General features: G+C 40.0%; 1 non-coding gene across 1 annotated transcript; it reads right to left on the bottom strand.

The window, feature by feature from the left end:
- Nucleotides 1-40,879: 40,879 nt before the first annotated feature.
- Nucleotides 40,880-40,986, bottom strand: LOC127116140 (small nucleolar RNA R71). Its single transcript, XR_007801120.1, has one exon. It is a non-coding gene; the product is annotated as a small nucleolar RNA R71 (small nucleolar RNA).
- Between the last annotated feature and the right edge of the window lie 31,103 nt (nucleotides 40,987-72,089).

Genomic DNA, 72,089 nt, shown 5'->3' with positions numbered 1-72,089 from the left:
AATCAGGATTTCCCAAAATTTAGTCGACCTGTTCGGATCCGAAGGGGCAAGGTTCAAGAAAAGAAGAGACTGAATTGACGCAAGGAGTTAGTGAGTTGACTCACTCAAGTTTCCTATAATTGAGTTGACCTGTGGGTCGACCTGTTCGGACTCGAAGGTTTTGCACCGAGTCATGAGTCGACTCACATAGTAGAAACACCCAAAAATGCATTTTTGCAATGTATTACTACTTTTTTGAACCTTTTTTGTATGTAATGGATATTTTAGGGATGAAAATGAAAGGCAATGGCCAATTGAATGAAAATGAATCGACTTAATACATGAACATGACCATAAACTCAAACTCAAGATCTATAACTGACAAATAAAACAAGGAACGTGAACCTACAAACCTAAGCAATAGTGGCATGACAAGGATCAGATGAACGAATGAAGGGCGATGAAAGTCATGAGACCACGGACTTGGATTATGACTAATAGACTCAAGCATCAATGACGGAGATACAATCACGGAGATCAAATGACTGGACAAAGCTCAGGAGGTTGAGTGAAACACACATCAAGTGAAACATCACCTGAGATTAGGGTTAGGATCCAATCACAAAACTCCACCAACAATTCCTCCGACCATGAGCCCACAACTAGTGTTCATAAGCCCAGTTCATGCACGAAGGCCAAGCAACAAGATCCATCAAGACCAAGAATTAGGGTTGCAACCTACACGATGAACAATACCAAAATCTTCTATCCAAACCTACTTTGTTAACCAAAACCTTGAATCGATGATGTTTGTTAATCAATGTTAATCATGAATGAATGATGATCATGAATGAATGATGAGCATGAATGGGACATGAATGATGAGCATGAATGAGGTTAGGTCGAAAGCAAAAACGGGAGGGCAAATTTTGGGGTATGACAGCTGCCCCTATTTAATCTTCTCGGACCTGAAGGTATGAATAGCAACGACTTTCAAACATACACAATAGGAGAGGATTAAATACTAGAATAACCAAGAAATTTTCCCGCAGGGAATGAATGAAATGAGTGAGATGTAAGGTAAGGGTATTAATGGAAAGTTGTTCAATGGATAGTGTACAGGATATGAATATGATTATTCATTAGGGATCATCTGAAATGTATGAGGGGACAGTGAGTCAGTTGTACAAAGGAATGTTCGTAAAAAATGCATGAAGTATGCAATATGTAATGTATGATCGATCTCTTTTTCTCGTCTTTCTCTATATTTTCGTTCTTTTCTTTTCTTTCATTCTTTTTTTTCATTCTTTTCTTTTTCATTCTTACCTCCACTAATCAAGTTCCTGACATATAGCCAAAGATTGAAATATCCACGCAGGATTCCACGCAAGTACCCGAACAAAAAGAATAGGAACAAGATCTTTTTCCACAGGCAGAGACGTCTTGCAAAAAAGGACGGACAACTCAACCGAGAAATGACCTCCTCGTGCAACAGGTAGCAACGGCTCCTTAGCAAGAGAGACAAGAATTTCTAAACACGGTTAAGGCAAAAAGGCGGACAAACTTCTCAACGGAGAAACGACCTCTTCGTGCAACTTGTAGCAACGACTCCTTAGCAAGAGAGATGGGAATTTCTAAAGGTGGACCGACTTCTCACACAAAAGGTGATGAGAACTGCTTAACGAAAGGTTAAGAAGCAAATGGGGATGAGACAACCTTGATGGGGAAGTACTATTTTCTCGCCCAATAGGTAGCAACGACTCCTTAGCAAGGGAAAAAAAGGGGCTTCCAAATAACAGTTTAGGGAGGAAGATAATCTAACTTCTCACACGAAAGGTGATAAGAACTCCTTAACGAAAGGTTAAGAAGAAGACGGGAATGAGGTTCTCGTGCCACATGCTATGAGAGCTCCTAGACACAAGGTCTACTGGTGATCTCACACAAAAGGTAATGAGAAGTTCTCAACGAAAGGTTAAGAAGAAAAAGGGGATTTCTCATACGAAAGGTAGTGAGAAACTTCTCAATAAAAGGTTAAGAAGAAAGCTGGGGATTTCTCATACAAAAGGTAGTGAGAAACTTCTCAACAAAAGGTTAAAAAGAGAGGGATGATTGGTATCTCATACCAAAGGTAGCAACTGCTCTTTGTTAAGAGAAAATTTCCAATGCAAAAGGCAAAGGACACTTATGAAAGGTAAGCGAAAAGGGGATCGTCTCCTATGCGAAAGACATGGGAGTACTTACAAAAGGTAAGTATATTTAGGAATAGGAATCCTTGAATAAAAGGTTGAGGAGACTTATAAAAGGTAAGCAGATGGGGATAACAAACTTTATGCGAAAGGCATAAAGGGAGCTCACAAAAGGTAAGCAAAAAGGGAGTTGTCTCCTATGCAAATGGCATGGGAGTAATTACAAAAGGCAAGTAACCGTCAAAAAGGGCCCAGACATCTGCACAAGGCATAACAATCAACAAGACCCGCTAGGTACAAACCTAGGCTCAAGGGGATTTTCCAGACGAATATGGGCTTTAGCACACTCTGACAGGTGGGAAACTTTGTAAATAGGTGTGCAAACCCGACTCCGGGACTCACCAAACCTATATCAGGCGTTTAAACAAACGGGAAGCAAAGATCTAACAAAGGTACCCTTCTCGTGCGAAAGGAAACAAGGGAGAGACGTGATTTCGTGCACAAAGCAACGAAATAAACCCATAGAAGGTAAGTCATCTCAGTTATCTTCTCCTAGCGAAAGGCAAGGAGGACTAGCATGAGGCCGAAAGAGACTTACAAAAGGTAAGTGATTGACGGAAGACTCAAAAGGGTACTTGCAAAAGGCAACACAAAGAAGAAGTATTTCAGGAAAACCTACGGGGAATACCGCTCAAGAGTTTCATGATGATATTTTCACTGGGGAGGAAGAATGTCTCAACGGAGGATTCTTTTATGTTTCGAGAAAGACTTCCATGTAGCTATGCACATGTTTATTTTTCAAGACGTAATGCTCCATTTCGATGGAATATGCTATGCGCTTCACGATGCAATGATATGTAATGCAAGATTATGCAAGATACTGATGCATGGTCAGGCTTTTGGTTAGACGGTATGGTAGGACCTATCTGAGGGGTGCCAACTGGGGTTGGGCTTAGTGTTTTGGTGAGGAAGCTTCTGACTTCACAACATCACGATCGTCTTGAGGTTGTAGGGAAGATGATGAGGCTAATCCGGATCTTCTCATGCCCTACCCTGGTCCTGTACGACATTGTGTATCAACCCTCGCAGAGGACGGAAACTTCTCGAACTCTTGCTTTTGCAAATGTTTATATGACTTTAGGCGAGCCGTAAACCATAATAGGAACTAGTGGTGATCCCTTAAGTTATTTCAGAATTGAAGTAAATTCACGTTTTTTCTTTCAAATGTTTTTATTGTTATCCCCAAAATTTCTAATGCATTGTTTATAAAAAATAAGATCACATTTCACAAACAACAATGGAGATAAAAAAGAATGAAGAACACTTTTTACTGATGGAAATTTTCCCATGATAGGGTAATTACACCTGGAAGCAATTCCTAAAAGAGGTAATTGCGAAAAAGAAGAAAAGTATATAACAACAATGGAAAAACTAGGATTCCCATTGAGTTTCGGTTCTGCTATAACCCTTATATCTTCGATCCTCCTTGTACTCTGCCTTAGAAGAGGGTGACTAGATCGATCTCTCCCTTCTGAAGTTTCCACAAGTGTAATGGTATTCACAGATCTTCGATAGATCGCAATCTTTGCCTTTTAAATCTCCAACTTTTGCCTAGGTCGCCCTTTCGGGCTTTCAGCCTACCGAGATACCCTTTTTTGCCTAGGCCGCCCTTTTGAGTTTTCAGCCTACCGGGATACCCTTTTTTGCCTAAGTCGCCCTTTCGGGTTTTCGACTTAGCGAGTTACATTCTTTTGATTTTATCCCTAATTTTTGCATGAGCTCTTCTTTTTGTTGCTCATCCGGATTGCCCATTTTTGCCTAAGTCGCCCTTTCGGGTTTTCGACTTAGCGGGTCTATTTTAGGAAAAGTATTTTTTGACTGCGTCTGAGTTTACGGGTGATGCCAAGTCTTCAGATCCATAGTTTAGAGAATCAAGGCTCCTTCAGAGAAAACCTTCCTCACAATGTATAGTCCTTCGTAGTTAGGGGGTCCATTTTCCCCTGGGATATGTGTGAATTGGCAGGATCTTCTTCAGTACCAGATCTCCTGCTTGAAGACTTCAAGGACACACTCTCTTGTCAAATGCCCTCTTCAACCTCTTTTGATACATCTGGCCGTGACACAGAGTGGTCATGCACTTTTCTTCTATAAGGTTAAGTTAATCTAGTCTTGTTTGAACCCATTCAGCCTCGTCGAACTCGAAATCTTTCAAAACTCTTACAGACGGAATCTCCACCTCAATAGGAAGTACTGCCTCCATGCCATACACCAGGGAAAACTGAGTTGCCCCAGTCGAAGTTCGCGCTGTGGTACGATAACCGTGCAAAGAAAAAGGTAGCATTTCATGCCAATCTTTGTAGGTCTTCACCATCTTCTGAATGATCTTCTTTATATTCTTGTTTGCAGCCTTGACGACGCCATTCATCTTCGGACGATATGACGAGGAATTATGATGTTCTATTTTGAAATCTTTGCACAGTTCCTTCATTATATTGTTATTGAGATTCAAGCCATTATCAATAATGATTTTGTTGGGGATCCCATAACGACAAATGATGTCTCTCTTCAAAAAGTGGGCAACCACCTGTTTTGTTACATTAGCGTACGACGTTGCCTCTACCCACTTGGTGAAGTAGTCTATGGAGACCAAAATAAACCGATGTCCATTCGAAGCGGTGAGTTCAATACGTTCGATCACATCAATGCCCCATATTACAAAGGGCCATGGAGATGAGATAACGTTCAGTGGTACCAGAGGTACATATATTCTGTCAGCGTAGATCTGACACTTGTGACAAGTCTGCACATGAAGAAAATAGTCCACTTCTATGGTCAACCAATAATATCCTGCTCTGAGAATCTTTTTAGACATAGCATGTCCTCCCGCATGTGTTCCAAAGGAACCTTCATGCACGTCTGTTATAATCCGCTTTTCTTCGTGTCTATCCATTCATCTGAGCAAGACCGAATCATAACTCCGCTTATACAACACTCCCCCACTTATGAAGAAATGAGAAGCTAGCTTCCTCAAAGCTTTATTATCTGTAATAAATGTGTTCTATGGGTACACCTGCTTCTCAACATACCTCTTGATGTCATAGAACCAAGGTTTTCCATCTGACTCCTCTTCATCTGCCAGACAATAGGCGGGTTCATCTAGGAGCTCAACGTTGATGAATGGAGCCTAATTCTTCCACTATATTTTGAGCATGGATGACAAAGTAGCAAGAGCATCGGCCAACTGTCTCTCATCCCTCGGAATATGATGAAAAGTGATTTCATCAAAGTAGGGAATCAACTTCATGACATGTTCTCTATAAGGAATTAGCTTGTGGTCACGGGTCTCCCAGTCTCCTCGTACCTAGCTGATAACAAGAGTCGAGTCTCCATAAACTTCAAGTATTTTGACCCTTAACTCGATTATTGCTTCGATATTGAAGATACATGCCTCATATTTTTCCATGTTGTTGGTGTAGTCAAAGCATAATCTCGCGGTAAATGGAAGATGAAATCCTATTGGAGAAGTGATCGCTGCACCTACCCCATGGCCATGAGCATTGGAGACACCGTCGAACACGAGCATCCATCACGATCCTGGTTCGAGGCTTTCCTCAGGGCCTGGAATATTGCATTCTCTGATGAACAAGATATCTTCGTCGGGGAAGTCAAATTTCATGGGTTGATAGTCTTCCACAGGTTTATGCACCAAATAGTCAGAGAGTACACTACCCTTGATAGCTTTCTGCATGACATACTGGATATCATATTCTGTTAAGATCATCTACCAACGGGCAACCCTTCCTGTGAGAGCAGGCTTTTCAAATATGTACTTGATGGGATCCATCTTAGAGATCAATAATTTCGTATGCGTCAACATGTATTGTCTTAAGCGTTTGGCGACCCAAGCAAGTACACAACATGTTTTCTCCGATAGCGTATACCTCTTCTTGTAATTTGTGAACTTCTTGCTCAAGTAATAGATGATGTGTTCTTTTCTACCCGTTTCGTCATGTTGCCCAATAACACAACCCATGGATTCATCAAGAATGGTCATGTACATAATAAGAGGTTTGTCTAGCACTGGAGGTATTAAGATTGGAGGTTCTTGCAAATATTCTTTTATTCTTTCAAATGAGTCCTGGCAATTGTCATTCCATTCAACGATTTGATCTTTGCGGAGTAATTTGAAGATGGGCTCACACGTAGCCGTGAGGTGCAAGATGAATCTAGCTATGTAGTTCAACCTTCCCAAAAAACCATGAACCTCTTTCTCTGTCTTTGGAGCTGGCACAATGTTTGCAACCCACTGGGGATAGTTAGATACTACTAAGAAACCGGTGTCAAACTGTTTCTGAACCTCTTCCTTTAACTTGATAGCCATATCAGGTCGAATTCTTATCAGTTTCTGCTTCACAGGAGGACATTCATCTTTGAGCGGAAAGCGGTGCACTACAATATCTGTATCCAACCCAGACATATCTTGGTATGACCACACGAACACATTTGTATAAAAAAAATTCAGTTCTATAATGTATCTCTAAGATTTTGATGATAACAAAGGATGAGACAAAAAATGGTACCCTAACGAAATATTTCTAAGTGTGCAGGACTCTAATCAATTAGTCAGATAGATAATCATCAGATACAGAACCAAGCGCTAAGATACCACTCAGAAGATACACAACCATAAGCTCGGACTCTGATCAAACGCAAGCGCAAGCTAAACTGAAGAAGTCAGACACGTTGAAGTGAAAGAATGACTCTAGAATCTGAAGACGTACGCTATGACATAGTCAAAGTAAAAAGAAACTCTGATGACAGTCAACAACAAGCATCCTCTGGAGTTGCAAATCAAGACTCTGACGTTAGGATCCTCTGATCCAAAAAGCTTAAACTTGAAGAAACTCGCTTATGGAAGGAAACTATTTTTAGAAGGATTTTATGATGCTCCAAATGTTGCTTTGGAATGAACTCGAATATTAATGACTTTAATCATCCTTCAATGCTCAATATTCTGACATTAACATCACTCAACGGTCTGCTCACTACTCCTATATAAAGGACGGAACGCCACCCAAAGAAAAACGTGAAACACACGAGAATACAATACTTCCGCCATTCATTATTCTTTCTCACAAGATGCTGCTCTAACGTGGGAATATTTCTTGCTCTTATCTTGTGTAATATTTGCTTATTGTTAGAAGCATTATTCATTACTGTAATCATACTATTGCTAAGATAATTCCTCAAGTGACTTGTGAAGTCTGAAAACGTAAGAGGGCTAAGGGATCATTATTCTCTTAGACAGTTGTTTATGTAATCTTTCAAGATTAGTGGATTAAGTACTTTTTGAAGGCGAAATCACCTTGGCCGGGTGGACCGGAGTAGCTTTGAATTTCAAGCGAACCAGTATAAAAATCTATGTTGAATTCTTTTGTTTCTATGTGTATCTTATTTCGAAAAAGTTTTTATTCTTCTAAAACAATTCAACCCACCCTTTCTTGTTTTTCTCTACCTTCAATTGGTATCAGAGCTTCGACTCTATTATTGAGTTTCTAATCAAACACTTAATAGTGTAGAGAGATCCAGCGTGAGAAAAACAGTATGGCCAACACCAATGAAAGAGATAGTTACAATGCTAAACCTCCAATCTTTGATGGAGAGAAATTTGATTACTGGAAAGATAGAATTGAAAGTTTCTTTCCGGGCTATGATGCTGATCTGTGGGATATAGTTACTATTAGCTACATACCTCCTGTATCTAATGTTGGCGTTTCCATTACCAGAAGCAAGATGACAGATGATCAGAAGCGCGACTTCAAAAACCATCACAAAGCCAGAATAATACTGCTGAATGTCATTTCCTACAATGAATATGAAAAGATCACCAACAGGAAAACAACTAAAGAAATACTTGACTCCCTCAAGATGACTCACGAAGGAAATTCTCAAGTCAAAGAGACAAAGGCCTTGACTCTAATTCATAAGTATGAAGCCTTCAAGATGGAGGACGATGAAGCCATAGACGTAATGTTTTCTAGATTTCAAACTTTAATTGCAGGTCTCAAGGTTATGGACAAAGGCTACACAACTGCAGATCATGTCAAAAAGATAGTCAGAAGCTTGCCAAAGAAGTGGAGACCCATGATCACAACATTAAAATTGTCAAAGGATCTGAACAATATCAGCCTTGAAGAACTCGTTAGTTCACTCAGAAGTCACGAGATAGAACTTGAGGAAGATGAGCCTCATAAGAAGCTCAAATCTGTAGCACTAAAGTCCAGATCTGAAAGACGCAAACCAGAAAGAAACAAAGCCTTCCAAGCTGAAGAGGAAGATAATTACGACTCTGAAAAGGAAGACTCCGACGATGAAGAAGAGTTATCCCTTTTGACCAGAAGAGTAAAACAACTAGGGGAAAAAGGAATAATAACTTCAGAAGACCAAGACCCAAGGGAGATTGCTCAGAATCAACTTGCAGAGGTAAATCTAACAAATAAATAACATGCTATGAATGTAAGGAAACAGGTCATTACAGAAATGAATGTCCAAAGTGTAAGACCGAATTTTTAACCCTAAGATCCCTCATGTAATTCCATCATAAGCATTAGCATTGGGATCACACCTTGGCATCCTCCTTACCCCTTTTCATTGGGTTTGTTTTGGGAGAGATCACCAAGCACTTTGTGATTATATCATACTTGTATTTTATCATTTCACTAACCAAAATACCAAAAATATGTCTTTGCATTTGTCTAACTCTTCTATAGGAAAGGACATGATTCCATTGATTCATCAAGTTCACATCTAGGGTTTGAGACCCTCATGAACAAAGAGCACAACCAAGAATTGATTCAATAATGGTAATGAACATCATATATAAGTCCCAATGATCTCTACATGTTATATTGATCAAGTTTTCTTCAAGAGTTTGAGGGGGATTTGCCTTGGAAACCCTAGTTTGACTGGGTATCTTGAGTAACTTCTCCAACAAGCTATCTCACAAATTGATCAAATTTCTCAAGGGAAACTTAAAATATCATCATCTTATGCATATATGATCTACCATGATCCAAGAAATTCAAGAGAATTGGAAGGTAGCAAGTTGGTTGATGGTGGTTGGCCAGATGGATTCATCTGATCAAAATTGGGTCTCCCTAGACCCTATCTCCTATAATTTTAACCATATCAAAATTATTCCAAGATAAAACTTACTCTAAATAACAGTCCAAACAACTTTCATGTTGAGACCTAGAGCTAGTTTTTCTTGGAAAATCATTTTCTATGTTAAAACATTATAGGTCATTTTGTCTAAACCTAAATTTGAAAGTCAACTTCCCAAGGCCATAACTTGCTCAATTTTTATGAGATGAAATATTTCCAAATTGCAAAACCAAATTCAATGTGTATACTTCAACGTTTATGTTTGGAGTGGGAGCTAATTCAAATTTTTTGAGTATGTGATATGAGGATACATTATAGGTCACTTTTAACCTATACCATTGATCAATTGATTTTTCCAAACTTCAAAAATGCATAACTCTATCATTTTAAATCCAAATGACATGAAATTGGTGACCATTTTGAAGGTCTTCAAATATATACAACTTTGATGAAAACACTTTTCTCATTTGAAGCTCATATAAAAAGTTAAGCAAGGTGGAATATTGAGACATATGGCTTGACACTTAGAAAAATTTTGATATGTCAAAAATTTCCAAACTTCCACCTCAAATTTCTCCAAGTTGCAAAATCCAAATGAAAAAGTGTTGAACATGAGAGTTGTTCCTCTTGATCTCGCCTTTCCAAAGAGCCCAAATTTATTCATTTTGGACAAGGAATGCATCGGCTGCACAAGACATGAACATGGTGACATCACTTGGCAAGGATCAAACTTCAAATCCAAATGCACACTTGCCTTGCAAATCAAGCTGAGTTCAGACTATCTAACATTCATTTGTGGACTTATGGCAATGATTTTATGGGCCTATGCGCGCCCATGCACCCATGCATCATCAATGACCAAATTTGGAAAGTGATTTCAAGTGTGCAAATATCAATGGTTTCAGCTATAAATAGAGCCTCATATGCTCAACAATCAACACACATTCGCGCCAGCTTTGATCCCCCATCTCAAACCCTCACTCTGCAAAGGATAAACCTGAGAAATTCATTTGAATTTGAGGTAGAATTTCCACTGTTTTGAAATTCAAATCTCCAGGAATCCACAGCCTTGTAAGCATCCAATCCTTCTTCTGCAAGCAAGTGGAGTGAGATCAAGCACAAGCAAGATCAAGATCAGTTGAATCCAGACCTCCATTGAAGGTATTTTCCAGAAATTTTGATCTCTTCGATTCTCTCAAATTCTTGCTCAATTCTATTGATTCTTTGGTTGTCTGAAGTCCTACCAATGTAGGCAAGAAGATTGAGTTGCTTTGAGGCTAAATCCAAGCAACTCAATTCATGTACCTCAAATTTCAACTCCATGTATCTCTCAATATACTTGGAGTTAGAGTGAATTGAGGCCAGATTCGAGCTCAGTGCCATTTTTACTTTGAAATTATTTCCTTGTTTTAAATTTTGGTGATGGTTGATGGTGGACCAGTTCGGTGAGGTCCACCGGAGAAGAAGACCAGAGCTACAGCTCCGGCCATGCGCTGACATGTCTCACAACCACATGATCTTGTTATTTTGTTTTAATCTCACGCGTCCATTGTGATTACCAACTGTGCAACACGCTGACTAATGTCCATCGTGGATAGCGCGTTTCTGGCCACTTGATCTGCCACCTCAATTAATGAGGGAGATCAAGTGGTCCACGTTTTTTTATGATATTTTAATTTTCATTTTAATTGCATTATTTTCAATAATTCAAATTAAATTCAATATTGATCCAAAAAATTATGGGACTTTCACCAAAAAATTTCAAATATTTTTCTCTTTCATATTCTGAATTAAAATCATTTTTTGGATCATTATTAATATTTTTCTTGAATTAATTGATTTTGCATTTGTTTTTAATTGTTTAAAAATATTTTTAAATATCCAAAAATTATGAAATTTTTTCTCCAAGGTCCTTTGACCTTGTTTGACCTATGATGAATCTCATGGCCATTTCTTTGGTGTTTTGATGATATTTTAGGAATTGGACAAACCATATTTAATTTAAATGCACTATTTTAGTATTTTTTTAATTTGAATAAATGCCAAATAAATTTGTTGACCAATTGTGATGACTTGTTTATGTTTGACTCTTGTTGTTGGGCCTTGGACAAGGTTGATTTGACTTTGCCAAGTTAATATCATTGGATTTAGGGGATTGATGGAATGTACATTCCATCTCCCAAAATGAATGGAAGATATTAATTTGATAAAAGTCCTCCTTTGACCAATTTGTGTTTTGATCCATTCCCCCCCCACTTCATCTTATTCCCTTTCTTCATTCATTCATTCCATTTGGCCTATGACATCTCAAAGTCCTAATGCTAGTTGATTGAAAAATTGACATGAGTATGGATGAGATTAGGCCACACCTTTTGCATATTCTTTTTGTGTGTGGTATGTTTCATGAGCATAGTCCATTATACTATGTCTCTAATATGCATTAACACCAAAATTCTATTTCCCGGTCTCAAATAGTTGTGACTTCTACATAAGTCCAATTACAATTGCTTAACATAGCGCTAAATTTGTGACATAAAAGGCATAAGCATTCAAGTTAGTGAGATTGTAAGTCTCCCCTCTTTCATGGTATTGTGTGGAAACTTTGCCTTCTTTCCTTCCTAAAGATGTTTTGGCTCAAGGATTCATGCTTGTGATAAGTGGGTTGAGTGTTCTCCAAAGAATATCTTGAAATGAAAAGCAAAAGCAAAACAATACTAACTTTTAACCAATTAACTACTAACTTTTAATTTCAAGCTTTTACTTTAATGCAATTTACTTTTAACACTCTATTTCATTTGCCATTATTCATATCATTCTAATTGTTTCTGTTAATGCAATTTTCACTTTGTCCATTTGGACCATATTGTGTGATATATTTTGTTTATGTATACTTTGCTTGTTTGTATGGTCTTTGACCACTAATGTACATAATAATAACAAAAACCCTAAAAAACTTTTGAGTGGACTGTTGGCTTGATCTTGGACAAATGGACTTAGAATCTAGGCAACCTTCCTAAGCTAAAGAACTTGTCCAATGCCAACTTGCTGAGAACCAAGTGCTTGCAATTTGAACTTTATCTGATACATCTTTGAAGACCTCTCTAAGTTCATCTGCAACATGATCATTGTGAAGCTATTATTTTGAACCTGTGACTTATGGAATTCATCTGTTACATGAGCTATTTTGAAGAAGATCATGGAATGGATAAGCTTGAGATGTGGCCATCTTTATTTGATGTCTGACTCTTCAAGATACTATAATTGTGCATTTGTGTGTTGCTTGATTCTAAAAGTCCAAGGGAATTCTGGGTTTTTATTGACATACTTGTCTATTGGATTGCTACCCACTTGGTAAGATCTTTTCAACTCTAAACTTTTAATTTTGTACATAGGATAGTCTCTTCATCTCCTCCCCATTTCTTTAATTTCAAAATCTCTCCCTCCATTTTTCAAAATCTTCTTTGTGTGAACTACTTTTGTTCTAAACTTTGACCATTTTTTGCAAAAAGATAGAAACTTTGGCCTTATGCCATTGCATTTTCAAACTTCTTTTCTTAAATCAAACTTGTAAATAGACTTAACCATACTTGACTTAAACTTTCAAAAAGCCAAAAAGAACTAACTCATTCAAACCATTTTTAGGCCTTTGTGCCTTTCAAACTTAAATTTTGTTAAAAGCAATGCATCCATTTTGAAATTTGTATCATGAACTACGAGGTTTTGATCCCTCATTTTTATGTTGGTACGTAGGCACAAGACCGAAGTTCTTGTAAAACAAAAAAATATAATTAATGAACTCTTTTCTCATCCCCCCATTCTATTTGTTTGTAAACATCACTTTGTACAAAATACATATGCATACAAAAAGGGCTCCCTAGGAGTACCTAGGACACTTTGGGTGCTAACACCTTCCCTCTGTGTAACCAACCCCCTTACCTGTGATCTCTGACTTTTTATTAGTTTTGATTTGAAAACTTCTTACTTTTGGGTTTTGTTCGTACTTTTTCCCTTTTCCCTTGGAAACAATAAAAGCGCGGTGGCGACTCTTGTTATTTGATCTTTAACTTATCAATAGCTTTATGATCATGAATTTCCCGCTACATAAATTAAGTGGCAACTCTGCTGGGGAGTAGTCTCCAGTGGGTTTAGCCTACTTTTTGTGTGAATATATTTGTATATATGTAATGTTTGTATATATGTATGTGTGATATAATCTGCTTGTTGTGCTTGGTGATCTCTGAGTAGTGAGATAAGTTCTAACCTGAACTTGAGTGCAATTAAGATAGGAGGACAGTATAGTCATGTTTCACTTCTTTGGAGTAGTCCTTAACAAGTTGGCTTGAGATCCATCTGCTCAGTGGAGACTCCTTTGTATTTGGAAATATCACACAAGTATTTGTGGTTAGGCATTACTATTTGTTGGATAGGGTTAGAGTATCAGGTTTTTGTTATCGTCTCCACAGGGATTGTGAGATATCGCCGCCGTTCGACAGTTGTTAAGTTCTTAACTCGTAGTAACAAGGGGGGTTTTGGTTTTTGGTCACGGTAGCTTGCATAAATAGTAAGAAATTGCGGTAAAAGTTTTGGTTTTTCGATTTGAGAAAGATTGTTAAAGTTAGGGTTCGACGAACACTTTGCATGCATATGTTCGATCAAACAAACTCATAAACTCCTTTACATGATAAACATATTCAAAAAGTCCTCCCAATGTGTTTATCTCTAACACACATTGTGGGTTTTCCCATTTTGATCCATTGTTGATCTCTCACACAATCTATCAAAATGACAACTTTTAGGTTTAACTTTTTTAGTGAACAAACTCATTCATTACTATCTCTAGCTGACAAACAAGAATGGATGAAAACCTAGGTCAAGAGTTGGAAAACATCTCTCGATCATAAACCAACACAAAGAGTTATCAATAAAACAAGGTTTTCACCATATATTCATCATCAAAGAGTTTATAAATGAAGATCATCCCATATACACACAAAGCTTATGATCATCTACATCTAACCTTGACAAAATGAAGGACTTAGCTACTCATTTTCATGGTAGCTTGTACAACAAGTTTCGGTTGAAGGTTGATCAACATCCTAGTTGAAGAATCGAGATTGGATGGGAATCCACCTTCTTTTTGTAGAATATTGTTAAGAGATGAAGAAAAATGAGAAAAATGGGTTTCTAGGTTACAAAAATATGATCCCAAGAAATGCTGAAAAATATCTAAGTGTAAAAGTTGTGTCCAAAAAGTATCCTTTCCAAAAAGTAGCCCCTGCTACTTATAGTACTGGTTACCGAGTTGTCATGCTCGCTAGGCGAGCAGAATGGTTCGCCTAGCGAGCCCCAAAATAAGCCACCAGAGGCACCTGCGCCCAGAAGAAATATCCAAGTCCAGATTTCATGTGTTCGCTAGGCGAAGCCCACGCTTCCTCCTTCGCTCCAGCGAGTCTTCAAGGTTTTGCTACTGGAATTGCTCGCTGGGAGCTCGCTGGATGTTCGCCTAGCGAATGTTGGTGACTTTTCCACTGGGAGTGTTCGCTACTTCCCTCGCCATAGCGAGTTTGCTGATGTTTGCTACTGTAAAATTCTGGGAATGTTCGCTGGCAGCTCGCCTAGCTAGCACCTCGCCACCTTACTCGCCTAGCGAGCATGCTGATGATTGCTTCCTTTCTTGGTTCCTTTGCCAACTTCTTGTGTCTTTGTTTTCTACTCTTTCATGCCTAATTCCTACACAATAACACACAAATTAAGGGTACCAAGATCATTTCACATTGTATTGCAAATCATCAAAAGCAAGGGCGGTTTCGAACACTTTTTCTACAAAAAGGAGTGAAAGATGCCCACATATGATAGCTCAAATAAGCACTTTTGGGCATCTAACAACTCTCCCCAACTAGATTCTTGCTTGCCCTCAAGCAAAGTATGCCTCTTGAAGGACAAAAGGATTTGCTTAAAGAAAAAGGTTTCTCCGAAATCGGATAAAATGGCTCAAACACAAGAGAATCAACCAGACACAAGTTCCCAATGGTTAGAATAACATAATACACAAGAACTAAAGCTTTATAGCAATGCGAAACATGTAACAATCCACAACAATGTTATCCTGAATGAATCACCCTATCTCTCCTCTTCGAATAAGGATTGAAGAAATTACGCGTTTGCAACTGATCACACTAAAATTTACGTATTTTCGACTCCGATTTCACATGCATTCTAGCTGTTTTATTATCATTTTGTTGTGTTATTGGTATGTTTTCCTTTGTTTTCAGTTTTTCACTTTAATCGGAGCCCCGATCGAGAAAAGGAGCGAAAAAGAGCCAAAAAACCCTAAAATTCAGCATTTTGCTCCTATGGCCTACCCAATGGCGGGCGGCACAGACCAAGCCATGACGTGTCAAATTCAACTTCCATCAACTCCCACGTTTTCCCACTACTTCCACTAAGGCGCCCCATATTGTGCTTGTGGCGGGCGCCATGGCCTTGTGGCGGGCGCCACAAGAGGAAAAACGGTTCCCTCCTATTTTCAAGTTGAAGGGCATCCAAGTCATTTCCATCTTTTTACTTGCCTATAAATAGAAACGCGAATTCACTTTTACAAGGATCCAAACTTAGAGAAGAGGCAAACTCAGAAGCAACTTTGTTTCACTTAGGCATATATTCAGTATTTTATAGTGGTAATCGCTTCACATTGGAGTGTTACCACAATCGTGTAATCAAGTCTGTGATAGAGTCTGTAATCGAGTTTGGAGCACTTTGGAAGGAAGTTAATCCTGCCGCCATTTTCTTTTCCGCATTGCAATTTACTCAGCCCTCCGATTGGAGCATGTTTTTATTACTCGCATTTACTTTATTTATTTCCCGCACTCGCTTTTATTTTATTTATTTCCCGCACTCGCTTTACTTTTATTTATTTCTCGCACTCGCTTTTACTTTATTTATTTCTCGCACTCGCTTTTACTTTATTTATTTCTCGCACTCGCTTTACTTTATTTATTTCCTTGCACTCGCTTTACTTTTATTTACTTTCCACACTCGCACTACTTTTATTTACTTTCTGCACTCGCACTACTTTTATTTATTTTAATGCACTTTTACTTTACCATGTCTAGCTAAATTTATAAGGTTAGAATGTAAGGATCATAATTGAACCGATAATCCGTACAATTGTTCGTAGAAAAACTTAAGGGCTATTTTAACTTTCAAATTAAGTTTTCCCGCACTTCAATTCCGTTGGGTAAGATCGAAAGCCGTCCAACATCTTTTTAAACTTAATTGTTTTTAACTATTTCAAAAACAACGAAAGCGCTTTGTTTAGTTCATTAGGAGATTTTAACATTAAGAAGAAAAGAGATTTTAAAACTATTTTCGGACGCGTTTATAAGTTTAGAGTCTGGTTCGTAAGAACCTCTTTTGGTTAAGAAATCCAGGTTATAATACTTTTCAACTTAGTCAAGATACTATATTTCTTAAAAATAGGTTTACTACTCTAACGCAATGCGCGCCTTTTTATAAGTGACAATAAGAGGGTTTGATTAGGGAGTACAACTCGGTTCTGAATACGCGAAAACGACAGTTCCTGTTAAATTAGTTCTTTTCAAAGTAGGAAACACTGCCCATAAGTAGCTCTACTAGCAAGTACTAGGATTATCAATTAATTACGTGAATTACATTCGACCCTGTCTTTATTAATTAATCTTTATTCAACACTTTACTTTTCATTTCACACTACAAAAACACCTATTTTTGATTGCCTTTGATAAACACCATAACAATAGATAACGATAGATTGACACTTGGTCTCTGTGGATTCGACAATCTTTTATATTACTCTAACGCGTTCGTACACTTGCGAAAAACACGCATCAAGTTTTTGGCGCCGTTGCCAGGGATCAATTTCATCAAATTTCATTTTCCTGTTGTTATATCATTTAGACTTAGGCTATTTCCCGCCGGTCAATGCGAAGGACTCGCAGCACCGGAAGTTTAAGCTTAGTATACCCTCTGGAGGAACCTGAACGTTACGCTCGCGCACGTTTATTCTTTCATAGAATTAAGAGAGCTATGGCCGAAGATCAAAACCAAAGACCTCTTAAAGATTTCGCTCAACCATCTAACGAAGAACCTAGTTCTAGTATAGTAAACCCAACCATCCCAGCTAATAATTTTGAACTTAAACCATCTCTGTTACAACTAGTGCAACAGAGACAATTCGCGGGTCTCGCTACCGAGAACCCTAACCAGCATTTAAAAATATTTCTTCAATTAGCATACACTTTTAGAACCAATGGAGCTTCTCCTGATGTAAGACCCCAATTTTGCCCTAAGATCCCTCATGGCATCATATCATATCATATCATTGCCTCAAGGATCATTGTGCACCTTGCCTTCTTTCTTGTGGGTGGGTTATCTTATGAGTGTGGTTCTTGGTCACCAAGCATGTATTGCATTTGTATATCATTGCTTTTCCTTTGTTTATTAACCCAAAAGTACAAAAATATTGTCATCTAACCTTGTTACTTGCAGCTGAAGCAATCAACAGTCAATCAGTCAAGCAAGTCATTGACCAATAGATGGTGGCCATTCTTGAAGAATTTGGACACCATGATCATTCATAAGAAGTTCATATGAGTTGTGACATCATTTGGAATCAAGATCTCAAGTGGAAGAGGCTTGCAATTCATCAAAGCATGGCTCAGTCAACCAAAACCCTAGCAAAGTCAATTGTGGTCAACTGTGCATTTAATCAGGGATTTGGAGGTGGGAAATGGTTTGGGAGGTCTCATTCATGTCCATACAAGCCTCATATAACATGTCAAACATCATCATTGAGGAATTGGAGGCCAGACAAAAAGTTTCCTAAAATAGCAAGTGACCTGTAATTTCCAACTGCCAAAAATGGAAAGGTCTTCTCCTCAACTTTACATCATCAAGAAAGCTTCAAATCAAAATTTGTCCAACATGAAAGTTGAATATCTTGCTCTCACCTTTCCAAAAAGTCCAAGAACACTCATTTCTCATTTGTGGTTGGCAAGTTATGATCAAATCATTTTCAAGAAAAGTTGAACTTCAAGGAGGCATAACTTTCAAACCATTTGGCCAATTTGTGTGATTCTTTTTTGAGCAAATCCCATTTGACATGCTTTATCATAATCCATCATTACATTTCATCAAAAGTCATCACATAAAAAGGTCATTTTTCAAGTGAACCATTTAAATTTTGGTGGGAAAAAAAGCCATTTTGAAAAATACACATGATTTTCACTCCAAACCACTTCCAATCACTTCAAAACAGAAATTTGGATTTGTTTCAACTGGTTTTCTACTGTTCCATTGGCTGCATGATCAAAAGGGCATTTTGGCCAAAGTACATGAAAGATTCATTTTCGCTAATCTCATTGGTTTTGGCTAAGCATGATTAGCAAGTTGGATTAACAGGAGTATATATTCCTAATCATAACAGAAAATCGGAATCCACAATCACAATCTCAGATCCAAAACAGAAAATCTCAAATTCTCTCAAATTCTTCCCAAACTTTTTTCACTTGGTTCATCAAAATTCATCATTCGTTTTGCTTGTTTTTGTGCTGATCTGGATTTGCAGGAAGTGTTGAACATCCGTTGAAGGAGAATTGTGGAAAATTCATGCTAGATCTTGGCTTTTGAACATTGAAGGTTCACATGGCAGTTGGAGATTTATACTGATTCAAGCTGTTTTGAGCTAAAGCATTGGTTCCATACCTTCATCCAAACATTACTGAAGATCTGTTTCAACATCTCCAAGCCAAATTCACACAAATCCAGCTACTGCATCATCATCCAGGTAAGTTTCAACCGAGCTAATTCATGAAATTAGGTTATGGCTTTGATAGATCTTAGTATGTAGAGCATGCTGCAAGTTAAATCGTGCGATTCCATTGAATATTGAGCAAGATATCTTAATTTTAAGTTTGCATGATGAAACTTGTTCCTATCGAATCTTCTGCTGTGCGTAAAATTAGGATGAATCACGATTAGATTAATGATGTGTGTTGAATGCCGGTTCGATCCATATGATTTTTGTGAGTTTCTGTGGAAAAAAGTTCATGAGGATGATGAATGCTGAAGAACACGTTGAGTTCGTTTGAATTTCATTCCCAGATCGCGTGTAGATCCGTCTTGGCCTTGTTTGCATGCTTTCAGCTGTTTGTGCGCCATGCCGCCTATCACGTGGTGCCACGTATTAATTGAAACGGAGCGTTTCAATGAGAAACGCGCTCCATTTGAATTATCCTGGGGTTCGATTCCCCGCGTTTCACAAAATCCCATGGCCTTGCATTTATTTTCTTCCAATTATTCACATATTCATCCATCCTTATTTCACTTTTTTCTTATTTTTCACCACACTAATAAAATCATAACTACTTCATGTTTTGTCCAAATAATATGAAATTTTTTATGCCATAATCCTTGCCATGTCCTTTGTTTTTTGATGATTTTTAATAAATTTGTGCACGGTTGGATTTTTAAAATGCCTAGGGATTGTTTTCACATGTCATTTCTTGCACAATGCTTGCTATTTCTTTCATGAAATCTTGATGCTTGCTCCAAAATGCTTGAAATTTTATATGCATGATCTAGACTCACTCCTGATCATTTTGGTATATGGTTTGCTGATTTTGCATTTCTGGATTGTGAGATATGATGTGATCTTTGGAGGTGTGACAATGTATGTCACACCATGTCTTGTTCATGTTCTTGATTTTATTTACCATGCTTATGCTATGCCAATTGCCCTGGATTTTTGCATGCTAATACGTAGGGATGTCTAGTTTGCTGGTGATTTTTCCTGGAATTTTTGAATGCATTTTCTATTTGTTTGAGAATTTCTCCTCTGTTTGACCAATTGTTGACATTTTGTGAGTCATGATATCATATGATTTGTGAAATCCTTGGTGTTTATTGGAAGACTTTGAAATTTGGCATGTGTATTATAGACATCTTGAAGTTTGCCATGGCTTTGATTTCAATCATTTCTCATGTTTGATTTCTGTTTTATGATTGCTTGAATTTGATACATGATTTGTGGCCTTGTATGAGCTTGTATGAACATGCTTTGACTTGTTGATTTTAATTGACTGGCTTCCGTTTATCCAAATGCCATGAAATTTGGTTTGTTGCTCATTCAATGTGTTCTGTTTAAGAATGATTTTTCCTGGAATTTATTAGGCCATTTTGGTATTGATATGCTTGTGTTCATTCTGCTTACATCATTGAGTTCTCAATTTTCCTAGTTTGACATGATTTGCTTATGAAATGCAATTGGTGCATAGTTTTGGCATGAGACCAATTGGACTTTGTTCTTATTTGATTAATCTTGATTTTGATCAATTTTCATGTTCTGTTTTGGTCTATTTCTCCTCCTTTGACCCTAGGCTTTGGCCTAAGGGTTTACTTCTCACATTTGAGTTTGATTTTCAGGTTGAAGAAGCAATCGCTTTAAGGAGATTAATTCAAGTTGATTGAGTTTGGTTTAGTTGATTGTGATGAACTAACTTGGTTTGTTTTGTAGGATGCTAACTCATTTGATTTGATTTTGTGCTTTGCACATGTGATCGATTGTGTTGACTGTTGGTTCATATCTTGTCTGTTTTGACTTTGTGACTTGAATACTGATTACATTTGATTGATTTCAGGTACCATAGTTACTTTAGTTCCTTTGTGAACTTGCTATTGCTTTGCTTGATAGCATTAGCATTGAGGTAGAATCTCTTGTCTCCATGTAGTCTGGAAGACCTGGCCTGTTACTTGGCCAGGCACCTGTCTGAAGTCCTCCTTAAGAGGCAACGTTTGTGATTGTTTAACTTTGTCCCCAAGCAGGAAAAGACCTCATATGAGGCAATTGGTAGACAAAAGAGATATGTAGCCTATCTCCTACTATTTTGTGAGTCACTCACCTTGCTCACACCACATGTGTTGATGCATAGTGAGTAAAAGCCCAAGATCTATCGAGTCATTAACTTGTGGAGAGAGTTCCATCTTTCTGAACTCCCACACCTTCTGATATTCAATGCTCTCCCTGACCAGGGATAAGAGTGATGAGGCACATCCCTCATATCCTTTCATCTGCTTCACCTTGGCTCTCAATGTCAAGGTTAAGAGCAACATTTACCCCATTCCAGTTGACTTTAAAGTCTAACCCTTGCTTGAGCCAAAATTATGTGTATATAGAGTGTGCTAAATGACTTTATCTGATTGATTGCTTGTTGCATTTGTCCATGTTTGCTTGCATGCCTTGGTGCATTTATCATCATTAATTGTTCATTATTGCATGATCATCATTTCATACCCTTGTGGTTTGTTTGAGTTTACCCATTGAGGACAACTGTAAGTCCATTCATTGGCCGGTATTCCTATGATTTGGAACGGATAGAGTGTAAGACCATTTCATTTGGCCGCTTATGTCCATAACTTGAATGCTTGTTTGTTTGTTGTATGTGAGGATGCAATTGTAAGACCATGTTGTTGACATTTGTACTCCTATGATCATCCTTTGGAGGTTGGTATAAGTCCAGATAGATTGGCATCTGACATCCATGTTTTGTTTTACTTTAGGAGATTGGAATAAGTCCATTTATTGGCATCTGATATCCGCTTTTGCTTTGTGAGATTGGAGTAAGTCCATTTATTGGCATCCGGTATCATTGTTTTGTTTTAGGAGATTGGTGTAAACCCATTTATTGGTATCCGGTATCCGCTTTTGTTTGTGAGATTGGTATAAGTCCATTGATGGCATCCGGTATCACCTTGCTTTTTATTTGCTCACTGGTTTTGTTGCCTCATTCCAAAGGACACACTTGAATCATCTTCTATATGATCTCAAGAGGTGAACCTTTCTAGGAAGTTTTACATTCCATTCTCCATACCCTCTTTGTCCTAAACCTTTTCACATTGTTAATTCAAAACTTTGACTTGTTGTGCAAACATCTTCATGTCTTTTCAAATTAGAAACCTGGACCCTAAGTCCTTGACTTTTCAAATTCCATTTCATAACACTTCTTTGAATCAATCTTAATCATACCTTGACCATGTTTTTGTGAATACTCATAATTAGTTAACTTCACACATTCAATTGTTTTGTGGCTTTGTCCATTGTTAATATGTTTTCATACATTAGCCATAGGTTTCAATTACCATAGCGGTTGATGTAAATCTTACCTTATCCTTAGTGAGTCGATTGTAAGACTTTCGTACTGAAAACAGGGTTAACCCCTCTAGTACGTCGAAGTCGTCCTCGCATGGTGGATTGTTGGATTCAGGTTGAGTTTTCTCCCATTGGTAATGAAAAGCCTTAGTGCTTGTGTTTTAAAATGAACTCACTAATTTTTGGAAATCTTTTAGCCGAACTACGGCGTTTTGATCCTTACCTTTGATGGAAGGTACGTAGGCAACGGGTTCATCCGTTCAAACACAAAAAATAATAAAATTGTACATTCTTTTCTCATCATCCCTTCATGTTTGCACAATATGTCATAAACAAATAAACATTTTTATACAACAAGTGTGAAAAGGGCTCCCTAGGAGTACCTAGGACGTGATGGGTGCCTAACACCTTCCTATTGCGTAATTTACCCCTTACCCAGACTCTCTGATCTTTTCATTGGTTTTCTACGTGTAAAACTTCTTAGGTTTTTGTTCGCTTTTTAACCAGTCCTTAGGATAAATAAAAGTGCGGTGGCGACTCGATTCCTTGTATACTTTGCTTATGGTTTAATCAATAAATCATATAGCGACGAATACACCGCTACAGAAAAGTGGCGACTCTGCTGGGGAAAACATTAGACCTTCTTTGGTGGTATTGCCTACTTTTCACCTTTGTTGTATGATATTTGTTTATGTGTTATTTGACATATTTTTGTACAATTTGGGATAACTGTATTGATTGTAATGTTTGAATTGCTTGATATACAATTGCTGTTTGCTTTGGTGATCTCTGTGAGATGAGTTCTATACCCTAACTCGAGTGCACTCTAGGATAGGAGAATGGCGTAGTCTTGTTGACTGGTGTGGAGTATTCCTTAGCCAGTTGACTTGCGAGTCCATTCACTTGGTGGAGGTCATGTTGGATTAATAATGTCACACAAGTTATTTGTGGTTAGGCATTATTCTTTCAATCATGTGCCTTAGAAGCCAAGGACCTTAGTTTACCAAGCCCATCTTGGCCTATTTTTAGGACGTAGTGCGGAGGTCGTTCAGATGTAAGATTTGATGCGATTGTTACGCGATACTACACTCATAAGAGTCTCTCTTGAGAATATTTTTGGAATATGAGTATTCGTTCCTCCGATAATATCCGAAAGATGGGACGATGATTATGGGAACCTCTGGTAGAACATGTCTGGCAGGTTTAAACCCTAGTACACTCCCTTTGGGTGGTTCTTAACCGAGACTCCATGCTCGTGACTCTCAGCAAACCCGTGATTCGTGGTTGAGTCGTTCAAATATCCTTAATATCAATGGAACTTGGGCGTCGATAAGGTGAAAACCATAATCCGCCAAAATGGATGATTGATATTAAGGATGTTAGAGCCGGTTCATGTACCGTTAATATCAATGGAACTTGGGTGTAGATAAGGTGAAAACCATAATCCGCCAAAATGGATGATTGATATCAAGGATGTTAGAGCCGGTTCATGTACCGTTAATATCAATGGAACTTGGGTGTTGATAAGGTGAAAACCTAAATCCACCAAAATGGATGATTGATATTAGGGATACAATGAGCTTTCCCATGACCTTTGTTTGGTGTGCCTTGCTTGATCCTTGAGTGTGATTGTTGCATTCATGCATTCATGCATTCATCTGCATTTCATGTCATCAGAAAAAGAGAAAATTTTCAAGGAACTTAAAAGGGTTTATTTGCAAAATTTTCAGACATGGAAAGACCAAAAAGGCATACAAAGAAGTACAGCTTTAGACAACCTGATGTGAAAGAGTTAAGGAATCTAACATCTTATGTATTAGATCCCTTGGGTTTCAAAGCTCGCTATGGGAAGCTTCTGCCTCTATTGACTACTCAGGTTGATGAGCGATTGATGAGTACTCTGGCATAGTTTTATGATCCTCTGTATCACTGCTTCTCATTCCCGGACTTCCAGTTGTTGCCTACCTTGGAGGAGTATTTTCACCTTATTGGGATTCCGATTCTGGATCAGGTGCCGTTCAGTGGCTTAGAGAGTATTCCGACTGCTCGAGAGATTGCAGACTTGTTACACATAGATGAAGCTTTGATTAAAGCTAACCTGACTACCAAAGGCGGAATTCAGGGTCTTCCTTCTGATTTCCTCATTGCTCAAGCTACCATCTATGGGAAGGCCATGAGTGAGGATGCCTTTGAGGCTTTATTTGTGCTGCTCATCTATAGGTTGGTCTTATTCCCCAACTTCGACAAATTCGTGGACATGAACGCCATTAGGATCTTCTCAGTTCTTAATCCCGTTCCGACTTTGTTAGGTGATGCCTACTTCTCTTTGCATCTGAGGAATGCAAAAGGTGGAGGAGTTATCGTCTGTTGTCTGCCTTTGCTGTACAAGTGGTTTATTTCGCACTTGCCACAGACACTTGCTTTCAAGGAGAACAAGGGATGTCTACGGTGGTCTCAGAGACTCATGTCTCTCACTAATGATGATATCTCTTGGTATGATCGCGTGTATGATACTGTGCAAATCATTGATTATTGTGGTGAATTCCCTAATGTGCCTCTTCTTGGTACATGTGGTGGGATCAACTACAATCCTATTCTAGCACGTCGTCAGCTTGGGTTCCCCCTAAAGGATAAACCTCATAACATTCTGTTAGAAGGTGTATTCTTTCAGGAGGGTAAAGATCCCCAAGGCATGAAAGCCAGATTTGTCCGCGCTTGGCGCAAGATCTGCAAGAAGAGTAGGAATGAGCTAGGTCCGAAGAATTGCATTGCTTTGGAGCCATATACCTCTTGGGTTAGACAGAGAGCTTCTGTATACCTTATGCCATACGATCATCCGAGACCTACACCGTTGGATGTGGCTAGGCCTTCAACCCTCCCTACCCGACGTGTAGAGGAGTTGAGAGAAGAAGACCTTTCACGTGCTTGGATCCGTGAAAGAGAGGAATTGCTGCAACAGCTTAAAGAGAAGGACGCTCTGATTGAATTTCTCGAGCATCGGGTGATCGACGATCCGAACGACACTTGGACTTCTTTGCTTCCTCAGTCTTCCAAGTTCTGGAAGAGGAAGTACGATCAGCTTGCAAAGGAGAAAGCAGATATGGAAGCAGCCTATGAGAGAGAGATCAAGAAGCTGTGTGCCTCTCGTCTTCCAGCATCCCGAGCTTCTAGGGATCCATAGGATGCTATTTTCCTTTTCTCTTTGTAATTTGATCAAAAATGCTGTACTTCTTTGTCTCGATTATATTGAATGAGATATTTTCCATAATGATAATAAAATGCTTAAAAATTCAAAATCGGCAAATAATACCCTAAGGGTTCCTTGAAAATAAAATAAAGCATATGCACGAGCATTAGATGCATCATTTTGCATAAGCAGGTACCTTGTTTCTGGTATTCTTGCCCTAACTCTGTGTTCTTCATTTATTTTGAAGACAAGCTGACTCACCGGTACTATACTCGAGCCAATTCTGCAAGAGTAATGGATCAGCTAGAGCAAGAGAACCGTGAATTGAAGGAAGAGGTCGCTAGACTTGGCGCTCTGATGGAGCAACTTCTTGCTGCCCAGAATCAACCTGCTCAACCACCTGTAACTCCTGTCCAGAGGATAATTATCTCAGAGATTGTGACTCCGACTGTGCCAGCCGCCAGTGCTCATTTCGCGTCTCATGCAATGCCAGCCGGATTCCCTTGGGGTATGCCTCCGGGTTTCATGCCTGATCTGCCTGCTCCAACCTTTGCTTATATGCCGGCATCTAGCCCGGTCCCTGTTGCTGCTCCTCCTGTCGTGCATACCATGCCGAGGATAGACGACACCATATATCATTCCGAGCCATCTGAGGGCCCGGATATTAATGAGAAGATGGAAGCAATGAATGACCAATTCCTCGAGTTGAGGAAGGAATTGAAGACCCTCAGAGGGAAAGATTTGTTCGGCAAGTCTGCTGCCGAGTTGTGCCTTGTTCCAGGTGTGAAAATACCGATCAAATTCAAAGTGCCTGACTTTGAAAAATATAAGGGGAACACCTGCCCTATCGCTCACCTGGTGATGTACGCCAGGAAGATGTCAACCCAAACTGATAATGATCAGCTTCTGATCCATTATTTTCAAGACAGTCTGTCCGGTGCTGCGCTCAGATGGTACATGAGTTTGGACAGTGCTAATATCCGATCCTTCAACGACCTTGGCGAAGCCTTCGTCAAGCAATATAAGTACAACGTTGATATGGCGCCTGATCGTGATCAGCTCAGGGCCATGTCTCAGAAGGACAAGGAAACATTCAAGGAGTACGCCCAGAGGTGGCGAGAGCTGGCTGCTTAAATTACCCCCCCCCCCCCCCCCCCCCCCCGCGCTGGAGGAGAAAGAGATGACTAAGATCTTCTTAAAGACTCTTAGCTCATTCTATTACGAGCGGATGGTAGCAAGCGCTCCCTCTGATTTCACCGAGATGGTGAACATGGGGATGCGACTTGAGGAAGGAGCCCGTGAAGGACGTTTAGCAAAGGATGAGAGCTCTTCTTCTAAACGGTATGGGGCGTTTAAGAAGAAGGATGGGGAGGCACATGCTGTGCAGTCTCATGCTAAATCCAAGAGACCCTCTGATAAAAGGAAGCCAGTGCGTCATCAGCACCAGGTGGCTCATATAGCACCTGTATTCAGAGACAGTGCTCCATATCAGCAACCTCAGCAATATCAGCAGCAGCAACACAATCAACAACAATCTTCTCAACAGTATCGTCAACAACAATCTCGTCCACAGCAACAGGCTTACCAGCCTCGTGGTAGCACCAGTAATCAAGCCAACATGAACTATGATAGGAAGAAGATCAGTTTCGATCCGATTCCCATGTCGTATGCAGAGTTGTATCCCTCTCTAATAGAGCGGAAGCTGATTACTCCAAGAGATCCTCCGGCTATACCGGTCAACCCTCAGTGGTGGTATAAGCCTGACCTGCAATGTGTCTATCATTCTGGCACTCCGGGCCATGATGTAGAGAACTGTTTTCAGCTGAAGACCAAAGTGCAAGATCTGATGCGATGCGGTATTCTGAGTTTTGAAGATTCGAGCCCGAATGTTACCAAGAACCCATTACCCGCGCATGGGAAATCTGTTAATATGGTCCAGGGGTGCCCTGGCAAGTACAAGGTCAAATATGTCAGCCATATTAGACAGTCGCTGGTCGAATTACATCGGTTACTGTGTCAATACAGCCACATGGAGCATGACCACGACAAGTGCCGTATTTGTTCAGTCAATCGTCTGGGTTGCAACCAGGTACGAAGAGAGCTTCAAGAATTGCTAGATGAGGGAACCATTGAGATCCTTCAGAATCGCAATGTTGATGAGGATGAACCGGAGGTTAATGTTATTTCCCCTGTGTTCAAGCTGCCCGAGCCTGTTGTTATTCGCTATGATAGCAGCAAGCCGAAGGTCTCTCCTTCATTGGTCATTAAGCCTGCAGGCCCTATGTCTTATTCTTCTGACAGAGCTGTGCCATTCAGATATAACCCTGTTGCTGTAGAAAATGGGGGTAGAAGTGCCTTTGCCTTCAACGTCTGTCACCAACATTGCTGATGTGAGCGGGTTGACCCGTAGTGGTCGCGTATTTTCTGCACCTCCCAAGGCTCCTGTTGTTTCTGATACTGTTGAGCGTCCGATTGGGACTGCTGTGAATATTCAGAATCCGGCACCTGTTGCCAAACCCTCCTCTATACAAAAGACTCCTGCTTCTTCAGTTGGCCCTAGTGGCATTATGAATGAAGAATCTGATGAGATGCTGAGGCTCATCAAAAAGAGTGAGTACAATGTTGTAGACCAACTTCTACAAACGCCATCCAAGATTTCCGTGTTAACTCTGCTGTTGAATTCAGAACCCCATAGGGAGGCTCTGCAGAAGGTTTTGGACCTGGCGTATGTTGATCATGATGTCACCGTTGAACAATTTGATGGTATAGTTGCAAACATCACTGCTTGCAATACGTTGAGTTTCTATGACGCTGATCTCCCTGAGGAGGGAAGAGACCACAACATGGCTTTACATATCTCCCTGAATTGCAAATCTGATGCCATGTCCAATGTGCTGGTGGACACTGGATCATCTTTAAATGTATTGCCAAAATCCACACTCTCCAGATTGTCATATCAAGGGCCTCCCATGAGGCAGAGTGGGGTTGTTGTGAAGGCTTTTGATGGGTCGCGCAAGACCGTGATTGGGGAAGTTGATCTCCCAATCAAGATTGGACCTAGTGATTTCCAAGTTACCTTCCAGGTAATGGATATCCACCCATCATATAGCTGTCTCCTAGGCAGACCATGGATTCACGAGGCTGGCGCCGTGACATCCACCCTACACCAGAAGCTGAAATTTGTCAAGAACAAGAAACTGGTTGTGGTAGGGGGAGAAAAGGCTCTCCTGGTTAGCCACTTGTCTTCTTTCTCGTATATTGATGTCGAGGATGAAGTTGGAACTCCTTTCCAAGCTTTATCTATTGATGAACCAATCGAGAAGAAGTCTCCTTCATTCACTTCCTACAAAGATGCGAAACTGGCCATTGAATGTGGTGCAGTTGCTGGTTTAGGGAAGGTGATTGAGCTTGAAGACAATAAATCTCGGGCTGGCATTGGTTATTCGTCTGGGGCATTTAATGAGCTAGGGTTGTTCAAGAGTGGAGGATTCATCCATGCTGATCAACCTGAAGAAGCTGCTGCTATTCTAGAAGAAGATGCAGAGGATCTGAATATTTTCATAATTCCTGGTGGTGTCTGCCACAATTGGGTCGCTGTAGATGTTCCTACAGTCATCCATAGATCAGAGTAATTGTTCACTTTGTTTAAAACCCTTCTCCCATGCCAAAAGGAGAAGTGATGACATTGTTGGCAGCATTTAATACAATGATGTTTCATTCAATTAATGCATTGTTAAACATTTGTTTTTCCATTTGTTTTCACTTTTTGCTTTTTTGCATGAAATCAGTGATCACAAAAAACCCATAAAAACAAGAATAAAAGCAAACATTTTTCATCTGCATAATGATTTGCTTGTTTAATTTCTAAAGTTTTTCATTAACCAAAATCATTATGCAGGTTGATTCTAAAACCCATTGAACATAATGATCCAACGCCATCTCCCAATTTTGAATTCCCTGTATTCGAGGCAGAGGAAGATGATGTTGAAGGGATTCCTGATGAGATTACCCGTCTCCTTGAGCACGAGAAGAAGATCATTCAGCCGCACCTTGAAGATTTGGAAACAGTCAACTTGGGGTCTGAGGATTGTGTTCGTATGGTGAAGATTGGGGCACTTCTTGAAGAGTCTGTCAAGAAGGAGTTAATCAGCTTGCTACGAGAATATTCCAATATCTTCGCTTGGTCATATGAAGACATGCTGGGTCTAGATACAGATATTGTGCAACATTTCCTGCCTTTGAAGCCTGAGTGCGTGCCAGTGAAGCAGAAGCTCAGAAGAACTCATCCAGATATGGCAGTGAAGATCAAAGAGGAAGTTCAGAAGCAAATTGATGTGGGGTTTCTGGTGACTTCTACATATCCTCAATGGGTGGCCAATATTGTGCCTGTTCCTAAGAAGGACGGAAAAGTCCGTATGTGCGTTGATTACAGAGATTTGAATAAAGCTAGTCCCAAAATGATTTTCCTCTACCACACATTGATATGTTGGTAGATAATACAGCTAAATTCAAAGTCTTTTCCTTTATGGACGGATTTTCCGGTTATAATCAAATCAAAATGGCACCCGAAGATATGGAGAAGACAACATTCATCACACCTTGGGGAACATTCTGTTATCGAGTGATGCCCTTCGGTTTGAAGAACGCCGGAGCCACGTATCAACGAGCTATGACTACCTTGTTTCATGATATGATGCACAAGGAGATAGAGGTCTATGTTGATGATATGATTGCTAAGTCCCGAACGGAAGTTGAGCATGTTGAGCATTTGTTGAAGCTTTTTCAGCGTCTGAGGAAGTTTAGACTTCGCCTGAATCCGAACAAATGTACATTTGGAGTCCGTTCCGGCAAGTTGTTGGGTTTTGTGGTCAGCGAAAGAGGTATTGAAGTTGATCCTGCAAAGGTCAAAGCAATACAAGAGATGCCTGCACCCAAAACTGAGAAGCAAGTCCGAGGTTTTCTTGGCCACTTGAACTACATCTCCAGATTTATATCCTACATGACTGCCACATGTGCGCCGATATTTAAGCTCCTCCGGAAAGATCAGTCTCATGATTGGACCGAGGATTGCCAGAGAGCCTTCGACAGTATCAAAGAGTATCTGTCTGAACCTCCGATATTGTCTCCGCCGGTGGAAGGAAGACCTCTGATTATGTATTTGACTGTGCTTGAAGACTCGATGGGTTGTGTCCTCGGTCAGCAAGATGAATCAGGGAAGAAAGAATCTGCTATATACTACCTCATTAAGAAGTTTACTGATTGTGAGTCTCGATACTCAATGCTTGAGAAGACGTGTTGTGCTTTAGCTTGGGCCGCTAAGTGTTTGCGCCAGTACATGATAAATCATACAACTTGGTTGATATCCAGAATGGATCCAATCAAATATATCTTCGAGAAGCCTGCTTTAACTGGGAGGATTGCCCGTTGGCAGATGTTGTTATCTGAGTATGATATCGAGTATCAAGCTCAAAAAGCTATCAAAGGTAGTATCTTGGCTGACCATTTAGCGCACCAGCCAATTGAAGATCATCAGTCTGTTCAGTACGACTTCCCAGACGAGGAGATTCTGTATTTGAAAATGAAAGATTGTGATGAGCCTACACTTGATGAAGGTCCGGAACCTGGTTCCAGATGGACGATGGTGTTTGATGGCGCTGTAAATCAATATGGAAATGGAATTGGGGCAGTAATCATTACTCCTCACGGTACACATATTCCGCTTACAGCAAGGCTAACTTTCAAATGCACGAATAATATGGCTGAGTACGAGACCTGTATTATGGGACTTGAAGAATGTATTGATTTGAGAATCAAACATCTTGATGTATATGGTGATTCGGCCCTGGTTGTTAATCAGATCAAGGGTGAATGAGAGACGAATCAGCCAAGTCTCATTCCATACAGAGATTATGCAAGGAGGATTTCAACTTTCTTTACAGAAGTTGACTTTCATCACATCCCTCGAGAGGATAATCGGATGGCAGATGCGCTTGCTACGCTCACTTCCATGATTGTTGTCAAGTATTGGAATGAAGTTCCCAATATTGCCGTGATGCGCTTGGATAGACCAGCTCACGTGTTTGCAGTAGAAGAAGTCAATGATGACAAACCTTGGTACTTTGATACCAAGAATTTCCTCCAGAACCAGGTCTACCCGCCTGGGGCATCTGTGAAAGATAGGAAAACTTTGAGAAGGTTGTCAGGCAGTTTCTACCTCAGTGGTGAAGTGCTGTATAAGAGAAATTTTGACATGGTTTTGCTCAGATGCGTGGATAGACACGAAGCAAACCTGTTGATGACTGAGGTCCATGAGGGTTCATTTGGTACTCATTCCAATGGACATGCCATGGCTAGAAAGATGTTGAGAGCAGGCTACTATTGGCTGACAATGGAGTCTGACTGCTGCAAATATGTGAAGAAATGCCACAAGTGTCAGATTTATGCGGATAAGATTCATATTCCTCCGACACTTCTGAATGTGATTTCATCACCATGGCCTTTCTCTATGTGGGGAATTGACATGATCGGCATGATTGAACCGAAAGCGTCCAACGGACACAGGTTTATTCTCGTAGCAATTGACTACTTCACCAAATGGGTTGAGGCCGCTTCGTATGCGAACGTGACCAGACAGGTGGTTGTGAAGTTTATCAAGAACCAACTGATTTGCCGTTATGGTGTGCCAGATAAGATCATTACTGATAATGGATCTAATCTGAATAACAAGATGATGGATGAGTTGTGCGCTGAATTCAAGATTGCACACCATAATTCCTCTCCCTACAGACCCAAGATGAATGGGGCTGTTGAAGCTGCTAATAAGAATATCAAGAAGATTATCCAGAAGATGACAGTTACGTACAAAGATTGGCATGAGATGCTGCCATTTGCTTTGCATGGTTATCGTACATCTGTCCGCACTTCAACAGGGGCAACCCCTTTTTCTCTTGTTTACGGCATGGAAGTTGTGCTCCCAGTAGAGGTGGAGATCCCATCAATGAGAGTCTTGATGGAAGCCAAGTTGACTGATGCTGAATGGAGTCAGAGTCGTTATGACCAACTGAATTTGATTGAAGAGAAGCGATTGACTGCCATGTGCCATGGTCAACTGTATCAGCAGAGAATGAAGAAAGCATTCGATAAGAAGGTCAAGCCTCGTGCGTTCCGAGAAGGAGACCTCGTGCTCAAGAAAGTCTTGTCTTTCGTGTCCGATTCCAGGGGCAAGTGGACTCCAAACTATGAGGGTCCATATGTTGTTAAGAGAGCCTTTTCAGGCGGAGCTTTGATGCTTACAACAATGGATGGGGAGGATTTCACTCGTCCTGTGAATTCAGATGCAGTCAAGAAATACTTTGCCTAAAAAAAAGTATATGCAAATGAAAAATAGAATAGCTCGCTAAGTTGAAAACCCGAAAGGGCGGCTTAGGCAAAAATGAGCGTCTCGGTGGAGTACCCGCGAGGGTAATCCAGGCAAAAATTAGAGACTTGAAAAAAAGTATGTTTGCATCCCGCTAGATTGAGTGCCTCACCCTGGGGCAATCTAGGCAAAAATTAGGGATTTGGCAAGTAACTGCATCCTGGCAAGACTTTCTGTTCCGCAGCCGTCTTTTCGTCAGAGGTTCTCGATTCGTCGTCAACTGAAGCTTCGGATACATCGAGATTTCAAATTGGTAGAGAAAGGATCATTATGTTCAATGTAGCCCTCTTCCAATATATATCACTGATTTCAAATTTGTATAGATCTATGGAGTCTTGCCATTTGCAGACTACCATTCCATCAAATCAATTTGAGCTTTTTATCCAATTATTTGCACTCTTATTTGTTTCAATTCAACAAATGTTTTGCATGTTTCAATTGATAAAATGTCATTGTTTTAAAGCAAAGAATTTTTCAAAAATTGTTGTTTTAAACAAAGTGAACATTCACAATGATGAAAGGATACTTAAGAATTTCTCAGTGCTCTCCCGAGGGTGGCATGATTTCCAACAGGTAAGACATTTCTTCATGTTCCTGCAATTTATCCCTTTGAGTTGTCTTTCGTTTACCCGGATGCTTGGTATCGATTGTCTCTCTTTTTGGTTAGTCACCTATTATATACTTCGGTATCCCTGGTGTCTTTTCCTTTTGAGTATATTATTCATGGTCTGCCGGTAATTAATAATATGTCTCTTGCGCTCTTTGGTTTGGAATCCTTTGTTGATCTTCCCCAGTCGAGTAAGATTCGTATTCCTTGAGGAATCGAATATCCATCCTACAAACAAGTTTGCTGTTCTAGTTTTCTTCAGGGTGATGAGTGTTTTGGAACACAAACCAATTCACATTTTCAGATCTTTATCCTATAAACAACCTACAACCCGGTTCAGGATAATCTTCCTTTTGAGTGTACTATCCACGTTCTGACGGTAATGGATATTATGTCTCCTTCGCTCTTGGGTCAATCTTTTGATTTTTTTCTCCGCAGAGTAAGATTCGTATTCCTTGTGGAATCGAATGTTCATCCTATAAACAAGTTTGCTTTCGCTCTCTTCAGGATGGTGAGTGTTTTGGAACACAAACCAATTCACGTTTCCGGATTTTATCCTATAAACAACCTACAACCCGGTTCAGGATAATTTTCCATGCGAGTGTATTATCTACGTTTTGACGGCTATAGATAATATATCTCATGCACTCTTTTGTCGAATCCTTTGTTTGTTTCCCCAATTGAGTAAGATTTGCATTCTTTACAGAATCAAATGTCCATCCTATAAACAAGTTTGCTTTCGCTTTCTTCAGGATGATGAGTGTTTTGGAACACACACCAATTCACGCCTTGGTCGGTCACCTGTTACATACCTACAACCCAGTATCCTTGGTGTTTCCTTCCTGTCTGCTCCCTATTATGACCTTGGTCCCCTGTGGAGTCAGATTTTCCTGAGTTGATGTACCTTTTTCAGGTCTTTCTCAGATGTTTGGTTGATTGATATCTCCCACCTGTATACCGGTCTTGGATATTCATTCTTCCTGAGTTTGTTACTCACTAATCGGTAACATCTCATCCTTTGGTTTCCCCTGGAAAGTCTTTTCTAGATTTCCCCAGCGGATTTATGTTCCTATTCGTGTTGTTGTATTGGTGTTATCCCCAGTACATGCATTTTGTGAGTCAGCTTGAGTCTTTCCAATGGAAGTGTTTTCCTTTGGAATTTCTTTCTCTCCCCAGTTTGAGTCCTTTACTTCCCCAGTAAAGTCTCCAGTCTGTTATTTTGTCTTTCCCCAAATCAAAGTCGTGTCCTGCTCACGCATTTCTTTTCTTTTTATCCCCAATAAGAGTCCTGTTAGAGTCTCTGTTCCTGGTGAGTAAATTACTCTGATGGATCGTCTTTTCTTCTGTGTGAATTATATTCCCCACAAAGTTTGTATCTCTCACATGCATACATCTGCATCATGAGGTCTCTTAGGGACCAAAATTTGTCTCATTACTGTTATTTAAGCCCATTCTACCGCGTCGAGATGAAGATTTCTAAACTTCACTTCTCCGGCTAGAATGACCTTAAATAGGGGCATCTGTAAGTCCCCAAATTTGCCCTAAGATCCCTCATGGCATCATATCATATCATATCATTGCCTCAAGGATCATTGTGCACCTTGCCTTCTTTCTTGTGGGTGGGTTATCTTATGAGTGTGGTTCTTGGTCACCAAGCATGTATTGCATTTTTATATCATTGCTTTTCATTTGTTTATTAACCCAAAAGTACAAAAATATTGTCATCTAACCTTGTTACTTGCAGCTGAAGCAATTACAGTCAATCAGTCAAGCAAGTTATTGAGCAATAGATGGTGGCCATTCTTGAAGAATTTGGACACCATGATCATTCATAAGAAGTTCATATGAGTTGTGACATCATTTGGAATCAAGATCTCAAGTGGAAGAGGCTTGCAATTCATCAAAGCATGGCTCAGTCAACCAAAACCCTAGCAAAGTCAACTGTGGTCAACTATGCATTTAATAAGGGATTTGGAGGTGGGAAATGGTTTGAGAGGTCTCATTCATGTCCATACAAGCCTCATATAACATGTCAAACATCATCATTGAGGAATTGGAGGTCAGACAAAAAGTTTCCCAAAATAGCAAGTGACCTGTAATTTCCAACTGCCAAAAATGGAAAGGTCTTCTCCTCAACTTTACATCATCAAGCAAGCTTCAAATCAAAATTTGTCCAACATGAAAGTTGAAGATCTTGCTCTCACCTTTCCAAAAAGTCCAAGAACACTCATTTCTCATTTGTGGTTGGAAAGTTATGATCAAATCATTTTCAAGAAAAGTTGAACTTCAAGGAGGCATAACTTTCAAACCATTTGGCCAATTTGTGTGATTCTTTTTTGAGCAAATCCCATTTGACATGCTTTATCATAATCCATCATTACATTTCATCAAAAGTCATCACATAAAAAGGTCATTTTTCAAGTGAACCATTTAAATTTTGGTGGGAAAAAAAGCCATTTTGAAAAATACACATGATTTTCACTCCAAACCACTTCCAATCACTTCAAAACAGAAATTTGGATTTGCTTCAACTGGTTTTCTACTGTTCCATTGGCTGCATGATCAAAAGGGCATTTTGGCCAAAGTACATGAAAGATTCATTTTCACTAATCTTATTGGTTTTGGCTAAGCATGATTAGCAAGTCGGATTAACAGGAGTATATATTCCTAATCATAACAGAAAATCGGAATCCACAATCACAATCTCAGATCCAAAACAGAAAATCTCAAATTCTCTCAAATTCTTCCCAAACTTTTTTCACTTGGTTCATCAAAATTCATCATTCGTTTTGCTTGTTTTTGTGCTGATCTTGATTTGCAGGAAGTGTTGAACATCCGTTGAAGGAGAATTATGGAAAATTCATGCTAGATCGTGGCTTTTGAACATTGAAGGTTCACATGGCAGTTGGAGATTTATACTGATTCAAGCTGTTTTGAGCTAAAGCATTGGTTCCATACCTTCATCCAAACATTACTGAAGATCTGTTTCAACATCTCCAAGCCAAATTCACACAAATCCAGCTGCTGCATCATCATCCAGGTAAGTTTCGACCGAGCTAATTCATGAAATTAGGTTATGGCTTTGATAGATCTTAGTATGTAGAGCATGCTGCAAGTTAAATCGTGCGATTCCATTGAATATTGAGCAAGATATCTTGATTTTAAGTTTGCATGATGAAACTTGTTCCTATCGAATCTTCTTTTGTGCGTAAAATTAGGATGAACCACGATTAGATTAATGATGTGTGTTGAATGCCGGTTCGATCCATATGATTTTTGTGAGTTTCTGTGGAAAAAAGTTCATGAGGATGATGAATGCTGAAGAACACGTTGAGTTCGTTTGAATTTCATTCCTAGATCGCGTGTAGATCCGTCTTGGCCTTGTTTGCATGCTTTCAGCTGTTTGTGCGCCATGCCGCCTATCACGTGGTGCCACGTATTAATTGAAACGGAGCGTTTCAATGAGAAACGCGCTCCATTTGAATTAGCCTGGGGTTCGATTCCCCGCGTTTCACAAAATCCCATGGCCTTGCATTTATTTTCTTCCAATTATTCACATATTCATCCATCCTTATTTCACTTTTTATTTTTATTTTTCACCACACTAATAAAATCATAACTCCTTCATTTTTTGTCCAAATAATATGAGATTTTTTATGCCATAATCCTTGCCATGTCCTTTATTTTTTGATGATTTTAATAAATTTGTGCACGGTTGGATTTTTAAAATGCCTAGGGATTGTTTTCACATGTCATTTCTTGCACAATGCTTGCTATTTATTTCATGAAATCTTGATGTTTGCTCCAAAATGCTTGAAATTTTATATGCATGATATAGACTCACTCCTGGTCATTTTGGTATATGGTTTGCTGATTTTGCATTTCTGGATTGTGAGATATGATGTGATCTTTGGAGGTGTTACAATGTATGTCACACCATGTCTTGTTCATGTTCTTGATTTTATTTACCATGCTTATGCTATGCCAATTGCCCTGGATTTTTGCATGCTAATACTTAGGGATGTCTAGTTTGCTGGTGATATTTCTTGGAATTTTTGAATACATTTTCTATTTGTTTGAGAATTTCTCCCCTGTTTGACCAATTGTTGACATTTTGTGAGTCATGATATCATATGATTTGTGAAATCTTTGGTGTTTATTGGAAGACTTTGAAATTTGGCATGTGTATTATAGACATCTTCAAGTTTGCCATGGCTTTGATTTCAATCATTTCTCATGTTTGATTTCTGTTTTATGATTGCTTGAATTTGATACATGATTTGTGGCCTTGTATAAGCTTGTATGAACATGCTTTAACTTGTTGATTTTAATTAACTAGCTTCCCTTCATCCAAATGCCATGAAATTTGGTGTGTTGCTCATTCAATGTGTTCTGTTTAAGCATGATTTTTCCTGGAATTTATTGAGCCATTTTGGTATTGATATGCTTGTGTTCATTCTGTTTACATCATTGAGTTCTCAACTTGCCTAGTTTGACATGATTTGCTTATGAAATGCAATTGGTGCATAGTTTTGGCATGAGACCAATTGGACTTTGTTCTTATTTGATTAATCTTGATTTTGATCAATTTTCATGTTCTGTTTTGGTCTATTTCTCCTCCTTTGACCCTAGGCTTTGGCCTAAGGGTTTACTTCTCACATTTGAGTTTGATTTTCAGGTTGAAGAAGCAATCGCTTTAAGGAGATTAATTCAAGTTGATTGAGTTTGGTTTAGTTGATTGTGATGAACTAACTTGGTTTGTTTTGTAGGATGCTAACTCATTTGATTTGAGTTTGTGCTTTGCACATGTGATCGATTGTGTTGACTGTTGGTTCATATCTTGTCTGTTTTGACTTTGTGACTTGAATACTGATTATATTTGATTGATTTCAGGTACCATAGTTGCTTTAGTTCCTTTGTGAACTTGCTATTGCTTTGCTTGATAGCATTAGCATTGAGGTAGAATCTCTTGTCTCCATGTAGTCTGGAAGACCTGGCCTGTTACTTGGCCAGGCACCTGTCTGAAGTCCTCCTTAAGAGGCAATGTTTGTGATTGTTTAACTTTGTCCCCAAGCAGGAAAAGACCTCATATGAGGCAATTGGTAGACAAAAGAGATATGTAGCCTATCTCCTACTATTTTGTGAGTCACTCACCTTGCTCACACCACATGTGTTGATGCATAGTGAGTAAAAGCCCAAGATCTATCGAGTCATTAACTTGTGGAGAGAGTTCCATCTTTCTGAACTCCCACACCTTCTGATATTCAATGCTCTCCCTGACCAGGGATAAGAGTGATGAGGCACATCCCTCATATCCTTTCATCTGCTTCACCTTGGCTCTCAATGTCAAGGTTAAGAGCAACATTTACCCCATTCCAGTTGACTTTAAAGTCTAACCCTTGCTTGAGCCAAAATTATGTGTATATAGAGTGTGCTAAATGACTTTATCTGATTGATTGCTTGTTGCATTTGTCCATGTTTGCTTGCATGCCTTGGTGCATTTATCATCATTAATTGTTCATTATTGCATGATCATCATTTCATACCCTTGTGGTTTGTTTGAGTTTACCCATTGAGGACAACTGTAAGTCCATTCATTGGCCGGTATTCCTATGATTTGGAACGGATAGAGTGTAAGACCATTTCATTTGGCCGCTTATGTCCATAACTTGAATGCTTGTTTGTTTGTTGTATGTGAGGATGCAATTGTAAGACCATGTTGTTGACATTTGTACTCCTATGATCATCCTTTGGAGGTTGGTATAAGTCCAGATAGATTGGCATCTGACATCCATGTTTTGTTTTACTTTAGGAGATTGGAATAAGTCCATTTATTGGCATCTGATATCCGCTTTTGCTTTGTGAGATTGGAGTAAGTCCATTTATTGGCATCCGGTATCATTGTTTTGTTTTAGGAGATTGGTGTAAACCCATTTATTGGTATCCGGTATCCGCTTTTGTTTGTGAGATTGGTATAAGTCCATTGATGGCATCCGGTATCACCTTGCTTTTTATTTGCTCACTGGTTTTGTTGCCTCATTCCTAAGGACACACTTGAATCATCTTCTATATGATCTCAAGAGGTGAACCTTTCTAGGAAGTTTTACATTCCATTCTCCATACCCTCTTTGTCCTAAACCTTTTCACATTGTTAATTCAAAACTTTGACTTGTTGTGCAAACATCTTCATGTCTTTTCAAATTAGAAACCTGGACCCTAAGTCCTTGACTTTTCAAATTCCATTTCATAACACTTCTTTGAATCAATCTTAATCATACCTTGACCATGTTTTTGTGAATACTCATAATCAATTAACTTCACACATTCAATTGTTTTGTGGCTTTGTCCATTGTTAATATGTTTTCATACATTAGCCATAAGTTTCAATTACCATAGCGGTTGATGTAAATCTTACCTTATCCTTAGTGAGTCGATTGTAAGACTTCCGTACTGAAAACAGGGTTAACCCCTCTAGTACGTCGAAGCCGTCCTCGCATGGTGGATTGTTGGATTCAGGTTGAGTTTTCTCCCATTGGTAATGAAAAGCCTTAGTGCTTGTGTTTTAAAATGAACTCACTAATTTTTGGAAATCTTTTAGCCGAACTACGGCGTTTTGATCCTTACCTTTGATGGAAGGTACGTAGGCAACGGGTTCATCCGTTCAAACACAAAAAATAATAAAATTGTACATTCTTTTCTCATCATCCCTTCATGTTTGCACAATATGTCATAAACAAATAAATATTTTTATACAACAAGTGTGAAAAGGGCTCCCTAGGAGTACCTAGGACGTGATGGGTGCCTAACACCTTCCCATTGCGTAATTTACCCCTTACCCAGACTCTCTGATCTTTTCATTGGTTTTCTACGTGTAAAACTTCTTAGGTTTTTGTTCGCTTTTTAACCAGTCCTTAGGATAAATAAAAGTGCGGTGGCGACTCGATTCCTTGTATACTTTGCTTATGGTTTAATCAATAAATCATATAGCGACGAATACACCGCTACACCTGAGGCAATACATTTAAGATTATTCCCTTTTTCCCTCAGAGATAAAGCCCTATCATGGTTAGATTCCCTTCCACCCAATTCCATTACGACTTGGGATAACCTTAGGAGAGTTTTTCTTGCTAGATATTTTCCCCCGAGTAAGACCTCCGTTCTTCGAAACCATATAACTAGATTTACCCAAAACCAAGGAGAATCGCTGTTCGAAGCTTGGGAGAGATATAAAGAGTTGTTACGAGCATGCCCACATCATGGCTTAGAAAATTGGTTAATCATTCAAACCTTCTATAATGGACTTCATTACAACACAAAGATGACCATCGACGCTGCCGCAGGCGGTGCTCTAATGAACAAACCGTGTCCTGAAGCTAGTGCCCTCATCGAAGATATGGCTCAAAACCATCAATCATGGGGAGTCGAACGAGTGGCAGTTGGGAAGAAGGAAGCCCAAGGAGGAGTGCATGAACTAAGCTCTATAGACATGATGCAAGCTAAAATGGACGCATTAGCCCTCAAGGTCGAGCATATGTGCATAAACCCGAATACTGTAGCCGCAGTTTCGTCAGATTGTGAGATATGCGGAACCAAAGGACACCAATCTGCAGAATGCAGTCTATTAAACGAAACCCACTCTGAGCAAGTGAACTACACCCAAGGGAACCCATATTCGAATACCTATAACCCTGGATGGAGGAATCACCCGAACTTCTCCTATAAAAACAATAACCTTATTCAAAATAATGCACCTCCGAGACCTAGTTATCAAGCCCCTAGATCAAATCAACCTATGCAACCTGTGCCACCAAAGCCGAGCCTTGAGAAAATTATGAAAATTTTATCACCGCTCAAACCCAACAAAACAAGGAGTTCATGAACCAAAACATTCATGTTAACGAATTGATTACTTAGTTAGGAACCGAGGTTGACCAAATAGTTACTCATACTAAAATGCTTGAAACCCAGATCTCTCAGGTAGCTTTAAACCAAGCCCCTCAGACTACTCCTGGAGGACAATTCCCTGGACAACCTCAACAAAATCCGAGAGGACAAGCCAATGCCATTACCCTACGAAGTGGGAATGTAACACCCCGATTATCGTTAGAATAATTTAAATATTATTTAATATGATTATTTGAAGGTAAAAAGGAATTATTAAATAATATTGGGAATTATTATTGTTATTATTATTATAAGTGTTATTTATTTTAATAATAATTAAATAATAAAATAAGTGGAATATGAAGAGTGGAAGGGTAAAAGTGGAAAGTGGATAAAAGATTCCAAAGGAGAACTCAGAGTTGGTTTTTCACGTATTGTGTCTCAGAGTCAGAGGAAAAAGGGAAAGGCTGAAGAGAAAGAGAAGGAAGAGGAAAAGGCCAAAGATTGCTCAGAGCTTCCTTCAATCCAAAGAGGTAAGGGGTCTGAACCTTATTAAACAATAATATGCTGAAAATGGTGAAATATTGGATAAACGAAATTGGGATTTTTATCGAAGGAATTCGTAGAGATTTTATGTAATGATGTTAGGATTTGTAAAATCGAATAGGGGAATGATTCGTGTTAGATGATATGAGTGATTTTGTGTGAAATTGGGACTGTGAACGGTTGAATTGGACAGGTTCGTAGCAGAGAAAACCCATAGCAGATCTGGAAGACTGGATTCTGGTCATACGCGTATGGCACTAGGCAATACGCGTATGGGATGGCTTAGAAAAAGGGGTTTTGGCGCTGGTACGCGCCATACGCGTGTGATACGCGTATTCCTGGAGTGGTACGCGTATGGCGTATGCCATACGCGTATGAGTGAAAGAGATGGAATTTTGAACGTGAAATGGTCTCTGGTGGTACGCGTATGGGGAAGTGATACGCGTAGCATACGCGTACGGGAATGGCCAATACGCGTATGGATTTGGCCAAGCGTGGGCAATACGCGTATGAGCATGGGCAATACGCGTATGGGCAGACTTGTGGTCTTTCCTAGCTGTTGTGGTGCAGTTTCGGTTGTTTAGGCTGAGCGAGGTAACTTAGCTGATGCATAGTATACGAGGGATCAATTCCCGTTGCTTGAGTGGTATAGATATTAGTAGAGTGCGATAATACTATGTTTGATTATGTGGCATGATGTGATATGCTCTTATGATAGAATGTGTTAATGATGATGATAACATGACTATATGATGCTGTTGTTGCTATGTTGATTATGATGAATGCTTGGTGTGCATGCATTCATGAAAGGCCGATGCCTAGTGATGAACGGACTGAGTTCCAATGATGTTGTTGACTCCGGGCTTGTTGAGAGGCTTGGTTCCTTGCGGGGAACTCGGATTCTATGGTGATGAATCTGGGAGTGGTGATCCTGTAGTTGGTCACAAAATGGGTATACCGAGTCGTGTTGAGTCATGCATGGGTGCGTGCATTGCATTTGATGTGTTGTGTTGTTGATGTTCATGAGTTTATGGATTATGATGATTATGATGAATTGTGTTGGCATGTGTGAATTATATTTATGTTTATATTTCTGTCGTTATATTATTGTTTAATAATGTAATTCTCACCCCTTCTGCATGTGTTTATGTTCATCTATGATGAGCAATGTGCAGATAAAGTGGAGTAGCTATTGTTGAGGTTCGAAGAATAAGTGTAGAGTTATTCTACAGAGTCGAGTCAAATGCTCTGGTCATGTGACACCGGGGATTATGGGATTCGATAGCTAAATTATTATTATCATTTACGTTGTTTATGATGACTAATTGTTGAGATAATATTGAAACATTTTTATAATAATTATGTTGTTGTCCGCTGCGAAGTTTTAACTAAAATAAATATTATGATTTATGTTGTGATGCGATAGGTGTTATGTTTTAAGAAATGTAAACTCTTCTACATGTTGTACTCTGATAATCTATTTAAATATGTCGTTTGGGGTAGAAGGGTGTTACATTAGTGGTATCAGAGCATTGTCAGTCCAGTCGAGTCATAATGTGAGGTTTTCCCTGTTGGTCGATTAGTGTAAATGACACTGTTGATATTTAACGGTTGTGGTTGTGTTGTGCAGAGTATGGCTGGAGAAAATGACCGTGCGATTGCTGAGGCTCTGACGGCTATGGCGCAGGCTATGCAGGCGCAGCAGAATCCGCCGGTCGACGAGTTTAGGAATTTGGGAAGGTTTCTGAAGAATAACCCTCCTACATTCAAAGGGCGCTATGATCCAGATGGTGCTCAGATTTGGCTGAAGGAAATTGAGAAGATTTTCCGGGTGATGACGTGTACTGAAGCACAGAAGGTGCAGTTTGGTACGCATATGTTATCTGAAGAGGCTGAACACTGGTGGGATAACACTCGTCAGAGGATTGAAGTACCAGGTGCTGAGATGACTTGGGAAAGGTTCAAGACGGCCTTTCTGGAGAAATATTTTCCTGCTGATGTGCGATGTAAGAAGGAGATGGAATTTCTAGAACTGAAGCAGGGTAACATATCTGTTGCTGATTACGCTTCGAAGTTTGAAGAGCTGGTGCAGTATTGTCCTCACTACAATAATGCTGATGCTGAGGGATCCAAGTGTGTCAAGTTTGAGAACGGGTTGCGTCCCGAGATCAAACAAGGCATTGGTTACCAGGAGATTCGTAGGTTTCCTACATTGGTTAACAAGTGCAGGATATTTGATGAAGATAGCAAGGCTAGGACTGCTCATTACAAGAGTCTTAGTGAGAAGAAGAATAAGGATCGTGGTAGTCCTTATGCATCTCCGAATGGTAAAGGTAAACAGAAAGTAGTAGATGAGAAGAAGCCAAGTGGGGGAGGATCTCCCATAGCTGGTAAATGTTTCAAGTGTGGCGAGCCAGGCCACCGTGCTGATAGCTGTACCAAGAAAGTGCTGAGATGTTTCCGATGCGGTCAGGCTGGTCATAGAGTTACTGAATGTAAGGATGCTGGTCCGACATGTTTTAATTGTGGCGAGAAAGGCCATATCAGTTCGCAGTGCTCGAGACCGAAGAAGGCGGCTACTGCAGCTCATACTACTGGTAGGGTGTTTGCTCTGAGTGGGGCTGAAGCTCCTAAGGAAGATAATCTGATTAAAGGTACTTGCTTGATTAATAATGTTGAATTGCTTGCTATTGTTGACACTGGTGCTACTCATTCGTTTATTTCGTATGAGTGTGCGACTAGGATTGGTGTGATTATGTCGTCCTTAGGCGGAAGTATGGTGATAGATACTCCTGCTAATGGTTCTGTGAAGACTTCTGTTGTCTGTCGAGGTTGTCATTTGACGATCTTTGAGAGAGAGTTCGTGGTGGAATTGGTGTGCTTACCCTTGCACCAAATTGATATTATTCTGGGAATGAATTGGCTAGAATTCTATGGCGTGTTTATCGACTGCTATAGGAAGACGGTACGGTTTTCTGAAGTTGGTGAGAATGATGAGGCAAGATTTCTATCTGCTAGGCAGGTGGGGGATTTTGTGAAAGATGAAGCTCAGATATTCGCTTTATTTGCGTCTCTGCAAGCGGATAAGAAAGTGGTGAGTGTAGATTTGCCTGTCGTTTGTGAATTTCAAGATGTGTTCCCGGAGGATGTAAGTGATTTACCTCCAGAACGTGAAGTCGAATTTACCATTGACTTAGTACCAGGTACGAGTCCGGTGTCGATGTCTCCTTATAGAATGTCGGCAACTGAATTAGTTGAATTGAAGAAGCAACTTGAAGAATTGCTTGAGAAGAAGTTTGTGCGTCCAAGTGTTTCTCCTTGGGGTGCACCAGTATTGTTAGTGAAGAAGAAAGAAGGTACGATGAGGTTGTGTGTCGATTATCGGCAGTTAAATAAGGTGACTATCAAGAATCGGTATCCATTGCCAAGGATTGATGATTTGATGGACCAGTTGGTTGGAGCTCATGTTTTCAGTAAGATTGATTTGCGGTCGGGTTATCATCAGATCCGAGTGAAGTCAGATGATATTGCGAAGACTGCTTTCCGTACGAGGTATGGTCATTATGAATACACTGTGATGCCGTTCGGTGTGTCTAATGCTCCAGGTGTGTTTATGGAATATATGAATCGTATATTTCATCCGTACCTTGATAATTTTGTTGTGGTGTTCATAGATGACATATTGATATATTCTAAGACGGGAGAAGAGCATACAGGACATCTGAGAATTGTTTTGCAGGTGTTAAGGGAAAAGAAATTATACGCAAAGTTATCTAAATGTGAGTTCTGGTTGAAGGAAGTGAGTTTCCTTGGCCATGTGATTTCGAGTGGTGGAATTTCTGTTGATCCTGCTAAAGTGGATGCTGTATTACAGTGGGAGACTCCGAAGTCTGCTACTGAGATACGCAGTTTTCTGGGGTTAGCTGGTTATTATCGCAGATTTATTGAGGGCTTCTCTAAGTTGGCATTGCCGTTGACGCAGTTGACTAAGAAGGGTCAAGTGTATGTGTGGGATGCAGCTTGTGAAGCCAGTTTTGTTGAGTTGAAGAGGCGGTTGACCAGTGCTCCAGTGTTGATCTTGCCTAATCCTGGTGAGTCCTTCGTTGTTTATTGTGATGCTTCGTTGATGGGTCTTGGTGGTGTTTTGATGCAGAATGGTAAAGTTGTAGCTTATGCTTCTAGACAGTTGAGAGTTCATGAGAAGAATTATCCTACGCATGATCTAGAACTTGCAGCTGTTGTATTTGTGTTGAAAATGTGGAGGCATTATCTGTATGGTTCCAGATTCGAAGTGTTCAGTGATCACAAGAGTCTGAAGTATCTGTTTGATCAGAAAGAGTTAAATATGAGACAGAGAAGGTGGTTAGAATTACTGAAGGATTTTGACTTCGAATTGAGTTATCATCCCGGTAAGGCTAATGTAGTTGCAGATGCGTTGAGTAGGAAGTCTCTACATATGTCTATGATGATGGTTCGGGAACTTGAGTTAATTGAACAGTTCCGTGATATGAGTTTGGGTTGTGAAGTTTCCGCTGATAGTGTAAAGTTGGGTATGCTGAAGTTGACTAGTGGAATTCTGGAAGATATTCGGAATGGTCAACAAGTTGATGTCGCTCTAGTTGATCATATTACTATGGTTAACCAGGGTAATGGTGGTAATTTTGAGATTGATGAGAATGGCATCCTACGATTTAAAAGTAGAGTTTGTGTTCCTGAGGTGTCTGAATTGAGAAAGAGTATTCTTGAAGAGGGCCATAGGAGTGGGTTGAGTATCCACCCAGGTGCAACTAAAATGTATCAAGATTTGAAGAAGTTGTTTTGGTGGGCTGGTATGAAAAGAGATGTTGCTAAGTTTGTGTATGCCTGTTTGACTTGTCAGAAGTCAAAGATTGAACATCAGAAACCGGCAGGTATGATGCAACCTTTGAAGATTCCTGAATGGAAGTGGGATAGCATTTCCATGGATTTTGTGACGGGATTGCCGAGGACGGTGAAAGGTAATGATTCTATTTGGGTGATTGTGGATCGATTGACTAAGTCGGCGCATTTCTTGCCGATGAGGATTAATCACTCTTTAGAGAAGTTGGCGGAGTTGTATATTGAAGAGATAGTGAGGCTGCACGGTATTCCATCCAGTATTGTGTCTGATAGAGATCCCAGATTTACTTCTAGATTTTGGGAAAGTTTGCAGAAAGCGTTGGGGACTAAGTTGAGGTTGAGTTCAGCTTATCATCCTCAGACTGATGGTCAGACTGAAAGAACTATCCAATCCTTAGAGGATTTATTGAGGGCTTGTGTGTTGGAGCAGGGTGGTTCTTGGGATAGTTATTTGCCGTTGGTGGAGTTTACTTATAATAATAGTTTTCATGCTAGTATCGGTATGGCTCCATATGAAGCATTGTATGGTAGGAGGTGTAGAACTCCATTGTGTTGGTATGAATCAGGTGAGAGTGTTGTACTCGGACCTGAGATGGTGCAGCAGACGACTGAAAAGGTTAAGATGATTCAGGAGAAAATGAAGATTTCTCAGAGTCGTCAGAAGAGTTATCATGATAAGAGGAGAAAGGCACTTGAGTTCCAAGAGGGAGATCATGTGTTCTTGAGAGTTACTCCGACGACAGGTGTGGGTAGAGCTTTAAAGTCTAAAAAGCTTACTCCGAGGTTTGTGGGTCCGTATCAGATTTTGAAGAGAGTTGGGGAAGTGGCGTATCGAATAGCTTTACCGCCGTCGCTTTCTAATCTGCATGATGTGTTTCATGTATCTCAGTTGAGAAAATATATTGTGGATCCTTCGCATGTTGTTCAGTTAGATGATATCCAGGTGAGGGATAATTTGACCGTTGAGGTGTTGCCAATTCGGATAGATGACCGAGAAGAGAAGACCCTGAGAGGTAAGAAGATCGCTCTAGTGAAAGTTGTTTGGGGAGGTCCAGCTGGTGAGAGCTTGACTTGGGAGCGTGAAGATCAGATGAAGGAGTCGTATCCGGCTCTATTTGCTTGAGGTATGTTTTCGAGGACGAAAACTCTTTTAGTGGGGGAGAGTTGTAACACCCCGATTATCGTTAGAATAATTTAAATATTATTTAATATGATTATTTGAAGGTAAAAAGGAATTATTAAATAATATTGGGAATTATTATTGTTATTATTATTATAAGTGTTATTTATTTTAATAATAATTAAATAATAAAATAAGTGGAATATGAAGAGTGGAAGGGTAAAAGTGGAAAGTGGATAAAAGATTCCAAAGGAGAACTCAGAGTTGGTTTTTCACGTATTGTGTCTCAGAGTCAGAGGAAAAAGGGAAAGGCTGAAGAGAAAGAGAAGGAAGAGGAAAAGGCCAAAGATTGCTCAGAGCTTCCTTCAATCCAAAGAGGTAAGGGGTCTGAACCTTATTAAACAATAATATGCTGAAAATGGTGAAATATTGGATAAACGAAATTGGGATTTTTATCGAAGGAATTCGTAGAGATTTTATGTAATGATGTTAGGATTTGTAAAATCGAATAGGGGAATGATTCGTGTTAGATGATATGAGTGATTTTGTGTGAAATTGGGACTGTGAACGGTTGAATTGGACAGGTTCGTAGCAGAGAAAACCCATAGCAGATCTGGAAGACTGGATTCTGGTCATACGCGTATGGCACTAGGCAATACGCGTATGGGATGGCTTAGAAAAAGGGGTTTTGGCGCTGGTACGCGCCATACGCGTGTGATACGCGTATTCCTGGAGTGGTACGCGTATGGCGTATGCCATACGCGTATGAGTGAAAGAGATGGAATTTTGAACGTGAAATGGTCTCTGGTGGTACGCGTATGGGGAAGTGATACGCGTAGCATACGCGTACGGGAATGGCCAATACGCGTATGGATTTGGCCAAGCGTGGGCAATACGCGTATGAGCATGGGCAATACGCGTATGGGCAGACTTGTGGTCTTTCCTAGCTGTTGTGGTGCAGTTTCGGTTGTTTAGGCTGAGCGAGGTAACTTAGCTGATGCATAGTATACGAGGGATCAATTCCCGTTGCTTGAGTGGTATAGATATTAGTAGAGTGCGATAATACTATGTTTGATTATGTGGCATGATGTGATATGCTCTTATGATAGAATGTGTTAATGATGATGATAACATGACTATATGATGCTGTTGTTGCTATGTTGATTATGATGAATGCTTGGTGTGCATGCATTCATGAAAGGCCGATGCCTAGTGATGAACGGACTGAGTTCCAATGATGTTGTTGACTCCGGGCTTGTTGAGAGGCTTGGTTCCTTGCGGGGAACTCGGATTCTATGGTGATGAATCTGGGAGTGGTGATCCTGTAGTTGGTCACAAAATGGGTATACCGAGTCGTGTTGAGTCATGCATGGGTGCGTGCATTGCATTTGATGTGTTGTGTTGTTGATGTTCATGAGTTTATGGATTATGATGATTATGATGAATTGTGTTGGCATGTGTGAATTATATTTATGTTTATATTTCTGTCGTTATATTATTGTTTAATAATGTAATTCTCACCCCTTCTGCATGTGTTTATGTTCATCTATGATGAGCAATGTGCAGATAAAGTGGAGTAGCTATTGTTGAGGTTCGAAGAATAAGTGTAGAGTTATTCTACAGAGTCGAGTCAAATGCTCTGGTCATGTGACACCGGGGATTATGGGATTCGATAGCTAAATTATTATTATCATTTACGTTGTTTATGATGACTAATTGTTGAGATAATATTGAAACATTTTTATAATAATTATGTTGTTGTCCGCTGCGAAGTTTTAACTAAAATAAATATTATGATTTATGTTGTGATGCGATAGGTGTTATGTTTTAAGAAATGTAAACTCTTCTACATGTTGTACTCTGATAATCTATTTAAATATGTCGTTTGGGGTAGAAGGGTGTTACAGGGAACGCTTATGATGAGCCACCAAACCCTAGATTGAGTGAACCCGAAACTTCTAAGGAATGTACCAAACCCCCGGACGAAGTAAAGGAACCAGAGGAATCTGAAAACTAGGAAGGTCGAGATAAAGGAGAAGAACCTAAAGATAAAACTTATGTACCACCCCCGCCATATAAACCACCTATACCATATCCGCAAAGACTCAAACAAACCCAGATCAATAAACAGTATCAAAAATTTATTAAAGTTATAGAAAAACTTCATGTAGAAATCCCTTTCACAGAAGCCATCGCCCAAATACCTTCTTATGCAAAGTTTCTTAAAGACATCCTTACCAACAAACGTAGACTTGACGATCCGAAGCCTTTGGAATGTAATGCTATTTCCGAGGACAAATTAGCAAAGAAAGATAAAGATCCTGGAAATTTCTCCATTCCTTGCCTTTTGGATAATCATGTCATCGAAAAAGCTTTTCTAGACTTAGGAGCTAGTGTGAGCCTAATGCCTTTAGCAGTTTGTGAGAGATTAAACTTAGGAGAATTACAACCCACTAAGATGTCACTTCAGTTAGTCGATAGATCTGTTAAATATCCGATAGGCATTTTAGAAGATGTCCCTGTTAGGATAGGTCAGTTATTTATCCCTACTGATTTTGTTGTCATGGACATCAAAGAGGACAATGATATACCAATCCTTCTAGGTAGACCATTCTTGTCGACTGCAGGAGCCATAATAGATGTCAAGAAAGGAAAGTTGACATTTGAGGTAGGCGACGAGAAAATAGAATTTATACTTTCGAAATTTCTTATGGCACCTGTGATGGGAGACTCGTGTTATGCCTTAGATATCATTGATGAATGTGTTAGAGAATTAGAACAAAAAGAAATTATAAAAACAATTAAGTTACCATCAACCCCCATAAAGGAAGATGATGACTTTAAAGAACCTTACATCGATGATAACCTTTATGAATGTTTATCCCTTACCCCAGATCCTATGCCATGCCCTAAGAAACCAACCTTAGAACTTAAGGAACTACCTAAGAATCTGAGATATGAGTTCCTCGATGAAAAGATGAACCGTCCAGTGATAGTTAGTGCTACCTTGAGCCAAGAGGAAACGAACCAACTTTTAGACGTTTTACGAAGATATCCCTTAGCCTTAGGATATAATATCTCTGACCTGAAAGGTATAAGCCCATCCGTATGCATGCATCGGATTTCGCTCGAAGAAGATTCAAAACCCTCTAGGGAACATCAGAGAAGAATAAACCCTATAATGAGTGACGTTGTTAAAAAGGAAGTTCTTAAGTTACTTGAGGCAGGTATCATCTACCAGATCTCGGATAGTAAGTGGGTGAGCCCTGTGCATGTAGTACCTAAAAAGGGAGGCATCACAGTCGTGCAAAACGATAAAGGCGAACATGTAGCAAAACGTTTAGAAGGAGGATGACGGATGTGTATAGATTATAGAAAATTAAATAAAGCAACTAGGAAGGACCATTTCCCTTTACCATTTATAGACCAGATGTTGGAGCGTCTAGCCAGACACTCTTACTTATGCTATCTAGATGGATACTCTGGATTCTTCCAAATACCTATTCACCCCGAAGATCAAGAAAAAACTACCTTTACATGCCCTTATGGAACTTTTGCCTACAGACGAATGCCATTCGACCTCTGTAATGCCCCAGCTACTTTCCAACGCTGCATGATGTCAATCTTCGCAGATTACCTAGATGGGATCATGGAAGTGTTTATGGACGATTTCTCGGTTTACGGATTTGATTTCCACGATTGCCTTGCTAACCTTGAGAAAATCCTGGAGAGATGCGTGGAGGTGAACCTCGTGCTAAATTGGGAAAAATGTCATTTCATGGTAACCGAAGGAATAGTTTTAGGACATATAGTTTCCGAAAAAGGTATAGAGGTAGATAAAACTAAAATAGAAGTTATAGAAAACCTAAAACCACCAAAAACCATCAGAGAAGCCCGAAGCTTTCTTGGACACGCTGGATTCTACCGGCGTTTTATTAAGGACTTCTCCAAAATAACCAAACCTTTAACCGGACTTTTAATGAAAGATGCTGAATTCATTTTCGACGAAAAATGTAATGACGCATTTAATCTTTTAAAGCAAGCATTAGTATCTGCACCCATTATGAAACCACCTGATTGGTCGGAACCTTTTGAGATAATGTGCAATGCTAGTGATTACGCAGTTGGAGCCGTTCTAGGACAAAGGAAAGATAAAAAATTACATGCCATTTATTATGCCAGTAGAACCCTAGATGCTGCCCAACTTAACTATGCAACAATTGAAAAAGAATTACTCGCTGTAGTTTTCGCTATAGACAAATTTAGATCTTATCTAGTAGGAGCAAAACTTATTGTTTACAGCGATCATGCTGCCATTCGTTACCTATTAAGTAAAAAAGATGCCAAGCCCAGGTTACTCCGATGGATTCTATTACTACAAGAGTTTGATTTAGACATAAGAGATAAAAAAGGCACTGAAAATGTAGTAGCTGATCACCTTTCTAGGCTAGAACATCTAAAACCTGAACTAGTACCCATAAATGATGATTTCGCCTATGATAGACTGATCGCTAGAGTAGAAACCATTGAAGACAATAACCTAGATCCTTATGAGCACCCCCAAAATTCCTTAGCAATAAGTAATGTACCATGGTATGCAGATTTCGTTAATTACCTAGCTGCTGATATAGTACCCCCTGATCTTGACTACCACCGCAAGAAGAAATTCTTCCACGATGTGAGAAACTTCTATTGGGACGAACCGCTCCTTTTCAAAAGGGGTAAAGATGGAATTTTTCGCCGTTGCGTTCCAGAAGAAGAGGTAAATAGTATTATCGAGCATTGTCATTCTGCACCCTATGGTGGACATGCGAGCACCTCTAAGACATACGCCAAGATTCTTCAAGCTGGCCTATTCTTGGCTACCATGTGGCGTGATGTCTATGCTTGCATTGTCAAATGTGATAGATGCCAACGCACTGGAAACATTTCAAGACGAGATGAAATGCCCTTAAGAAACATTCAGGAAGTAGAACTCTTTGACGTATGGGGTATAGATTTCATGGGACCTTTTCCACCATCCTTAGGAAGTAGGTATATCTTAGTAGCCGTAGACTATGTGTCTATGTGGATTGAAGTTATAGCTGCACCCACAAACGACACTAGGGTAGTAATCAAATTATTTAAAAACTATATATTCCCTAGATTTGGAACACCACGTTTAGTCATAAGCGATGGAGGATCACACTTTATATCGAGAATATTTGACAAACTTTTAAGAAAATATGGAGTTAGGGATAGAGTAGCAACACCGTACCACCCACAAACTAGTGGCCAAGTAGAAGTATCTAATAGGGAGATAAAATAAATCCTAGAGAAAACTGTTTCTATTTCTAGAAGCATTATGGGCCTATAGAACCGCTTTCAAAACCCCTATAGGAACTACTCCTTACCAACTAGTCTATGGAAAATCTTGTCACTTACCATTCGAATTAGAGCATAAGGCCTATTGGGCCATTAAAACTTTGAACTTAGACTACCTAGCCGCTGGAGAAAAGTGTACCCTAGACATTCATAAATTAGAAGAGCTTAGGCAATCTGCCTACGAGAATGCAAAAATATATAAAGAGAGGACAAAAACCTATCACGACAAAAGAATAGTAAAGAAAAACTTCAATATAGGCGATTCTGTTCTCCTTTTCAACACTAGGTTGCGACTCTTCCCTGGAAAGCTACGTTCAAGATGGACTGGTCCTTTCGAAGTATCCAAGATTCTGAGATCCGGAGCCGCAGAAATCAAGAACGATACCTGTAGTCCATTCATTGTAAATGGACAAAGACTGAAGCTCTACGAAGGAGGAGACATTCCAGCATACTACTTGAGCCACACCCTGATTGATCCACCAATTCCTACTACTACAGGTGTATAAATTCTAATCGTCAAGCTATTGACGTTAAACAAGCGCTGCGTGGGAGGCAACCCATGGTTTTTCTTTCATTTTACTTTTTCGCATTTATTTTTATTTTTATTTTATTTTATCATATTTTGCATTAAGACTAAGATTTGAATGGTTTGTATTTTCAGGATCACTTTCTTAACTTTTACTAGGATGCAGGATTTTGATGACATGCATGTGGCCTATAGAGATAATGCTCAGAGGGAGCGTTACATCGCTTTGTATCAGCGTCCTATGGCACCCACACGTTATCCTGACCAGCACTGTATGGAGGCACTGGGTATCGAGCCTAGTATCCGATTCCTTAGCCACCAGCTTCACTGGGACGAGTTTGCTAATGATTTGAGTAACACATATAGGAACCTGACTTTGGAGTTCCTGAGTTCATTCGACTATGACCCATACTCTGGACCAGATGGGTATGCTGCTTTCAGGCTTTTCGGGGTTGAGTACTCCTTCAGCCAGAAAGAGTTCGGCGACTTATTGGGTTTCCAGACTACTCCTGATGTTATCCTGGAGACACCTATGGGATATTTCCTGGGTAAGGAAGTGGAGAAGTTTTGGAGTGATATATCAGGTGGCGGAAGCCAGGATCCATCTATGCAGCTGTCTCATGTCATACATAACCCCGCCTTCAGATACTTTCAGATGATATTAGCACATTCCTTCCTGGGAAGACCGGATGCAGAGGCACTACTGAGTGAAGAGGAGATCTTCCTATTATTTTGTGCAACCCAGTCTCGCCAGTAGCATGTGGGAACTTTTTATTAGACAATCTCAGCGGTATCTCCAGATCCACCGAAGGAGTCATCCATGTTGGTGGAATCATCACACAGATTCAGTACGCCAAAAACTGGAATAGACAGCGCCCCTTAGAGGGCGCTTTATTAGAAAAGCGCACTCTAAAGTGAAGAGAAAAAATAAGGAGCATACTATTGGAATAGACAGCGCACTTTAGAGGGCGCTTTTGTAACAAAGCGCACTCTAAAGTGAAGCGAAAAAATAATGAGGAAATGGAGGGACACCAATAGAGGACGCTTTATTGAAAGCGCCCTCTAAGGGTAACCTTAGAGGGCGCTTTTGAAAAAGCGCTCTCTATGTCCATGTACATTTCCAGTTTATAAGGCGCTTTTGGAAAGCCTTAGAGAGCGCTTTTAGAAGCGCCCTCTTAGGCCCCCTTTAGAGGGCGCTTTTGTAACAAAGCGTCCTCTAAAGTGAAGTAAAAAAAAAATAATGAGGAAATGGAGGAACAACAATAGAGGGCGCTTTAGTGAAAGCGCCCTCTAAGGTTACCCTTAGAGGGCGCTTTTAAAAAAGCGCTCTCTAAGTCCATGTACATTTCCAGTTTAGAAGGCGCTTTTGGAAAGTCTTAGAGAGCGCTTTCAGAAGCGCCCTCTTAGGCCCCCTTTAGAGGGCGCTTTTTTTACAAAAGCGCCCTCTAAGGTCCTCTTTAGTAAACATTAAAATTATAACATATACTGCATGTCTCTTTATTTTCCCTCTCTACAAGCTATTTCGTATACGTAACTGGGTTTTCTCTCTACTGCGTCCACCGTCTACTGCGATTACTCTCGTCCTCCGTTCGTTCTCCCTCCCTCACCGTCGTCGTCGCCGTCGCCTTTTTCTGCTGCTGCGTTCACGTTCACGTCCACCGTCACTGTTCACTTTCTTCTCCATCGTTACCGTCACCTTGAAGGTATTTCTCTTCTCCATCTTTACCGTTCACTTTCTTCATGTGTTTGATTAGGGCATTTTCTAAACTTAGTTTTACATTTTGTGCATTATGTTGATTAATGTTGTTTAGGGCAAACTGAGTTTTTTATTTCTGATTGAAAACTGATATCATTTGAAGTGTGTTTGAGCTTGTGCTTGGAAGTTTGATGATTATGGATGCAAGTTTGTTCATGTTCCAAACACCATAAGTTTGCATTGGTCTTTTGCATGCAGTAGGTGTGTGTGAGTTTGCATTGGTCTTTTGCATGCAGTAGGTTTTTTGCATGAGAAATGGAAGGTATATGAATGTGTTCACGTATTGAATCATTGTCTTACTTGGGTCTTATTGAATCATTCCATATTACAGATAAAATGGCTAACCAAGACGATACCCATGACGCGAATGGATCACGTAACAATGTTGAAAAAGAAATCAAACGAGGATTGACTGTTATGAAGTCAATCATTCGTGCAAGAGACAAGGGTGTAAAATTTGAAGTACATTGGAGTGCTGAAGACCAACTAATTGAGCCTAACGGTTCAATGTTGGCAAGTTATATTGGTTTCCTTGTTCGACAACATATTCCGATTACATGTGATAATTGGAGAAGTCCGGACTTGAAGGTTGGCAAAGAAAAAATATGGTCGGAGATACAGGTACTTACCATATATTGTTATATGTTTTTTTTGTTGACTATTTGTTGACCATATATTGTTATAATATTACTTTATAATAACACACTCCATGTGTATGTTTTTTAGAGATCCTTTCACATCGATGAAAGCCGGCAAAAATATTGTATTCAATTGGCCGGAAAAAGACTCTGAGGATTTCGATCCTTTTTGTCCAACAAATTTCTCAAGGATGAGGAAGGAAAATTTGTTGAAGCAGAACGGCCAATGAAGTATGCCGAGATTATTTCAGCCGATGAATGGAATAACTTTGTCGCCAAACGAAGAAACGAAAAATTCCATGTAATGTCTATTAATTATGGTATTATACAATTGTTAAGTTACTTGGTTCAAATATGCCTTAAACTTTTTTATCCAGGAAGTAAGCGACATAAATCGGAAAAGGGCATCAAAACCCGCGTATCCGTACATAAAAGGGCGTACGGGATATGCACGGTTACAACAAAGAATTGTGAGTGTATTCAAATGCTATGAGCTTATACATTGTCACAATATGTTATAATTGATGATCTTATAATCTAATTCAATGTGTAGCTAGCCGAGGAGAAAAGTGACGCAACATCTCTTCCGGAGCACGTATTATGGAAGGCTGCTCGGGTTGGGAAGGATGGAGCTGTCGTTGAAGCGGTCCAAACTGTTTATGACGAATGTGTAAGTATATGTAACATTATTTCTTTAATTATATCGAAAATTTTGTTAGACATATAATTCATTTTTAATCTCCTCTAATAATATTTCAGGAGACTTTATCCCAAACCGTACCTTCAACCGAGGTCCAGGATTGCAGGAGCGTACTTAGTCGAGTACTAAATGTTCCTGAGTATTCCGGTCGTGTGAGGGGTAAGGGTTTTGGTGTGACTCCGTCGTCATTTTATAAAAACCAAAAACAAAAAATCCTACCAACAAAGAGGTGATGGAGACCTTGGCGGAGTTAAGGGCACAAGTACTCCAACTGCAAAACGAGAATGCAAGGTATAGAGAGGAAAGGTGCGCCTCCGAGGCAAAAGATACTAGTGACCGAGCTAGTATCAATTGTCAACCGAAATTTCCCGAGGTAATTATATATGTTATTATGAAATTAAAATAGCACTTTTTTACTTGACACATATACACGTTAACAATAACATTTATTATTGGTTTAGGGCATTTCACCTTGTCAGCTGTATCTATCGTCACCAACTTATCGCATGGTTGGCAAGGGAAAAGTGCACAACACTTCGGGTGAATTACTTCACCATAATCCCCTCCCGGTGGGATATATGAAAGTTTCGGTTGACCTTGTATTAGATACCGACGCGCTTCTACCATTACCTGACGTTGTTTCAGAGACAACGTTGATGCGAGAAGCAGTCGGATCCTTTGTTGGATGGCCGTTAGATCTAATTTTCCCAGATGCCGAGGTATATATGTTCTAAATGATTATGAATCTTTAGTATTCACATTTCAATTCAGCTACAATTATGATATTTAATCAATCCTTATTACATGGTAATGTTAGACTCCTACAAGACCCACGCATAAAGCTGGTAAAGGGATTTCAAGACGCATCGAGTCGGTTGCATCTCTAAAAGAGGTACAAATATATATACCTATTGAATTATATACGTAACGATTCTGTTGCATCACAAAAAGTCATGATTTAATTTATATGAATTTTTAGATTCCCGGTCGAAAGTTGAAAAAAGCTGGTAACGATATTCCTCCAACGACGTCCGGGACAAAATCTCAAATTATGATGCGTCTTGAGAAAATGGTGAATGAGTCCGATATTATGCAAGGGGCCATTCGTACTATAGATTTTGATGAAGGTGTTTTCGGAGCTGCTCATTTCGAAATAATTGCAAAGGAGGACATGCAACAACTTTTTAAACACGACGAATTGGGCATCGCTGTCATTCATACATACATATGGTACTCCGATCAATCTATAATTTACTTAGTTGAACAATTTATTTACACATTTCAATGAGTAGTCTAATGTTTATTATGTTTCTATTTAAGGTATATGTATGTAACATTGCTGCGGGGAACTGAATTGTGTAACCGTTTCAATTTTATTGCTGCTTCCCGTATCAACGCAACGTTAATAACGAAAAATTCAACATCCGTAAAGAATGATCTAGTCGATAGATTCATGGCGGCCGGCGATAAGACTACACCCAGTTTGTATTTTTTACCGTTTAATTCTGGCAACGGGTTAGATTTTCTTTCTAATAATTTCATTCTAATCTATGTATATCTTTTACGTAGAAAATTTTCATTCATCTAAATTTTTGTTTTATTTTACAGTGGTCACTGGGTGTTGGTTGCTATGGATCTTTCGAGACTAATAGTGTATTATCTCGATTCGTTATCGGGTGATTGGAGTAAATATCCGAGTATGAAGAAGACGGTTGACGCGTAAGTGAAATTCCCCTAAATATTCGTGTGTATTTGTATATTTAATTATGTCTGTCAGATTGATCTCAATATACGTTTTTATTTTGTTAGGGCAATAATAAAATTTAGATCGAAAAAGAATTATCGCAATAGGAAGGACATTACCTGGATCAGAGTTCAGGTATATATTAAGTATCTTATTTTTGCTTATAATAGTGTTTGTTTTTTTGCTTATAATAGTGTTTGTAAGAAATTAACTATATATATATTGTTTGTTTTTCTGTGTAGTGTCCTCAGCAAAATAATTCGGTCGATTGCGGATTTTTTGTATTGAGATTTATGAGAGATATCATTGCGTTGAATCGTATAGACATCCCAAAAATGGTATGGAATAATAACTTAGGGTTTATTTTAATATTATCGGATATTTCATCTAATTTGTTACTAAATCATGAATATGTTTTATTCTCTTAATTGTAGTACTTTGAGGAATACAAATCTTACTCAAGAGCTCATTTGGATGAAATGAAGGATGAATTGTGTCAATTCATTGTTGATCAAAGAATCATATAGCTAGGTTGTATATTGTTGTACATATATGTATGGAATGTTGTTGTTGTATGTTGTTGTTGTATATATGTTGTATATTGTTGTTGTACTTTTACTAACTCATGAATATATTGTTGTATATTGTTGATCAAAGAATCATATATTATGTTGTATATATGGAGGATTAATGTTGTATATAAATGGATTCATGTTGTATATATCAATGGATTAATGGTGTATAACATTGGATTAAAGGATGAAATCAATATGAATTTTACACTTTTGCAGCATGCGAACAGGTTACCAATTAAATTTCCACTGTTTTTCAAACAAATTTTTTTAAAACAACTAACACTTTAGAGGGCGCTTTCTGTAGGAAGCGCCCTCTAAACATTTTACATTGACAACTTTAGAGGGCGCTTTATCCAGAAAGCTCCCTCTAAACACTTTACATTGACAACTTTAGAGGGCGCTTAACACTTTAGAGGGCGCTTTATGTAGGAAGCGCCCTCTAAACATTTTACATTGACAACTTTAGAGGGCGCTTTGTCCAGAAAGCGCCCTCTAAACACTTTACATTGACAACTTTAGAGGGTGCTTCTTCCAGAAAGCGCCCTCTAAGGTGTCCCTTTATGGACCACTCCAGAGGGCGCTTTTTTCTGAAAGCGCACTATAATGTGGCCCTTAAAGGGCCACTTTAGACAGCGCTTTCTCCAGAAAAACAAAGCGCTGTCTTTACCTATGCCAGCGCCACTTTAGAGGGCGCTTAAAAGCGCTGTTATATGCCAAAATAAGCGCCCTCTTTTCCCTTATTTGGCGTAGTGATTGTTGTCGCTTTAGGTCTGTCTCACAAGCTGTTGCATCTTCGGACCTACTGTGGATACACTACCATGGACATCGATTTCTGTTTGACCAGAGGATTGATGAGGAGAGCCTCTTTCCACCCATGTCAGTTCCGATTGCTAGTCGACAGTGAGGCTATCCATTATTTCACACTGCCAGACCCTATGATGACCAGTGTGCATGATCCAACGAATTGGAGTTATGCTCTAGAGGGCCAGGGAGAGACCGTCGAGGCACCGAGATCGCCACCCGTTGCTGAATACACGCCTACACCACTATCTCCTAGAATCACTGTTTTCTCTAATAATCATTCATTGCAGACACCCGACATACGAACCCCAGATTGTTGAGTGTCGTAGAGAGATCGCAACGCTTAGACAGGAGGTGGCTGACCTAACTTTACAGATGGGAGTGTCTGATCTCACCCATGCTACTGAAGCCGATTGTCTATACCAGGAGATCGCAGAGCTCAGGCAGGAGATAGCCGTGCTCCGTGGATCCACTCAGGCAGACGACACCCCTACTACCTGATCTCACCATTTCGTTTCATTTTATTTCTCTTTTATATATTTCTAGTATTTGCATTACTCATTTTATATTATCGCATTTGAATATTATATAAACTACTACTATACATTAGTATTTCTATTTTTATCTATATATGTTTTATATTTATTTTATTTGCATTTTAATTTTTCAGTTATTTATTTATTTATATTTAATTTCTATTTTCGTTTTTGTTTCAGTTTTATTTTTTATTTTCGTATTTACTTTTATAAAATTATGCAAGTCAAAGAAACTAGGAGAATCACAAGACAAATGCTATCCAGACCCCTCAAAGCCAAAAGACAAGAGAAGCCCAAACCAAAGGACCAAAATCTGGCCCAGCCAGATTTTGCCTTGGGGCGCCCGCCATAGGACCTGTGGCGCCCGCCACAGCGTCTGTAAATGGTCGGGGCAGACCCCTTTTCTTCACCATTTTTGCAACTTACAACCTCCCAAACCCATTTTTTCACCTTGGAAAAAAGTCCTTGAACCCACAAAAAAGCTCATACTTTCCTAACCACCATACCACACAAATCATTATTCCACTTTCCATTTTCAATTTCATCCGTCAGATTTTGTAAAAATCCAACCTTTTCACCAACCACTTCATCTTCTTCAAGAGCATTCAAATGGAGTTTAACGGATTCATTCTTCGAGGAGGGAAACCGGGGGAGAGACAAAGAAAATTATTGAACGGTTGCAAAATCGGGAAATCCTCCCGACAAGGTATGTTGAAGAAAACTGTCTCTACGCTTTAGGTATCTATCATAGCATTTTCCATTTATTAGGCAACTTAGGTTTACATAATTTATATATCAACAAAGAACCCACCTATGAGCGGTTGACAATCGAATTTTTAAGTTCCTTAATTTATATTGTCAACCCTAACACTGCTAGCACAGTTGGTACTGTCAAATTTAGAATGTTTGCTGTTGAATACCAATTCAGTACCGACGAACTAGCCAGCTTGTTAGGGATCCCTCATGGGGAAGGTGCTATTTGTGAGGCCCCTTTGGATTCCGAATGGTCTGTTGAGGTATTTTCCTTCTGGGAGCGTTTATCAAACACTTCCATAAACTCTTTTGAAGGAGTTCTTGCCTCCACTATCCATAACCCGGCCATCAGAGTTTTTAGATATCTGTTGGCATGCACTATTTTTGGCCGGGAGAATCCAAATAAGGTTAACTCTAGAGAGCTTCTATATTTGCAAGGAAGCCTCACAAATAGGTGAATTAATTCGGTTCCGTTCATGCTCGCCCATATGATTTTAACTCTAAATAAGGCGGGACCGATTTCTTTTGGTGGATTGATTACGTCTATTGCTCGGGCACTTAACCTGAACAATGAGATGGCTACCCTAGACCCCTTACCTCCTCGCACAATTAACTTAAAATTTCTGAGAGACATGAAATTGTGTCGCTCAAGGAGAGAAGGAGGTTATACACTTATGGTTCATGGTGTAGCCATCCCATCTACTATTCTACCTTGCACTAGACGTACAGATATACGTGATGAGAGGAATTGGACCTACAATTTAGATGCTCCACCTGTTTTGGGTCCTCTTCCTCCTAACATTCCTGATGAGGCGGGACATGACACCGATGATGAATATGATCGGAGAGAGAGATCTCCCGTACCACATGTGTCCCCCCATCATCCTTCACCACCACACATCGCACCATCTTCTTCTTCTGCAGGTACCACTCCTGGCTTCTATATTACAGAGGAGATATGGCGTGACCACCTGGCTAGAGAGCAAAGGCGTGACGACCTACTTTCTACCCTCCAGCAACAAATGACGGATAACATGAACTTCATGCAAGAATCGCAGCGGAGGACAGACAGGTCCTACGACACTGTTCTACAGTCCCTGCAAGTGATCACAGATACACAAGCCCGTCAGCAACAATACCACCAGAGACACATGACACTAATTGAAGCTACTCAAGGTTCCATTATAGGTAACCTTCAAGAGGTGAGGACCGCTCAGGATGCCCTGCAGGCGAGGATGGATCAAAGAGACCGTCGTCGTACCCGATCACGTCGTCCACCTCAGGATGGCGAGGGCACTAGTGGTCAGCAATAGGTTGCCAGGTAACTCTTCCTTATCTTATTTAGAAACATTGAGGACAATGTTCGATTTAAGTGTGGGAGGAGACTCTATCGTCTTTTCTTTATTGCTTTTCTCGTTTATCGCTTTTTCTTTGCTGTTTTTAGATAGTTTATTTCCTTTTAGTTTGTTTATTTTGCTTTTTAGTATAATGCATGAGTCTGACGAGTCACCAAATACAGTAGATCCTTAGTACAATCCTACCTCCCCATACCTTTAGCCCCACCAAAATTTTTTGCAAAAGAAAATAGTGTTATTTCAAAAGCTTTCAGGTTTTAAGGACATGTTTTGAGTAAGGATGCGGTGACTTGGGAGAACTTTGCGAAACATCAGTATCTGTTTTAGCACCATAAGCTTCGTAAATATAGGAATCATTCCCGAAACCCCATATACCATGGCCTTAATCATCATTTCCGTATAAGTCCTTAGTAGTTTATCTCAGCAGTCAGCTCCGGCCTACGCATCCTCTACGTAGGGGACCGATGCAAATAAGTGAATGATCCAGAAAAAAAAATATAAATAAAAAAACTAAAAGAAATAAAAAAGGCAACTCCGGTATAGGTGACCCTCACAAAGTCATTTAAACCAAAGAACTGTAAAAAATTGCTACAAAAAGAAAAAGAAAAAGAAAAAGAAAAAGAAAAGCAGTACCCACTGCTAGTTGGTTCAGAGGTATCTGGCACTGAACTCGGTAGGGCGGATTACGATCCGATCCCCCACAACTACAGTTGGGTCCAATAAAAGGGTTTACACATGTTTATGTGCCAGAAACCCCAAGCTCTGATCATAATCACTAACATGCCACTTTACTATGAAGCATGTACGGATAACGGGCTTAATGTGATTGCGCCTGAATGAAAAGGACACAAAAGAGATGAAGAGGCAGGCCTAGGTATTGTGAGATAATATGGGTTGGTTAATAAAGGAATGAAGTTTATGTCAGTATTCGCGGATTAGTGTCATCATGATACCCTTAGTTCACTCAGTTAGTACCTATCACTGCATCCCGACTTGAACTTAGAATTTTTACCTGAAGCACTCGTTTACACAAGTTTTTCTTTTATGAGCTTTTTAATGTTTTGCTTGAGGACAAGCAAAGGTTTAAGTGTGGGAGAGTTTGATCACACTAAAATTTACGTATTTTCGACTCCGATTTCACATGCATTTGTCGCAACCTGAAAAATACAGTGCGCGAAAAAACAACCGGCGAAAGAAAATGACAGAAGAGCCGCCACCGTGCGTTATTTATCCCAAAGGAAGGAAAGGAAACGCTCGAAGTAAACCTGAAAAGAGGAAAGGACAAGACAGGTTCTCGCAACCAAATCTTGGGTTCGGGAGTCAGTTATGCGAAGGGAAGGTATTAGCACCCCTACGCATCCGTAGTACTCTACGGGATCCACTTTTGTAGTTTTTGTCTAAAGGGTGTGAGTTTACCTTGTGCTGTTTACTAAAAAAGGGGTTAAATGAAAATGACTCGCACGGATGTCGCATCCACTACATACGTATCTCATCTGAATATGAGAATCAGAGTCTTCGTAGCTCGGCTAACTAGGGGTTAAGGGTAATTGTGCTCGCTAAGACATCGCGTCTTATGCCTACGTATCTCATCTGGAATGAGAATCAGAGCAAGCCGTAGTTCCGCTAACTACGGGGTTATGGATTGGGTTTTGGACGAACGACGTTACTACGCAATCTATCGGATGCTCGACCTTTGGAGACTTACTCGCCTGTAGTAGAAGGAGTAAACGTGTGTTTAGGAGAAGAAAAATCAATGAAGGGTTAGGGTTAGGGATGCTCATGCAAAAGGAGTCTTGGACGAAGGAACCTGTAAATAAAATATAAACACACAAAAACATTGCCTCATATCGAGGTCTTCCAGCTAGGATAGCAGTAAAATGCGGGAAAAATGTAAAAGGTACCACGCGGATAAAGATCCGAAGTAACATCAATTAGAGGAATGGGAAACCCAGGGATCCTTCCAAGCTAAACACCATCAAAGAAAGTCAGTCAGTACAGGTAATCGGAATGAAACCTCCAGGAGGTATCCCACAAATAAAGTGGAACACCAGGCAAACCATCTCTGCAAGAGTCATATGAGCCCTCACAAAACAAAACTCAACAAACAGGTTAGAGAAACAAAATAGGGTAACCAAGAGTTTCCCCCAAATAAAAATGTAACCACATGAATCATGCCCTTTCAATTCACAAAAAGCTCACAAAAAGCAACCAAGGGTAGGAGGCCTAAACCTCTTGTCAAACACATGCATCAAAAGGGTATCAAATTCACCCATAATACTTCATACATTCAGAGCATTCAAATTGAAGGCATAAAGATGATGGATATAGGGCAAACCTGATTGGAGAGCTTGATTGAAATTGAGTTGCACCCGTGAGGTTTACAAAACAATCTTTAGGATTTATGTGAGGCAAAGGTGATTCTGTGCAATTGAGTTCCCTTAAGGGTTTGGAGGTTGCTCTGAACTCTATTAGCTCTTCTCTCACTATCTTTTTCCTGCCAGGGTAATAGGAATAGAATGGCCTTTTGTTTCACGGAAACTCTGAATTTATAACCTGATTTTTGTGGACCTATGGGCTCAAATGAGAGAGGTCCAAGTCCAAGATTTTTTCTTTTATTTATTTATTTATTTTTTCTTTATTTTTTCTTTATTTTTTTCGTTTTTGTTTTCTTTTTTTTTCTTTTTTTTTTTCAAAACACGTGGGCTTTGCCTAACGAGCATGACAGCTCATGAACAAACCCTTGCTCCTTCAAGATTAACGTTTTGATTGACGAATAGACCCCTGTTGGAAGTAACTCAAGTCTTTCCTTTGTGTTGACTGATCACCTAAATAGAACCCACAAAGTGTCCTGGATGATGTTCAATCTTCTTGGAGCTAATCCCGATTGACATGATGAAATGCAATGTATCTAATGTTAAATGACCTAAAAATGAATGCGTGAATAAGGAGGGCAAATTTTGGGGTGTTACAGCTGCCCCTATTCAGTCAACTGGAGACCTGGAAAGAAGATAGCAGCGACTTTCGTGCTTTCGAGGTATCAAGGGATTGAATACAATAAAAGCCCGAAAATTTGCACCCGTGAGGTTTACAAAACAATCTTTAGGGTTTATGTGAGGCAGAGGTGATTCTGTGCAGTTGAGTTCCCTTCAGGGTTTGGAGGTTGCTCTGAACTCTGTTAGCTCTTCTCTCACTATCTTTTTCGTACTAGGGTAATAGGAATAGAATGGCCTTTTGTTTCACCGAAACTCTGAATTTATAACCTGATTTTTGTGGACCTGTGGGTTCAAATGAGAGAGGTCCAAGTCCAAGATTTTTTCTTTTATTTATTTATTTATTTTTCTTTTGTTTTTTTTTTGTTTTTTTTTTCAAAACACGTGGGCTTCGCCTAACGAGCATGATAACTCATGAACAAATCCTTGCCCCTTCAAGATTAACGTTTTGACTGACGAATAGACCCCTGTTGGAAGTAACTCAAGTCTTTCCCTTGTGTTGACTGATCACCTAAATAGAACCCACAAAGTGTCCTGGATGATGTTCAAGCTTCTTGGAGCTAATCCCGATTAACATGATGAAATGCAATGTATCTAATGTTAAATGACCTAAAAATGAATGCGTGAATAAGGAGGGCAAATTTTGGGGTGTTACAGCTGCCCCTATTCAGTCAACTGGAGACCTGGAAAGAAGATAGCAGCGACTTTCGTGCTTTCGAGGTATCAAGGGATTGAATACAATAAAAGCCCGAAAATTTGCACTAAAGTGAAGTGAAGTAACAATGCCTGTCAGAATCGGCAAAGAGGTGGTCTTGAAAGAAGAATCCATCTGGTACGGTGAGAGTCAGTCTGAATATCGAAAAAGAATGTTGACCTGGATACCAAAATAAATGGTAACACAGAAATAACCATGGTCTGAATGCCGCTCATCCGTCTGAATACTGGAAATGACTTCGATTTGAACATCGGGAGATATGAGATTATTAATATCGGTCTGAACACCGAGAGACTGCCTTGAATGCCACAAGTTGCGTCGACCTGAATGTCGGAAACTTCTTCGATCTGAACATCGGAAAATTGGTCTGAATGCCACAAGTTGCATCGACCTGAACGTCGGAAACTTCTTCGATCTGAATGTCGGAAAATTGGCCTGAATGCCACAAGTTGCATCGACCTGAACGTCGGAAACTTCTTCGATCTGAACATCGAAAAACTGGCCTGAACGCCACAAGTTGCATCGACCTGAACGTCGGAAACTTCTTCGATCTGAACATCGAAAAACTGGCCTGAACGCCACAAGTTGCATCGACCTGAACGTCAGAAACTTCTTCGATCTGAACATCGGAAAACTGGCCTGAACGCCATAAATTGCATCGACCTGAACGTCGGAAACTTCTTCGATCTGAACATCGAAAAACTGGCCTGAACGCCACTTCGGTCTGAATACCGGAAACTTCATGCCTGTCAACATCGGCAGAAATAGGGAACGATAATAGAGGCGGCGCATGGGCCAATGACACTTGCTGGGGATAACAAAGGTAAGTCATGAACAATCTTCAGTCTGAGTATTGGAAACAACTTCTGGCTTATCACTTGGGATACCGAGAATGTTTTATACTTACATGCGTATGTTTGAATTTTTCAATGGCGTAATGCTCCATGAAAATGGAAATGCTACGCGATCTGGGAGGATGCAATGCAATATGATTCTACATGCAAGGATGCGAAATGCTTGGTAGAATGCCAAGCTGAGGCAAGGGGATCTGCTGGGGAAATGATCACCATCTTCTGGACCCTAGCAAAGCTGCTGGAGATGCACAGCGCAAAGAATTCTGTGGGGAAATGACCCGCCACACGGTGTTCTAGCAATGACGAAATACCGAGATTCTGACTGGGGAGAGAACGACACTGAAAACCTGCTGTTGGGGAAAGCGATAGTGGTTCTGGAAACCACGATCTGTGAGAGATGACTCAGCAGGGGAAGCAAACACCGATACGGTACTGAGGTTCTGCTTCAAGGAAAGAAACCATGGATCTGGCATTGGGATTATCGATCTGGCCTCGAACTCTGAGGAGCAACCGCTTCTGTTGGGAAGATAGAGTCTGGCACTGTCAACTCCGTTGGGGAGTGTATAATCTGAAACCACCGCTTAGGGGGAGGTACAGTGGTGAGAACCTGCTAGGGATTGAAGAATCCAACGCTCTGATCAGCTCTGCAGGGATAAGATACCGAATTCGTCTGTTGGTGGAAAACATTCACGATCATCTGCAGGGGATTTTAAGGAAATTCCCTGAGGGTACCTGTTCTGAATAGACAATCCAAAGCACTTAAAATTTACAGCAATTTTAAATGTTTATTAAGCATGTACCTGTAAAGCTCTTATGTGTCATGATGCAATGTTTATCAAAAAATTCGGACGTCATTTTTGCAAACAAAACAGAAAAATGAAAATGAAAACAGAGATATACTGAATAACATGATTTTATTGATTGAACGGCCTCTGAATAGGCATTTACATCAGGAAGCAATCCCTGGAAAGAGGTAATCGCACAACAGCTAAAAACAGACATTAATCTAATGGCAATGTGAAATGGATTTCTATTGGGTTCCAATTCTGCTATGACTTGCTCGTCTTCAAGATCCTCCAGATGATCAGCTTTCTGAAAAGAGTGATTGGACTGTTTCCTATCGTTCAAAAGTTTCCAGTCATTGACACGAGATGAGATTCAGAACTACTCAGATCGCAGTCATTCGTTTAATCCCTAACTTTTGCCTGGATAGCCCTTTTCGGGTTTTCAATCCACCGGGATACCCATTTTTGCCTAAGTTGCCTCTTCAGGTTTTCAACTTACCGGGTGTACAATCTTTTCACTTTTAATCCCTAATTTTTGCCCGAACCTTTTTCATTTTCTTGGTTCGTCGGGATGCCCATTTTTGCCTGGACTACTCTTTTTAATTGTCCAGCGGGTCTATTTCATGCGAAGTATTTTTTAACTGCGTCTGAGTTCACCGGGGAAGTGAAGTTTTCACCATCCATCGTTGCAAGCATTAAGGCCCCACCATCAAAAACCTTGGTGACAATATACGGTCCATCATATTTAGGAGTCCACTTGCCCCTGTGATCTGTCTGAGGAGGAAGGATCCTTTTCAACACTAAATCTCTGAGTTGGAAACATCGAGGACGCACTTTTTGATCAAAGGCTTTCTTCATCTGACTCTGATACAACTGCCCATGACAAATGGCTGCCATTCGCTTCTCTTTGATAAGACTCAACTCATTGAACCTTGTCCGAACCCATTCAGGTAGGACTGCTTCCATACCATACACAAGGGAGTAAGGGGTTGCCCCGGTCGATGTACGTACTGAAGTACGGTACCCATGCAAGGCGAAGGGTAGCATCTCATGCCAATCTCTGTACGTAACGACCATCTTCTGCACAATATTCTTTATGTTCTTATTTGCCGCCTCAACAGCACCGTTCATCTTAGGGCGGTAAGGGGAAGAATTGTGATGCTGAACGTTGAAGTTCTGGCACAACTCTTTCATCATTTTGTTGTTGAGATTAGAACCATTATCAGTAATGATTCTTTCGGGAATCCCATAGCGACAAATGATTTCTTTCTTGATGAAACGGGCAACCACATGTTTGGTGACATTCGCGAACGATGCTGCTTCGACCCACTTGGTGAAATAGTCGATGGCAACAAGGATGAAGCGATGCCCATTGGAGGCGGTCGGCTCAATCTTTCCAATCATATCGATGCCCCACATAGCGAAAGGCCACGGCGAAGACATCACATTCAAAGGATTTGGCGGCACATGTACCTTATCAGCATAAATCTGGCATTTATGACACTTCCGAGCATATTTGAAACAATCAGATTCCATGGTCATCCAGTAATAACCTGCTCTCAACAATTTCTTATCCATTGCATGTCCGCCGGCATGAGTATCGAAGGAGCCTTCATGAACTTCCTGCATTAACATGTCTGCTTCGTGTCTATCCACGCATCTGAGCAAAACCATGTCGAAGTTCCTCTTATACAGAACATCGTCTTTGTTCAAGAAGAAACTGCCTGCCAATCTTCTCAAAGTCTTTCTATCATTGTGGGATGCCCCTGCAGGGTACTCTTGATTCTTCAGAAAGCACTTGATGTCGTGATACCAGGGCTTGTCATCAACTACCAGTTCAGCAGCAAACACATACGCGGCCCTATTAAGGCGCATCACACCGATCTTGGGAGCATGGTTCCAACGGATCACCGTGATCATGGAGGATATAGTAGCAAGAGCATCTGCCATCTGGTTCTCATCACGAGGTATATGGTACAGCTTTACTGTTGTGAAGAAAGTCAACAGTCTTCTCGTGTAATCTCTGTAGGGGACCAGAGTAGGCTGGAGAGTGTTCCAATCACCATTCACTTGATTGATTACCAGAGCTGAACTCCGAAGATGTCCAAAGTCTTGATTCTTAAATCAATGGCTTGCTCAATACCCAAGATACAGGCTTCATACTCAGCTTCATTATTGGTGCACTCGAAAGTCAGACGAGCGGTGAAAGGCATATGGGCACCTTTCGGAGTTGTAATGACAGCACCAATTCCACTTCCTCTGGCGTTGACGGCCCCATCAAACATTAAAGTCCACTTTTCGTCTGGATCAGGTCCCTCTTCAACAACTGGCTCTTCACAGTCTTTCATCTTGAGGAACATGATGTCTTCATCTGGAAAATCAAACTTCATCGGCTCATAATCTTCAACCGACTGTTGAGCAAGATAGTCTGACAGAATACTCCCCTTGATGGCTTTCTGGGAAGTATACTGGATGTCGTACTCTGTCAGTACCATTTGCCAACGAGCAACTCTTCCGGTGAGAGCTGGCTTCTCAAATATATACTTGACTGGATCCATTTTGGAGATCAGTAAGGTTGTGTGAGACAGCATGTATTATCTCAATCGCTTAGCAGCCCATGCAAGTGCACAACATGTTTTTTCAAGCATTGAGTATCTCGACTCGCAATCTGTGAATTTCTTACTCAGGTAGTAGATGGCATGCTCTTTCCTACCTGTCTCGTCGTGTTGACCGAGAACACAACCCATGGAATTATCAAGTACTGTCAAATACATAATCAGCGGTCTCCCTGGGACTGGAGGCATAAGGATTGGAGGATTCTGCAAATACTCTTTTATCTTCTCGAACGCCCTTTGACAATCATCATTCCACCTGATAGCCTGATCTTTTCTCAACAATTTGAATATTGGCTCACACGTGGCTGTTAGGTGAGAGATGAACCTTGCAATGTAGTTCAACCTCCCTAAGAAACCACTGACTTGTTTCTCTGTTCTTGGCTCAGGCATTTCCTGTATTGCTTTCACTTTGGCTGGATCCACCTCAATCCCTTTTCCGCTAACAACAAAACCCAGTAGTTTTCCAGATCTCACCCCAAAAGTACACTTGTTCGGATTAAGCCTCAGCTTGAATTTCCTCAAACGCTCAAACAGTTTATGCAAATTCACCAAATGTTCTTCTTCTGTCTAAGATTTGGCAATCATATCATCAACATAAACCTCGATTTCATGATGAATCATATCATGGAACAGAGTCACCATCGCTCGCTGATATGTTGCTCCGGCATTTTTCAGACCAAACGGCATCACCTTGTAGCAGAAGGTTCCCCATGGAGTTATGAATGTTGTCTTCTCCATGTCTTCTGGTGCCATCTTAATTTGATTATAGGTAGAAAAGCCATCCATGAAGGAGAATACCGAGAACTGAGCTGTGTTATCTACCAAAACGTCAATGTGAGGTAATGGGAAATCATCTTTAGGACTAGCTCTGTTCAGATCCCGGTAGTCAACACACATCCGTACCTTTCCATCCTTCTTAGGTACCGGAACGATATTTGCAACCCATGGCGGATAATTTGTGACTGCTAGAAACCCTGCATCCAACTGTTTTTGCACTTCTTCCTTTATCTTGACAGCCATCTCTGGTCTTGTTCTTCTGAGCTTCTGCTTGACCGGAGGACAACCTTCTTTGAGCGGCAAGCGATGTACCACGATGTCTGTGTCAAGCCATAGCATGTCCTGATAAGACCAAGCGAAGATGTCAACATACTCTTGCAGCAATTCAATCAACCCCTTCTTCACATTGTCTTCCAAATCAGCCCCTATCTTGATTTCTCTCTTGGCGTCCTCG

The sequence above is a fragment of the Lathyrus oleraceus genome, chromosome 1 (assembly GCF_024323335.1).
Source record: "Lathyrus oleraceus cultivar Zhongwan6 chromosome 1, CAAS_Psat_ZW6_1.0, whole genome shotgun sequence".
NCBI lineage: Eukaryota > Viridiplantae > Streptophyta > Magnoliopsida > Fabales > Fabaceae > Lathyrus > Lathyrus oleraceus.
The sequence above is the reverse complement of the archived record's forward strand: the minus strand, read 5'-3'. Positions and strand labels throughout refer to the sequence as shown.